The sequence below is a fragment of the Geotrypetes seraphini genome, chromosome 3 (genome assembly GCF_902459505.1).
Source record: "Geotrypetes seraphini chromosome 3, aGeoSer1.1, whole genome shotgun sequence".
In the NCBI taxonomy this organism is placed as follows: Eukaryota; Metazoa; Chordata; class Amphibia; order Gymnophiona; family Dermophiidae; genus Geotrypetes; species Geotrypetes seraphini.
Genome location: NC_047086.1, coordinates 217,606,049 through 217,668,691, shown reverse-complemented (window position 1 = coordinate 217,668,691; position 62,643 = coordinate 217,606,049). Strand labels below are relative to the sequence as shown.

At 45.5% G+C, this 62,643-nt stretch overlaps 1 protein-coding gene across 1 annotated transcript; it reads left to right on the top strand.

The window, feature by feature from the left end:
* The first annotated feature begins 12,564 nt into the window (after positions 1-12,564).
* On the top strand, positions 12,565-55,036 carry RDH5 (retinol dehydrogenase 5). Its single transcript, XM_033939921.1, has 5 exons — positions 12,565-12,702; positions 44,353-44,684; positions 45,219-45,477; positions 47,882-48,045; positions 53,176-55,036. The coding sequence occupies exons 2-5, from the start codon at positions 44,372-44,374 to the stop codon at positions 53,397-53,399; spliced, it is 960 nt and encodes a 319-aa protein (XP_033795812.1). The 5' UTR covers positions 12,565-12,702; positions 44,353-44,371; the 3' UTR covers positions 53,400-55,036.
* The last annotated feature ends 7,607 nt before the right edge of the window (positions 55,037-62,643 follow it).

The window sequence follows — 62,643 nt, the reverse complement described above, 5'->3', positions numbered from 1 at the left end:
CTGTCTCGATCTTCCTCCTCCTCCTCAGTCTTTAACATCCATGGGTTGCGCTGACAGGTTCTTCAGCTTACCTCACAGACAGTTTATTATTTTCAAGAAGGAGTAAAGTGAACCATGACAGTTTCTTCATCCTCAAAGCTCCCCTCTCATTTTAGAAACAGCCTTGGGAGAACATACAGCTTTGCCTCAGCAACAAACCACTCAGCGAGCCAGTATCTTGCACATATTGGTAGGGGCCTCTGGATCTGCTACCCAGCACAATTGGGGCTCAGGGCCCACCTCTTCTCACTCTGTATCACAGTATGTAAGAAAAAATAAAGAAAAGAAAAAAAACACACTTTCCAGTCATCACGTACATGGTGAAAAAAGCACAGTTACTTATCGTAACAGGTGTTATACAGGGACAGCAGGCAGATATTCTCTACATGTGGGTGATGTCACCGATGGAGCCCCCGAGCGGACGTTTTTGCAAGCAAACTTGCTTGAAGACTTTCAAACTTGCGATTGGCCTGTGCAAGCACGTGCGCCCCTCCCGCCCGACCTAGGGCATGCGTCTCCTCAGCGTGGCCTCAGTTCAGATAGCTAACAAAGAGGCCAACCACGGGGAAGTGGGTGGGTTGCGAGAATATCTGCCTGCTGTCCCTGGATAACACCTGTTACGTAAGTAACTGTGCTTTATCCCAGGACAAGCATCCAGACAGTAGTGAGAGGTGAAAGTATGAACCAAGGACCAAGTGGCAGCCTTACAGATTTCCTCAATGGGAGTTAAGTGGAGGAAAGCAACAGACACTATTGCTCGGACCTTGTGGCCTGTGACTCGACCCAGCAGGGAGAGGCCAGCCTGAGCGTAACAGAAAGAGAAACAAGCAGCTAACCAGGTAAAAATGGTCCGCTGAGAAACAGAGCGACCCAAGCGATTAGGATCGAAAGAGAGAAGCAGCTGGGGAGCAGAACGATGAGGAGCAGTGCACTTCAAGTAGAAGGCCAGCGCACGCTTACAAGCAAGAGAATGCAGAGCCGCTTCTCCAGGGTGAGAATGGGGCTTCGGAAAAAATACAGGTAGAACAATGGATTGGTTGATGTGAAACTCAGAAACAACCTTAGGCAAGAATTTAGGATGGGTACGGAGAACCACCTTATCATGATGGAAGACAGTGAAAGGTGGGTTCGCTACCAAGGCTTGAAGCTCACTGACCCAACGGGCAGAAGTGAAAGCAATAAGAAACACAACCTTCCAAGTAAGATACTTCAAGTGAGCCCGTGCTAGCGGCTCAAATGGAGGTTTCATCAAACGAGCAAGGACCACGTTAAGATCCCAAACCAAGGAAGGTGGTTTAAGGGACGGATGAACGTGGAAAAGATCTTTCATGAAGCAGGAAACCACAGGATGATGAAAAGAAGTAATGGCACTAAGGTGGACTCGAACTGAAGAGGACTTGAGTCCAGTGCCAGACAAGTGTAACAGATAATCCAGGACAGCAGACAAGGAGGTGGCGATCGGCTCCAGCTGCTGAGTAGCACACCAGGAAGAAAAGCAGGTCCACTTCTGATGGTAGCATTGGCGAGTGGACTCCTTCCGAGATGCCTCCAGGACATCCAGCACTGGCTGGGAGAACTGGAACGAGGGCACTAAGTCTTGAGGAACCAAGCCGTCAAGTGCAGAGACCGAGACCGGGGCCTTCGTGGCCTGAGGCCTCCGATGCCAAGGCCGAGCTCAAGGCTTGTCCCGCAGATTCCATGGGGCCAAACAGTTGAAGAATCTTGGCCACTCTCCGATGAAGCGCCCGCGATTGCAAAGTTGCACAAAGCGGGAATGACTCAGCGCGGTGCTCCGCGCCCAGGCACTCCACACACCAACGATGGGGATCAGTGATGGAGATAACCTGGTTGCACTTAGTGCAGTTTTTGAACCCGGTACGAGGCTGGGACATAAGCAAAAGATGGCTGCAGCCCTGCGAGGCAAAGCAGCCAGAGCAAGACCAGAGACCCGCTCAAAAAGATGCAAAAGAAATAAAGAAAAAACAAAGACACGAGCACAGCGACTCAAACGAAAATAACAAAGAAAGCCGCAGTGCAAGAGGGACGAGATCGCGCACAGCAAGGGAGCAGTGCTTCTGGCTCTGTGGAAAACATTGAACTGAGGCCACACTGAGGAGACGCATGCCCTAGGTCGGGCGGGAGGGGCACGTGCGCATGCCATTGCAAGCTTGAAGGTCTTCAAGCAAGTTTGCTGACGACATCCTCCTCCTCAACCCCATAACCAATAACCATCCTAATATTGCTGAAAAAATCTCAAACAATATAGATAAAATTCAAACCTGGGCAACGAACAACAAGCTGAAACTGAATGCCACTAAGACCAAAGCCATTGTCATAACAGACTGTCATATCTAACCTCATTCTTTCCTCAGGCATTACTCTCATAATGGAAAAATCTACCAAGGTACTAGGCTGCATCTTAGACGACACTCTCACAATGGAACCACAAATATCTAACCTTTGGAAAAAGACCATCTACACCAGGGGTCTCAAAGTCCCTCCTTGAGGGCCGCAATCCAGTCGGGTTTTCAGGATTTCCCCAATGAATATGCATGAGATCTATGTGCATGCACTGCTTCCAATGCATATTCATTGGGGAAATCCTGAAAACCCCGACCGGATTGCGGCCCTCAAGGAGGGACTTTGAGACCCCTGATCTACACTATGCATCAACTGCGACTCACAAGATCATACTTCCACCACTTTGCTCTGATTGTTCAGATGATGGTCCTACCTCAACTGGACTATTGCAACTCCGCCTACCTTGGCATCAATACTACTCTTATCTACAAACTGCAACTCATCCAGAACACAGCCATTAGACTAATCTACAAATTAAAGAAATTTGATTCAATCACAACCTTCATCAGGCAATTACATTGGCTCCCAATATCATCCCGAATAATTTTCAAATCGTCATGTATCTTACACCAGATTCTATACGGAAACTCAGCAGCCCCTCTCATCCAACTATTCTCTACTGTTTGGTCGACATCAAAAAGACTCCTTAACAGAATCCAACTAAACCTACCATCCACAAAATACCTCTACTACAAGCGAATTTTCCACTCTATGCTAACTTATCTGGGTGTAAAAACCTGGAATGACCTACCAGAAGCTATCAGGAAAGAGACAAACTACATCATATTCAGGAAAAACCTGAAAACTCACCTCTTTGACAATTAACTGTTTTAGTTTATGTATAGCACTCCCTACTTCTAGGTCCCTCCTCTTGCTTCTCCATGCCCCCTTCCCCTATTACTTTCCCCTTCCTCTTTGATCTATCGCCTTGAGCTTGTATAGGTATGTGCCACTCACAAATGGAAGATTAGATTAGATTGTTTCACAACAGAGTGTTTCTTCATACTCGCCTAAAATTCCTGCCCAAAGTTGCATCGCCATTTCTTTTAAATCAGACTCTATAGGATTGCCATCATTCTTTCCTCCATCTTTATTCATCTCCACTTCATTCATCTCCAGCAGAGGCTTCATTACACTCTCTGGACTGTAATTGAGTATTACTTTACTACCTGCGTTACTCTAGATATTTCTGAAATCTTCACAACTTTTATAATCCAAATAATCCAGGCTCAACAGTATCCAAAAAGGACCCTATCCAATTGGTTTTCCAATTGAATCCGTTATTCATTCTCGAATCAGAGCAAGTAGGTCCACACCAACTTCAAGTAAAGGCTGCTTCTGTAGCAAATCTCAGAGTAGCATCCATTACAGATATTTGTAAAACAGCTACGTGGGCCTCCACTCATACCTTCACCAAACATTACTGTTTGGATCATTTTTCAGTGCCAGATGCAACTTTACAAGCAGTTATATGTAATCTGTTTGCTTAGTTTAAAGAAAAAAAATAATACTGTATGTGCCCCCACCCATTTAAGCTCTATGGGCCATCAGTTGACAAATACTATTTGTGGGTGGCCCTCAGCCTGGGGCTCAATTTTGAGTGTGCCTGCATCTCCCTGGTAAGTCTATGAAGAAACTGAATTTGTTTACCTGTAAAAGGAGCTCTGTAGACGACAGGGAAATGCAGCCATATTTTCTCTACCCACCATCCCCTCAACTCTAAATACCTCAGATCTTTTAGCTATGCGATAGTCTGAGGGAAAGGCGGGAGACCGAGGCCACATGGAAACTCCTGGACATGCAAAGAGATGTCAATTTCAGACAACTCCGGCACCTGAAGCTCCAGATGCTGTTATGAGTGTGGCTGCATTTCCATGACGTCTATGGAGTATCCCTGTTACAGGTAGGCAATCTTGCTTTCCTGCAGTCCCTAGCTCTCCCATAAGGTGGCACTGAAACAACTTAGAGTGGGGTTGCAGAATTTCTATATCTAAAAATCTGTCTTGCTCCCTGTTATCTTTTCTTGTTAGTCAGGGCCGGATTAATCAATAGGCCCACTAGGCATGTGCCTAGGGCCGAAACTGCGAGGGGGGCCCGCTGAAGGAGGACAACTCACCTTGCTATTTTTAAAAATAGCAATGGCCTCCTAGCAACACCCCCCCCCCCCCGCAGCAACAGCAATGAGCCCCCACTGCAGCAACATCAACAGGCCCCCCCACCCAGCAACAGCAATGGACTGCCCCCCCCCACCTGCAGCAACAGCAACGCGGATGGATCTGCTACTGGAAGGTCCCGCCGGTCCATCCCCCTCCGACGTCACTTATTTTCTCTGGGGGTAGAGTCGGCAGCTGCAATGTTTGGAGGGGGAGGGAGAAAGGAGCATGGAAGGGTGGTGGAGGGAGAGAAAGGGGGCAGGGTGGTATGGAAGGGCTGTGAAAAGGGTGGTGGAGGAAGAGAAAGGGGCAGGGTTGTGTAGAAGGAGAGAAAGGGGCTGATGGAATTGGTGTGCAGAGGAAGGAGAGAGATATAAGGGGAAGGATACTAGATGGAATTGGGTTGAAGGGAAAGAAAGGGGACAGATGCTGATAGAATTGGAGTGCAAGGAAAGGGGAGAGACATAAGGTGGAAGGATCCTGGATGGAACTGGGTTGGAGGGAGAGAAAGAGGGCAGATGCTGATGGAAGTGGGAGGAAGTGAGAGGAGAGAATGAAATGCCTGACCATGGGGGTATGGGAGAGGGAAGGAGAGGAGAGAGATGCCAGACCATTAGAGGAGGGATGAGAAGATGATGGATACCACACCAATGGGGAGTGGGGAAGAAGAGATGGAAGGGAGAGACAGACAATTTCTGGAAGAGGAACAGAAGGACAGAAAATGAAAGGAAGAGAGTGACAAGAAGATGAGGAGAGCAGAAACCAGAGAAGACAAAGAAAAAAAGACCAAAGAAAAAAAATTTCTATTTATTTATTTTTTTGCTTTAGGGGACATGCATCGCTGTTTCTGTGGTGTTGCATTATATGCAGAGTCCAGCTTCTTGGTGGTTTTATTTAACCTTTGTCTACGTATTTCTATTTTATCCCTCCTTTTACAAAACTGTAGAACATTTTTTAGTGCTGGCCGTGGCTAAAAACCATACTACAGTTTTGTAAAAGGGGGAGAGGTTAGTTTGTGATTACATATTCCATACTAGGCAAAGGTATTTTCTATGTTCTGTTTGTATGAAAGACATGGTTTTTTTGTTAGCATTGACTAGCCTTGTTTGGTGAAATGCATCAGGCATGGTTCTTGGGAGCACCTTGAATTAACCTGATTTGAATCTCCTTATTTTTCTGCCAATCTTCTTTTGTTTCATGTTGGATTCTTTGGTGGACTGCTTGCCTTGTTGTTTCGTTGTAAGTTAACATACATGGAGTGGAACATACTAGAGGAGTTACAGATTTGGTTGTTTATACATAGTAACATAGTAGATGACGGCAGATAACGACCCAAATGGTCCATCCAGTCTGCCCAACCTGATTCAATTTAAATTTTTTCTTCTTAGCTATTTCTGGGCAAGAATCCAAAGCTCTACCCAGTACTGTGCTTGGGTTCCAACTGCCAAAATCTACATCAAAACCTACCCTCCCAGCCATTGAAGCCCTCTCCAGCCCATCCTCCCCCAAATGGCCATAAACAGACCGTGCAAGTCTGCCCAGTACTGGCCTTAGTTCAATATGTAATATTATTTTCTGATTCTAGATCCTCTGTGTTCATCCCAGCTTCTTTGAACATATGGGTTACAGTTGGTTGATGTAGAGTGAGGCAGTTGAGAGGCGTTGTAAACTTGGTTATTAATATAGACTTATATTTTGGATAGTATTACTGCTTTACAAATATTTGAACACTTTTATATATGTATGGAAAGGGTTTAGAGTTAAAGTCCTGGGCAAGTAGGTGGGAAGGGAAGGAAGGGGGATTTGTTCAGAGATGTTTGGGGGTTGCATAGAAGAAAAACTGTGCACTGGTATGCTAATCTTTGTTTGTTTTGAATTAAAAAAAATACAAGTGGAAATAAAGAAGTAAATAAGAAAACAGATAAATGGGGGTGGGGCAGGGCCGGGGGGGCCCAGTGTACTTGGGTGCCTAGGGGCCCTAGAAGAATTAATCCTGCCCTGGTTACAGTGCTAGAGTTGTAGAATATTCTTTGCTGTTCCTTTAAGCCTGACCTACAATTGCTACAAGAATTGTTAAATTATTTTTTTTAGTCTTTAAGCTCATTTGTGAGTGTCCTTTTTGCCTAAACAAAAGAACCTTTCATTTCAGAACAAGTGAAATCTGTTTCTGTGTGTAAGAGCTGATATACACATCATGTGCCCACCAATCTAGAATCCAGCTTTTCCTCCTTCACTTCAGATAAGCCAGTGCAAGCAAACTGGAAATTCTTTAATCTTGGAGAATTCCTTAAAGTGACAATAAGGTAGCTAGCTAGGCATCCTTTCCCTCTAACATGATTTTGCCTCTCTTAATCCAAAAGTGAGGTTATCTCTGCCTCTGATAAAATCAGGGAGAGCAAAGGATAAAATCAAAGCTGCAGATTCACTAAAGTGGCAGACATCCTGTGCAAAAAAGGTATGATCTGACAAAGTAAAGGGATGTTTAATTTGTATTTTGTTTAGTTATATTGTATTTGAATAGCATGTTTTCCTTACCTACATCTGTGTACTTAGCCTTTGCTGAGAAGCAGTGATGAAGTATGATTTCCAGGAGAGCTTGTTCAAGGGCTCATGATACCCTGAGGCACCTTTTGTATTAGTACCACATCCTGCCAGAGAGAAAACAAAGTGGCATCAGCCAGGGTGGGGTGCGGCAGAGGTAAGTCTGTAGGCTGGCGCTAGATACGCATCGCTGTTCCTGTTTGCGAAAGAGGGAAGTTTAGAGAGAGGTGAGCTGCAGGCCAGTGAATGGGGGCAAATGCTGGATCCAGGTGTGGGAGAGAGGGGAGAAAAGTGACCACTGCTGAATTGTCTTGGGTGAGCCTGAACCCACCCATGGCTACGACACTGGTGTTTCACCTCTCTGACTCAACACCTTGAGCCCAATTCACTAAGCTCACCTATCATGTTTGCGATCATGTACCGACCTGATTTTTCCACAACCCGATTTACTAACCTCGAGGCCGATCAACCTCTGATCTCATCCAATCCATGCATGCAAATGAGGGGAAACGGCATGCAAAGTAGGAAGGACGTGATTCACTAAACTCGAGAAGGAACACCAATTGGGTAGGCCGATCCTAAAAGAAGCATTTGCTGAGGACCAATCGCTCACGTCCCTGCCAACTCTCCTGCCCTGACTCTACAGTAGTTTCCAAAGCTGAGAAAATGGTGTCCTGCCAACATAAATCCAATTTTTTTTTTCACTCAGATTCAATGTGACAAATGTTTGACTCTCCTGCTCCCTGCTGCGCAGACTCTCCTGCTCTCTGCCGCCCTTCCCTACAGTGCAAGCCCGTGGTTTTAACCCACAGGTTTAAAGCGGGGCTGCACTATGGCAAAGGGGGACTGGAAGTGAGAGCGCTGCTGGCAACGGTTAGCTGAGTCAGTGGAAAGGGAAGGGGGAGAGTGGCGAGCACTGCTGGCAGCGCCCGGGGATACCGAGGGGGGGGAATCCCTCCAGCATATATCATAGAAACATAGAAGATGACGGCAGAAAAGGGCTACAGCCCATCAAGTCTGCCCACTCTGCTTACCCACCCCTTTTCTATGCCCTAATGACCCAATTTCCTTATCTTGACCCTCGTAGGGATCCCACATGGGTATCCCATTTATTCTTAAAGTCTGGCACGCTGTCTGCCTCGATCACCTGCACTGGAAGTTTGTTCCAATGATCAACCACTCTCTCTGTGAAGAAATACTTTCTGGTGTCGCCATGAAATTTTCCGCCCCTGAGTTTGAGCGGGTGCCCTCTTGTGGCCGAGGGTCCCTTGAGAAAGAAAATATCATCTTCCACTTTGACATGTCCCGTAAGGTACTTAAATGTTTCGATCATGTCTCCCCTCTCCCTACGTTCCTCAAGAGTGTAGAGCTGCAATTTGTTCAGTCTCTCTTCGTACGAGAGACCCTTGAGCCCCGAGATCATCCTGGTGGCCGTCCGTTGAACCGATTCAATTCTGCGCACATCTTTACTGTAATGTGGCCTCCAAAATTGCACACAGTACTCCAGATGAGGTCTCACCATGGCCCTGTACAACGGCATTATGACTTCAGGCTTTCGGCTGACGAAACTTCTATTGATACAACCCAATATCTGCCTTGCCTTAGATGAAACCTTCTCCACTTGATTGGCAGTTTTCATGTCTGCACTGATGATTACTCCTAAATCTCGTTCTGCTGAAGTCCTAGTTAAAGTTTCTCCATTCAAGAAGTACGTCCTGCATGGATTTCCGCTTCCGAGGTGCATGACCTTACATTTCTTAGCATTGAAGCCTAGCTGCCAGGTTGAGGGCCAACTTTCCAATGTAAGCAGGTCCTGCGCCATATAATTCTGTAAACTGCATTCACTTACTATATTACATAGTTTGGTGTCATCGGCGAATAGTGTTATTTTACCTTGAAGCCCTTGAGTCAGATCCCCTATGAATATGTTGAAAAGGAGTGGACCCAGGACCGAGCCCTGCGGCACTCCACTGGTCACCTCCGATGTTTTAGAGAGGGTACCATTAACCACCACCCTCTGAAGTCTGCCACTCAGCCAATCATTGACCCATGCAGTTAGTGTCTCTCCTAACCCCATCGATTCCATCTTGCTTAGCAGCTTGCGGTGTGGGACACTGTCAAAAGCTTTACTGAAGTCCAGGTACACGACGTCCAAAGACTCTCCCAAGTCCAACTTTCTTGTTACCCAGTCAAAGAAGCTGATGAGATTGGATTGGCAGGACCTACCCTTGGTGAATCCATGCTGACTGGGATCCCGAAGATTCCCTTCATTCAAGATCGTGTCCAATTTGCTTTTAATTAGTGTTTCCATGAGTTTGCTCACTATTGATGTGAGACTCACCGGTCTATAATTCGCAGCCTCTGCCCTGCAACCCTTTTTATGCAGAGGAACGACATTAGCTAATTTCCAGTCCAGGGGAACTTTCCCCTTACTTAGGGAGAGATTGAATAGCTCAGCCAACGGTTTCGCCAGGACATCGCTCAATTCTCTGAGCACTCTTGGGTGCAAATTGTCTGGTCCCATGGCTTTGGTCACCTTGAGTCTTGCCAGTTCACTGTAAACTTCACCTGGTGTGAACTCAAAATTCTGAAACGGGTCTTCTGTGCTTTGTGTTGCCTTCAACTGCGGACCATGTCCCGGTGCCTCACAGGTGAAGACTGAGCAGAAGTATTCATTCAGTAGTTCGGCTTTATCGGAATCTGCTTCCACTTAATTTCCGTTCGGTCTTCTAAGGCGTACTATCCCGCCTGTGTTCCTTTTTCTGTCACTAATATACCTGAAGAAGGATTTGTCCTCCTTTTTAATGTTTTTTGCCGGAATTTCTTCCATTCGAAGTTTTGCCTCCCTAACTGCCATTTTGACCGCTGTAGACCTGGTCCTATATTCTACTTTTGCCTCTCTTTTCTCCGTGCGCTTGTAGGAGAGAAACGCTTTTTTCTTCTCCTTAATGAGGTGCGAGATCTCCGCGGTGAACCATTGGGGTTTATTGTTTCTTTGTTGTTTATTTACTGATTTTATGAAGCGGCTAGTTGCTTCATGTATGGTTGAATTCAGTGTTACTGACAAGTTTCTGGAATACAATCGTAATGACTAATAAATATATATTAAATACGTATTGTAGAATATAGTTACTAGCAGGGACTCATTCAGGCCATATGCACAAAAGTAGTTGACGTAACATAAACTGTGTGCAAAATGATAATAATAGTGTTGAATCGGAGAAAAATAAACCTCAATTGTGAGAGGTTGGGACTACACAAGTACCCAGCCCTCAACAAATTATCACGGGTTTATAAAAAAACTCCGCATACATAGAAATAAGTAGGGTTTCCATTCATACCAAGTCACATTTTTTTCAGAACTTTTTTGTGTGATAACAACCCTAAACACCCAGTTCCATCTATTATACGTGTCAACAATTAGTGACCAGAACCCCAAGCTTGACTATATTAATAGTGAAGGCTACAGCTCAATTTCAATTATGTAAGTCGTTTCGGAGGCATGGAGCACAAAAATCACAATTATGGAAGAAATACACTCATCTGAAAATGTAAAATTTCAACAGAGGCTTTCAACTCCTCGTCCCGACAGAAAAGACTTCCTCTCGGAGCCGGCTTCATTTCCATCGGATTGTAAGAAGCAAGGAGACATTCGAAGATGGCATATATCCCCTGATGTAGCCTGTTTTTTGGCGAAACAGAAAGTCTTTTCTGTCGGGACGAGGAGTTGAAAGCCTCTGTTGAAATTGTAGATTGTAGCCCGGTATAGCCATATCCCACCCATGTGAGTCCGTGAACCAAGTTTCAGATATTGCCACCACATCTAGGTCGGCATTCCTTATTTCAGCCTCCAATTCTAGAATTTTGTTACCTAAACTGTGTGCATTGACATACATGGCCCTCCATATCTTGTGTTTGCTAAGTCCCTGTGAGGCGTATCCTACCCGAGTCGGTGTGACTTCCAAAGAACTGTTTGCAATGTGGGTACTTACCTTGGACATGGAAGCGGAGTTTCGACTCACCTCATCAGGATAATTCCTTTCTGCACTAATATGTGAATGGGTACCCTCCCCCGACTTACCTAGTTTAAAGCCCTGTGAAGCAGGCGGGCTAGTCGGTGTCCGAAGATGTTCTTACCCCTACTGGTCAGATGGAGTCCGTCTGGTCCCTGAAGTCCTTGTAGCGCTTCCCCATGGTTTAGGAATCCGAAGTTCATATCCCGGCACCATGCTGAACAAGTGGTGTCTTCATATTCAGGGAAATCAGGAGAGCAAACGCATGCACAGACCAGCTACAGGCAAATAAAATGGTCTGCGCATGCTGGCTTCGGGGGGGGGGGGGGTAGCCAGCCTGCTTGCCTGCCTATCCCCCCAAAGCCAGCCTGCCTGCCTACCTCCCCCAGAGCCTGCCTGCCTGCCTACCTCCCCCAAAGTCAGCCAGTCGGCCTGCCTACCTCCCCCAGAGCCAGCCTGCCTACCTGCCTCCCCCAAATGGTCTGCGCTGGCTGGCTTTTGGGGGGGGGGTAGCCAGCCTGCCTGCCTACCTCCCCCAGAGCCTGCCAGCCTGCCTGCCTGCCTACCTACCTCTCTGCCGTGCAAAAGACTGCCTGCTTGTCTGCCTACCTCCTTCCCCCCCGCGGGGAAAAAAGCCTGCCTCCAGAGGCCCGATTTAAACTCCCCCCCCCCGGTCCACCACCCCTGCTCCTCTGCTTAGCACCCTGCTGCTAATCGAGCCCAGGAGCCTTCTTCCCGACGTCAATTCTGACGTCGGAGAGGACGTTCCGGGCTAGCCAATCGCCCCGAACGTCCTCTCCGACGTCAGAATTGACGTCGGGTAGAAGGCTTCTGGGGCGATTAGTGGCAGGGAGGTAAGCAGAGGAGCAGCAGCGATCGCCTGTCCCGTTGTCCCCGCGCACAGCTTCAGGACGCTGTCCCTGAAAAGGAGACATTTTGGCGTCCCGAAGCTTTGTACGGGACAGGGGATCCGAAAACGGGACGTATGGTCACCTTAGTCATAAGGCCTCTACTGTCCTGTTCTCTGATTCTGTTTACAAGAGTTGAGGATGGTCATGAGGAGATTTTCAATAATATGATCAACATTAATAAACAGCACTCCAGGAAACTCAGAGGTGAAGTACTTTCACTTTTCTAAAGAAGGAAAAAGTCTCAGATCGTGCAGGGAGAGTTCTTTAGAAAGTGAATGCACTTCATCTCTCTGTTTACTGGATTGCTGTTTATTAATGTAAATCGTATGTTTTTCCCTCCAGTCTCCCGTTTGACTTTGAGACTTTCAATAATTCCACCTTGAAAGCAAGGGCGCAGAAACATAAGGCAACAGAAAATTTCCTTCAACTGTATTGTCCCAGCCAAGTGCTGAGAGTAGAATAAAGAGTTAACACTCAGTCTCCGCCTTCCCTATCTTGTGGAAATCTCTGTTCTTATTCCTCTGGATTTGGCTAAAAATAGAGATCTCCCTTTTGCTAGATTAGGAAGGTTTCTTGCTTCTTTTTATTTTCGTAAACAGCTTGAGATTGCTAAGAGGACAGAAGCTCCCTCCATCCCCCAGAGTGATTTCAGGTTCTCAGACACACAGGAAAAAAAGTGCTGAGGTAAGTGTGTGCACTTGGATCTTCTCTGAGATGATATCACATCAGAAATAATAATCTGCAGGGAGAGTCCACAACCTGAAGTGGAGCAGGGCAGGAATTGGGAACTGGCAGTGCAAAGAAAAATTAGGCAAGGAAGCAGAATTAAAGTGTTTGTTATTTTATAAAACAAACAAAACAGGAAGTGTAGTGACAAAGAGCTAGGCTTGTTTGCATACTCTGAGGTCTACGGTTTCTGATGCTCTATGCTGACATTTACAGACTCAACTGTATTTTCCTTGTTTGGAGAGGGTGGGATGCTAGGACTGAGCAACTTGATGCAGTCTTGTGTGTACCCTGTTGTGTGCAGGGTACAGAGTCTCGTACTGTAGTTCTGTTTTACCTAAGAAAATCAGCATTTCAAGTCACTGCTTACAATGGGATAAACTCTGAACTGGATCAACCTAGTCAGGAGAATCTGGGGCTATTTAGTAACCTTATGTACGTGGCAGGGCATTTGTCCACAAATCCTGAGGAAAGGCTCCAGCAGGGATGCCTGCAAAGCAGCCCGTCCAGGCTTCTGCCGCCTCTGCTGCTTTAGGAGGCCTTGGAGCAGAGGTATGTCAGGTCTCACTGGGGTGGGGGGGTTGCTGAATCAATGAGTCCAATTTTTTTTTTCAGTGAATCGGGTAGCACTAGAGTCAGGGAGTGTTGGGGACATTTGGGGGGGGGGGCTTCAGGGGTTGATTTTAACTAGGGCTTATTTTGGGGGAAACACAGTAGTTCTGTCATGGTATATATTTCCTAAAAAAATATGACCATATCACAGAGGCATACCATGACTTGCACTGGCTTCCAATAGAAGCGAGAGTACACTTCAAATTCTACTGCTTACTTTACAAGGCTCTCAATGGAGAGGGACCAACCTACTGGAATAGTCGACTAAATCAATCCTCCTCAATCAGACACAGAAGATCCCACTCACTTTTCTCTCACCCATCATCCAAAGATGTCAAATGAAAAAAACTTTATGACAACCTAATAGCCTCCAAAGCAGCTAAACTGGACAGACAAATCACTACTCTGTTATCTTCGACTTCAGACTACAAAGCCTTCAGGAGAGATATTAAAACCATACTCTTCAAAAAACACATAAAACCTATCCAGCACAACCAATCCCAACCCAATATCTAACACTCTATTTACCCTATTCTTATCTCCTAAATATCTCCACTTCCCTTTGGTAACTCTTTATCCAATGTTTATTACCTTAAAAAATTCTATGTCATCGCTTATTCTATTCCTTTTAATTTGAATGTAATTCTTGTTTTTAGTTTGAATGTAATCCGCCTTGAACCGCAAGGTAATGGCGGAATAGAAATCACTAATGTAATGTAATGTAATATATGGGTGACAATGAGAGAAAAGTACAACAGAGACATTCTGGAAGCCAAATTTAAGATTTTATGCAGAAAGTTGAAATTCTGAACATAGGGTAGTATTCACAGAAATGGTTTTCCATTTTATGGCAGGAGTCCAGTGCCAGGCTGAGCCCCAGACTTTCAAAATGTGGATGAGACAATGGTAGAGGGAAAAGGGCTTCAGATTTGTTAGGGGGAAGAAGATCCTATTCCAAAAAGATGGACCTACCTTAATTAGGGTGCAACCAGCTGTTGGCACTAATGTTTTAATGAAGGAGATAGTTTAAAAGCTGCTTTTAGTCTGGGGGAAGAGATGAGTCACTTATAAGCAAATAGTGCAGATGTGATAAAATGCAGAAGTTAGAATATTTCAATACAGAGGTTGTAGTGAAGGCTGAAATGTATATTTAAAGAAAGAGCAGAGAGAGAGAATTGAATCCAAATTATTTCCATCAGCTGTTAGGCAAAATTGTGAATATATGTGAATGCCAGGCATCTAAAAAATAAGACTGAAGCATTAAAAGTATGTCACTAAGGGGAAAATTCTGTAACTAGGTACTTCTGTTTAGGTGCTCTAAGCCCAAGCGATGGGAGCCTATTCTATAATGGAATCAAGGTGCCTTGATTCCACTATAAAATACTAGCAAACCTCAGCATTGGTCTATCTAACATTGAGACACCTGTGATTACACCAGCCATAGAGATGGCATGAGGGCATCTAAATGTGGAATCTTCCTGTGTAAGTTACATGTATAGCTGGAAGTCCCACCCCCCTTCCATTTATTTATTTAATTCAATTTCTATCCCGTCCTCTCAGTAGCTCAGAACAGGTTTCAAGCGAACATTCACAGTGGAATCCATTTGGACAATACAAAGACTATACAGCAGCTTAAGTATAGGTTAAGAATGGAGAAGTGGGTGCAGGAGGACGGGAGAATTTTAGGGGGCGATGGGGGTTGATTGCAGTTGGAATTTATATGCAAGTTAGGCATGCATTTACAGAATAGCGCATAGACAGAATGACATATATTTATATATGTGCACATGTAACTAAGAATTCTACCCTACATGTGTAATGCACACACACACATAAATGTCCACATCCTCTTATAGAATTACCCTTTGCATGATAAAATATAGACACAATAGGCCTCTCAGAGACTTGGTGGAAGCATAGCCAATGGATATTGACACTAGGTTACAAATTGTATCAATATTATAGCGTGGATTGAATTGGTGGAAGGGTAGCTTTAAATCAAACAGGATAAACTAAAAATGCTACAGGAGAGAATGTAATATGGAATTTTTAAGGATAGAAATGCTATGTGTGAGGGGAAAGAGTATAGTAGTAGGGGTATACTTCTGCCCACAGTGAAATGCAAACAAAATTAGGAAAACTAGTACATTTATTTATTTAGATTTCTATCCCGTCCTCCCAACAGCTTAGAATGGGTAACAAAAGGATATTCACAGTGTAGGAGGAGGACATGAAGTTAAAGACAGGGACTACAGAGGGCAAAGTATTAAAAAAGGAAGAGGGCTCAAAGATTTCCTACATAGGGGCGAGAGGATGCAGAAAGAAGCTTTCAAAGGAGTCAATTTCAGTTACCCCAGTATTGATTAGGGTGATTGTCTCATCAGGACATCCTAGGAAGGTAACATTACATGCCATTTATAACTACTTCATGGAGCAGCTAAGGAAGCTATTTTAAATTTATTGTTTTATATTATATTCTTTTAAATTTTGTTAACCAGCTCGAGTCCTTGCTGGAATGATCCGGTATATAAGATGGAAATTAGATTAGATTAGAATACAGGAGATGGTGCAAGGGGTAAGTGATGGAACCACTTAACAATAGTTATCATCTGATCAAATTTGTCATAATCATTGGAAGGAGGATACAGTACTAAGGAAAACTACTGCTATGGAAATGAATTTTAAAAAGGAAGATTGTGATATAATAAGGAAATGAAACAACAACAACAAAAAAACAGTTGCCAGAGTCATGGGCATTATTTCTAAAATACCATTTTGGCAAACTAGATAAAATATATTATCCTAGGACAAGCAGGCAGCATACTCTCACATGTAAGCACAGTGGTAAAAGTGCAATGCCACTTTAAGTTTTTAGAAACTTTGTGACTGCCTACACCGTGCATGGGCGAGTGCCTTCCCTACTGATGTTGGCTCACGGTACCTTAGTTGTTCATTTTTCACGGAGCAAAGTAGTACTCTTTTGGAGTACTCTGTCCAAAGTAGAGAGTTGCGCGGGGACAGAAATCCCACCCGTCCCCGCCAAAGTCCCACCCATCCCCACCCGTCCCCGTGAGGACTCCCACCCGTCCCCACGAGGAATCCTTCCGTCCCCGCGAGGAATCCCCTCCGTCCCCGCCCATCCCCGCGAGGAATCCCCTACGTCCCCGCGAGGAATCCCCTCCGTCCCCGCCCGTCCCTATAAACTACAGAAATAGTTATTTCATTTAATTATGCTACTGAATTAAAGGCTCTGGTAGAAACCCATTTAAAAATAAGCAAAAAGACTATTAATTTGGAAATATTAATTGGGAAGAATACATACTTTGTAAACGGGTTTCTACCAGAGCCTCTAATGTTTATAAATTTTTATCAACACAACTAATATACTACTTTATCCTTAAGCAAAAAAAAAAGAATTTTTTTCCTACCTTTATTGCCTGGTTTCTGCTTTCTTCATGTTCTCATTCAATTCCTTCCATCCACTGCCTCTCTTCTCTCTATGTCTTCCATTTGCTCTGTTACTGTGCCTCTCCCTTTCTCCCCCCTCCCAAATTGGTCTGGCACCCATCTTTTTCCCTCCGCTCCCCCCAAAGTCTGGCACCTCTGTCTTCTTCCCTGCCAGCGTCTTCTTCCCATTCCCTCTTCCCCATTTCCTTTCAGTGTCCTTCTCCCCCACCATCTTCCCCATGTCCTGTCAGGCAGCATCCTTCTCCCCCCTCTGCCTTCCCCATGTCCTTTCAGCGTCCTTCTCCCCCCTCTGTCTTCCCCATGTCCTTTCAGCGGCCTTCTCCCCCCTCTGTCTTCCCCATGTCCTTTCAGCGGCCTTCTCCACCCCTGTTTTCCCCATATCCTTTCAGTGGCATTCTCCACCCCTTTGTCTTCCCCAGTGCTTTCAGGGTCCTTCCCCTCCCCTCCTCCCGTTTACCCCATGTCCTTTCAGCGTTTTTTTCCACCCCTTTGTTTTCCCCAGTGCTTTCAGCGGCCTTCTCCCCCCTTAAGCGTCTTTTCTTCTCCACTCCACCTTTCCTCCCTCCCTGCCTCCACCTTTGTGGCGCTTTTGCACCCGACCGACAACAGAACAGGCCCAGTCGGACAAATCTCCCTGTCCTGTAGTCGCGAATCTAAATTACCTTCTTACAGCAGCTGGAGTAGTGAAGCTGCTGTAAGAGGTAATTTAGATTTGCGGCTACAGGGCAGGGAGATTTGTCGGCCGGGCCTGTTGTCAGTCGATCGGGGGACCTGACCGGCTGTGCACATTCTCCAGGGCGGACCGCCCCCTCCCCCTCTTTCGTACGCCATTGCCTTCTCCCTACCTGCCCTGCCGCACACAGCCGACCGGAAGTCTTCCTGATGTCAGCGCTGACATCGGAGGAAGGGAGGGCTTTGCTTAAGCCCTCCCTCCGACGTCAGCGCTGACATCGGGAAGATTTCCGTTCGGCTGTGTGCTGCGACAGGGCAGGTAAGGAGAAGGAGACTACCCTCGCGGCTCGAGTGCACTGCGATCCAACCCCGCAGGAACCCCGCGACCCTCGGAGGCGTCCCCACGGGATCCCCGTGACCCAAAGGGGGAACCCGTGGGATTCCCGTCATCCCCGTTCCCGTGCAGCTCTCTAGTCCAAAGTGCATTGCCTTCCTGTCAACGTTTATTCTATTTTTTTGGCCTTCGGCTTTCTTTATTGTTTTAATTTTCTTCTCCTTTTACTAATTTTCTTCTCCTTATACTAAATTTATTTGAGCAGCATTTGAGTAGCATAGATATACTAAATATATATATTTATTATTTATTTTTCCATTTTTCTTTTGGTCTCTCCGTCAGGCCTTTTGGCTTTCTCTTTTTCTATCTTGGTGGTTCTCGTTTTCATTTTCAACGTTGAGTTTTTTTTCTCACCGCCAAGATTTTTCCATCCATGTCTAAGCCTTCGAGCGGTTTCAAAAAGTGTTATCAATGTTAGTGCCCTATTTCAATCACTGACCCACACAATTGATGCTTACAGTGTTTGGGGTCTGAGCATCAAGTAGACACTTAAACATTGTTGTTCTACGTTACAGAAATGCTCAATGAAGGCTCAGCGTATCCAGCAGTAGACGCTGTTTGGCTTAACCATAGACTCCGGTGATAAATCCAAGCCATTGGTATTGGCAGTACCAGCATTGACACTGGAAGTTCCTTCATCGAGCAAGCCCGCTAAGAAGCCATCCTCTTGCCAGCAAGCATTGCAGGCCTTTACAACATTGAGTCCCTCAATACAGGCCAAGTGTCACTGCCATCGATCTCCTTCAGTGCCTCCTATAGGGCATGCATCCTCATCAAAGTTTCAAGATTATTAAAATTTGATATGTTGGGGGCGTGGCCGTGCAGAGAGCAGGGAGGACGCGTTTTCCCTGAGCTCCGCTGTTCTTCCCCTGCCCCGGCTTCCCTGCACTAAAATCAGCGACTATCACCTCCACCAAGCGCCTTCCTTTGCTCCTTGGGGGCCCATGGACAGATTCATTTACAAGGGAACAGTGGATATGGCCTCCAAGGTAGGAAAAAAAGATCGGGAACGGGCGAAATCGGGTCCCAGCCACGAGGACAAGATGGCGGACCCGGGCGATTCGGCGGCTGCAGGGGGAGCAGATTTGATTGCGCGCCTCACCGACGCAGTTGTCCTAGCGCTGGGGACGCGCCTGGACAAAATGCAGGGATCTCTGGATGCTTTGTCCACGACGGTAGCAGACTTTAACTCCCGGATCACTGAGGTGGAACAGAGGGTTGGCACTGCGGAAGACTCCATTACTACACTGCAAACTGAAGTACAGCAGTTGCAAAGCAAGGTGGGACTATTTGAAGAAAAACTGGAGGATCTGGAGAATCGCTCCAGACGGAACAATCTGCGGCTGGTGGGAATCCCTGAATCTGTGCAAGACGGAGACCTGCTTCTCACGCTGGAAACCTGGTTGGCGACGGAGTTGCTGGGAACGCGGGGTCTGGGACCCTTGCGCATAGAACGGGCGCATCGGCTGGGTAGAAGACAGGAGGGAGCGACCAGACCGCGTGTGGTGATTCTTCGCATACTGAACTTCGCCATCAAGGACCTTCTCCTCCGCAATTATCGTCAGCGCAAGGATTTACAATTTCAGAACCAGCGTATCCTCATCTTTCAGGACTATTCTGCTCAGGTGGCCTCACTGCGAAGGGGCTTTTCGTCTGTCTGCAAGCAACTCACTGAGAAACAGCTACGCTTCACGCTGCAGTTCCCTGCTAAACTTCGGGTGATCTATAATGGCCAGCCCCATCTTTTTGATTCCAGTGCAGCGGCCAGAGCGCAAGTTCTTCAATGGTACCCTGATCTGGGGCCGGGCACCTGAGGGTTCTTGACACTACCTCTACTATCTCAGTTTGATTTGAGTGGGGTAGCCTGCGAAAAGCGGGAGCTATCCTCTTTGGTACTGTTACTTGGCACAGGTTGCACCTGTACTTGGATTGTGGTTCCTCCCTTAGGAGGGTAAGACTATAAGGCATTGGTTCCGGGCTGGGACCTGTATGATTTTGTTCGTTCTCCTGGTTCTATGATTCCCATATAAGCACCTGGGTTCTCTCTTTGGGTCTCTTTTACCTAATTCTGGCTTGGTGGATGTTATGGAGTGTTGGGGCGGGGGTGGGACTGTAGGCCCTTTGTTCTTTCCCCCTCTGGAGTGGTGGTATGGTGTGGGGCTGAGGGTGCGGGAGGGGGGAGGGGGTGCTTGGAGTGGGGGTTGGGGTGGGGGGAGGGGGGTCCGGGGGAGGGTGGAACTGGGGGGTTCTGGGTGGGGGATGTTGTGGTTGTGGGCCTTGGTATGTTGGGGGGGAGGAGGGAGTTGGGAGTTCAGGAGGGGGGGAGGGGGGAGGCTCCTGACCTGTGTGCCTGTTATTGATTCTTGTGAGGCTCTACAGTGGAGACTGGGCTGCTGGGGGATGGGCTGGGACCTTCGGCAGCTGTTTTGTGCTCTTTTTCTCTTTTGGTATCTCTGGTTCTTTTTTCTTTCCTATGTCTGTTAAGAGGGGTTTGAGATGTGTGTCGTGGAATGTCTCAGGTATCAACTCTCCTATCAAGAGAACTAAGATCTTGCAATGCCTGGCTCGACATAAGGCTGACATAGCGGGCCTGCAGGAAACTAAGCTCACTGAACGGGAACATGGTAAATTGTGTCAATCCTGGGTGGGGCAGTGTTACTCGGCCTCTTCTTCCAAAACTAGGGCAGGGGTGGCACTGCTGATCCGCAAATCAGTCTCTTTCACTGCTTCCAGGGTCCTTTCTGATCCGGAAGGCCATTATGTTATTGTACAGGGGTCCCTCCATCAGCGTCCTGTAATTTTGGTGTCTGTCTACGCTCCCAACAGTGCACAGCGGTCCTTCTATAGGAAATTATTGGGGGTACTGCTGTCTGTCCCATTGATCCATGAGTCTCAGAAAATCTTTATGGGAGACTTTAACTCGATATTGGATCCGCTTTTGGATTCCTCTAAGGGATCTTCTTCCACCTCCGGTAGGTCCGATAATGGGCTTGCAGCTTGGCTGGAGGCCTTGGATCTTGTGGATGTCTGGCGGACCCTACACCCAGGGGAGCAGGATTTCACCCATACGTCTAAAGTGCATGGTTCCTCCTCTCGAATAGATTATATCTTTCTTTCGCGATCATCCTTCTTTGCGGTTCATGCGGCTGAGATTGGAATACTGGCTATCTCGGATCATACCTTGGTGTGGATGGACATTGGATTCTCGGGGGGAGCCTTGGGGGGAGGAAAGCATTGGCGATTCCCGCTTGCGCTATATTTGGATCCAGATTTTAAACCTTACCTGGAGCAGCAGTGGCGGAACTATGTAGAATTTAATGGGGACCATGTAGATAATGGAACTCTGTTTTGGGAGGCGGCTAAGGCGGTGCTTCGGGGGGCGGTGATAGCTTATTGTGCACGGCGTAAGAAACTGCTCGCGGAAAAAATCTTGGTTCTTGAACGCAAGGTGCGGGACAGTAGACTTCTGGTTCTTCGGAACCCTACCCTAACAAATAAACATGCTTTTCAGGCGGCCCAGTCAGCACTTCATGCACTCCTTCATGAGAGAGCCCATAAATCCCTTTTTTATTATAAGTACCGACTATATCGCTTTGGTAATCGGCCGGGTAGAATGTTGGCCCAGTTAACTAAGACGAGGCGGGGTGCCACCTTAATTACTTCGCTTAAAGATGATGGGGGAAGGATGGTCACGGAGCAGCTTCAGATGGAGCGGCTCTTTGTTACTTTTTATAGATCTTTATACACTGCGGAAGTAGTAGGCCAAGAGGCTCGGATTCAGGCCTTTTTGGACTCGTTGCCCCTACCTAAGCTATCGAAGACGGATTCGGATGTATTGGCGTCCCCTATAACTAGAGAGGAGGTGCTGGGGGTTATCAAGCATCTTCCCCTTTGTAAATCTCCAGGCCCGGATGGCTTTGGGGGGGAATTCTATCGTCTCCTACAGGGGCATGTGGCTGATCCGTTGAGGGGCTATTTTGCAAGTGCGGCAGAGGCTGGGCAGTTTCCTCTAGGAGCTAATCGAGCGTTACTTACTGTATTACCTAAACCGGGTAAAGACCCCCTACTTGTGAGCTCATATAGACCTATTTCGCTTATTAATGTTGATCTCAAAATCTTAGCTCGGGTTCTGGCTAACCGTCTGGCCCAGTTTGTTCCTTCTCTGGTGGGTATAGATCAGGTAGGGTTTGTGCGGGGGCGTTTGGCTTGCCATAATGTTCGGAAGCTCCTCATTGCTCTGGCTCATTGTGATTCTCGGAGGCAACCTGCGCTGGCTATCAGTTTTGACTCCGAAAAAGCCTTTGATAGAGTAGAGTGGGCCTTCCTATTCCCCTTGTTGCGCTACTATGGGCTGGGGGGGTTTTTTATGAGAGCTCTTGGGGCCCTTTATTTTCATCCAGTGGCGGCCGTATTGGTTAATGGACAGGCGTCTTCGGACTTTGTGCTTCAGCGGGGCACTCGTCAGGGCTGCCCCTTGTCCCCTCTCCTTTATATTTTATTTTTGGAACCCTTGTTGATTTCCCTCCGAGGTACTTCTCAGTTAGTGGGAGTAGAGCTGGGGACCTCCTCTTTGCGATGTATGGCCTTTGCCGACGATATTATGGTAATGCTGACTGACCCGGTTTCTGGCCTCCCTGAATTATTAGAGATGTTTGGCCGGTTTGGGGAGCTCTCGGGCCTCAAACTCAATGTATCTAAATCGGAAGCGCTCCCACTACATATTAGTATTCCGCATACGTGGGCAGATTTCCCGCTTCGGGAAGCTCCACAACAGGTAAAATACTTGGGGGTTTTGATTCCGTCCTCCCTCTCACGACTTTATGAGATCAATGTAAAGCCCCTACTTCGGGACACGGTGGGGCTCCTCCGCCTGTGGGGTGATTTGCCGGTCTCTCTTGCGGGGCGAATATTTCTATACAATATGATGATTGTACCTAGGTGGCTTTATCTGCTTCAAACTCTTCCGCTGTGGTTAAGGACCGGGGACTTAGCTCGGTTATACGGGGCGTTGAGGACTTTCTTATGGCATGGGCGCAGGCCTCGGCTTTCTCTACGCATTTTGATGTTGCCTGAGTCGCAGGGGGGATTTGGACTGCTAGACATCCGCGCCTATAATCTGGCCTGTGGGACTAGATTGATTCGGGACTGGTGTATGGAGAGCTCCTCTTTTCTAATGTTTTCCGTAGACAAGGATTTTCTACTCCCCATCTCTGGGTTGTTTTTGTTACACGCCCCTGCTGCCCAGTTGGACTTGGTCTACAGGGGACATGTTGTATGGGCCTATATGAGACACATTTGGAAATTACTATGTAAACAGTTGGGCGTCAACTCTAATATCACTCCTCTACTCCCGTTGGTGGGTAATCTGCATTTTAAACCGGGCAGTCACAGCAAGGTATTTCGGACTTGGCATGCACATGGAATTCGGAGACTGGGGGATGTTCTTTCTGAGAGAGGCGCTCTTCTCTCCCCTGCCGAATTGGGGTCGCTGTATAGGCTGGAGAGGGTGGATGCTTTCGGCTACCTACAGCTTCGACATTACGTTCTTAGCATCTCTGGAGAGCACTTGAGCGGTGTGGTGGGCCGGAGCCTGGGGAAGTGTTTGGCGCTGGGGGAGGACCCGGCACCACGTCTTCGATATTATGTCAATGTTCTGGGCCCCCTCTTACTAACTGAACGGGCTGATTGGTTGGCAGGAGCGTGGAGTGCTGACTTGGGTTGTATGGTCTCGTCTGAATTGATATCTCGTTGTTTTGTCCTTGTGCGTGCTATCTCTTGCAATATGTCACATAGGGAACAAGAATACAAATTCATTAACCGGGCTTTTATATCGCCTCATAGAGCGCACCGAGCCGGTATTGCAGATCACGCGGGGTGTCCTAAATGTTCCACAAATCCTGCTTCCCTGGGGCATATGTTCTGGGACTGCCCCTCTGTGGGAACCTTCTGGCAGCGCGTTTGGTCCTACTTGTCTTCATTGTTTCCGGGGATGCCGAGCTGTAGCCCATGTGTAGCTCTTTTCTACCAGGAGGCGGAGTTTCTGGGATGCACTGTTGGACAGCGGCAGATGATTTCTAAGGCACTCCTGTTGGCTAAGAAAGCCATTTTGACTTTTTGGCGTGAGCCACATGCTCCCTCTTTCTCTCGATGGCAGGGGTCTCTTTATGATCTAGCTCTCTTGGAAAGACGGACTGCGGGCACTAGGGACGAACGCAGTTGGTCTCGATTTCAAGACGTTTGGGAGGAGTATTGGCTGACCCTTCCTCATCGTGAGCGGAGTCTCCTGTTAAACTGTTAGTCTCTCTTGGGTCCTTTGTCCTCCTCTGTATTTCCCCACTTTAGGCTCTTTTTCCCGCTGATCATACTGCGGGTCTCTTTTTTCCTTTTTTCCTTTTTTCTTTTTTCTTTTCTTTTCTTTCCCTTTTTTACTCTTTTAGTTCTCCTATTACTTGTAGGTTTCTGTTCTACTTTTCTATGACACATAATTGGTCCATGTTTATCTATTTATTGCCTCTCTGTAAATCTCCTATATGTTTCTCACAGGTCGGGAGCAGGGACGGGGGGGAGGGGTGGGGGGGCTTACCCTGAGGTTATAGAGGTTATTTGCAATGGGTTTTGATATTGAGGTGCCCCATTGTGTTTTTGGGGGACTTTGAAGGGTGTTATACGGAAACTGTATTGAGCACCACTTGTTTTTTGAGCAGTCTGATCTTCCATGTGTTTCTCTTCAGTTGCTTTGTGTACGCCCGAATGGGCGATTTGTGCTGGATTATTGGATGTTCTTGTGCACTGTTCTGTTTTATGTTTGATGGTTTGCTCAATAAAGAAATATTATATATAAAAAAAAAAAAAAAAAAAAAAAAAAAAAATTTGATATGTTGCTTATAAAAGCTATCTAAGTGGTGTACATAAGTATAACATTAAAATTGTATAATAAAAGATAATCACAAAAGACATGACAAACTGATACACCCAGCAGCACCAATGGTACCAGCTGTTGAGCCAAGGATACCAGTGCAAGACTTCAAGGAGAAACCCAATGAGTTTACCAAAAGGATCTCGGTGATCAATTTTAGTTGCACTCGACACCCGTGCTTACATTAAACTAAACTAAACCTTAAGTTTATATACCACATTGACTCCTTCAGTACCAACCCAGCCTAAGTGTAGCACTCCAAAGTCACAGGGTACCGAGGACAGGTCAGTATCAAGGAGCCGCTCTGCATTATATCAGCGCTTTCCACCTCAGCATCAACACTTTCCATCAAAGCATCAAGGCTCCATCAAAGCATAGACACTCTCCATTGAAGCATAGATGTTCTGCATTGCAGTATCAGCATACATCGACATCACATGCTTTCAGATCCCAAAAGATCATCACGTCATCAGATCAGTACCAGTGTCATTGAAGAAGCTCTTCTCGACACTCTCACACTTGTCGGTCTTCTCCACCTAGAAAACCTCATCCTACAGAGAATCACCTGGCGCATCAGAAGTTGATTCTGATCTCTCTCATCAACATGCTGATACCGAGTATGAACCTACATTATCTGCTCCTGAATCCTATGGTATCCCTTCAGATCCATCTCCTCCTCCCCTAGAAGATCTCCTCCTGAAGAACTTTCATTTACCAAGTATATTAGGCAGTTGGGGAAAGCTCTGCCTGTCAAATTGGAGGCAGACACTGAGCCCAAAGCAGAGGTTCTTGATGTTTTGGATTTTGATGAGCCTCCTAAAGAGCATCTTAAGTTGCCTTTACACAATCTCCTTAAAGAGGCGCTCTTGTAGAACTGGGAGCATCCTCTTTCTGTCACTATAGCTCTTAGAAAGATTGACTCACTTTATAGAATCATATATTGCCCTGGATTTGATAAACCACAGCTACCACACCAATCGTTGCTTGTTGAATCAACCCTTAAAAAACCTCAAGCTCCAGGGTTTATGCTACTGCACCACCAGGTCGCCGTCTTTATCAGAACTCTATGTTGGCTAACCAAGTTCTTAATTACAACTTCTACATGTCTGTTTACCTTAAATAGCTCATAAAGAAGTTGGCTGATTTTGAGCAGCATATTCCATCTGATCATCCAACAGTTTCAACAGACTACTCATAGTCTACTTCAACCATGAAAATTTATGGCGAGAAGAGCATTTGATGCATTTGAACTGTCATTCAAGTATCCACCATGTCTATTGTTATACGATATCTTGCTTGGTTGCAAATCTTTGACAAGGATATCAATCTTCAGGACCAATTAGCCAACATTCCTTGCCTCGATGAAGAACTCTGTGGCGACAAGATGGAAGATGTTATTCAATGACTTACTAACGGGATCTAAGACTAAGGCTCAACCATCTAAGCCTCCTCTAAAATCTACTTCTTATTCCTATAAGAGAAGCTATCCAACAACATCCTCTTCTTCCAAGCCTCCACCACAGAAGAGACAGAAACAGAAGCCTCAGAAGGCCCAGTTTTCGGCTCCTCAGAAACCAGCCCAATCTTTCTGACGTGCTTCTAGAGACCATAGCCAAAATTCCTCCTTCTCAGCCTCTTCCCCCAACCTATCGGAGGTCGACTTCTGTTGTATTAGTGCTGGACTCTCATTCCCATGGACACCTGCATCCTCAAGGTCATCAAGGAAGGTTCCTTTCTCCATTTTATGACCATCTCTCCAGACCACCCTCCAAGAGAGTCCTCTTTCACATCTCAACAGATGTCACTTCTTCAGGAAATTGAAGCTCTGCTTCTAAATGCCATAGAAGCTGTTCCCCCTTCTCAGAAAAATTTGGGGTTCTACTTCCAGTATTTTATAATTCCAAAGAAGATGGGAGATCTTCATCCAACTGTGCCTTAAACAAATATCTAGTCAAAGAAAAGTTTTGCATGCTATCTCTAGGGACCCTATACCCACTTCTAGAACGAAACAATTGACTGCTTTTTTCACCTCAAAGAGGTCCACCCACGCCTATCCATACATCCCAATCACAGAAAGTTTCTGCTTTATCGGATAGCAGATGGGTGTGAGAAGGTGGCAAGAACATTTTCACAATGGGTTGTCTCCTGGGATAAGGGGGGAGGGGTGAACACATGACATGGGAAATGACACAAAAAAAACATTTTTAACTTCCCATCTCTAATTAATACTAGGACCTATGCTATTTTACAAATTCATAAATGATCTGGTGAAAGGACCAATGAGTGAAGTGATCAGATTTGTGGATGACACATAGGCCCAGATTCTATAACCAGCGCCTGAAGTTAGGCCAATCTAGGCACCTAACTTAAATTTCTTAATTAGCTAAATTGTTATTGTTAATTGAAAGTGCGGTCCCGCCCCTTTTCTGACATCAGAGAAGGGGCAGGACCGCAGCAGAGAGAAGATGCTCCGAAGCCGTATGGCAGTTTGCAAATATCACTAGCGCCAGCGATCTTATTGCAGACTTCTGAAATTAGGAGAATTGATTCCGGAGGCCAGGGGGAACACGCAGGCCTTCCGAGAGGGTGTGTGCAGTCCTTCGGGGGTGAGGCCTTCTGGGGGGGTAGCCTTCGGGAGGGTACAGGCCTTCAGAAGAGATAGACAGGCCTTCAGGGGTGGAGTGTAGGCCTTCAGGGGTGGGTTGTAGATCATCAGGGGGGACATGCAGGCCTTCAAGCCTGTTCAAGGGGGTGGATAGGCCTTCAGGGGGAACAGACCTTCAAGGGGGGGGCAGGCAGGCTGGCCTTCAGGGTGGGGGGTGGGGCAGGCCTTCGGTGGGATGCAGGCTTTCAAGGGGGGGGACAGGCCTTCAGGGGACGGTGCAGGCCTTCAGGGGGGACGGACAGGCAGGCAAGCCTTCTGGAGGATGTAGGCCTTCAGGGGGGATGCAGGCCTTCAAGAGGGGGGACAGACCTTCAAGGGGGAAACAGGCCTTCAGGGATGGTGGCACAGGCCTTCAGGGGGGATAGGCAGGCCTTTAGGGGTGGGGGTGCAGGCCTTCAGGGGGAGGTGCAGGCCTTCATGGGGGGACAGACCAGGGGAGGGGGGCCCTGGTGTAGAAGTACACGGAGGGAGGGAAGGGGGAGTTCAAAGATATGTGCATATGCCGGACTTGGGGGGGGAGAAATAATGGGTCTGAAAATAGAGGAGAGGAAGCGGGATGATGGACAATGGGATTTAGGGAGAGAAGGAACAGAAAGGGAGAGAAGTTGGATACAAGGGATGGTGTAGAGGGGAAGGATAGAGATACTGGGTAGGAGGGTAGTTGGGAAAAGAAAGGGAGAGATGGTGGACCCTAGGGTGGTGGGAGAGATGCTGGATAAAAGGGTAGTTAAGAAAAGGTGGATCTGTGGATGGAGACGAAAAAAAAGAAAGATGCCAGACCTCCGAGGGAGGGAAGGGAAACGGAAGGGGAGGACAGAGATGGCAGATGGATGGTTAGCACGGAGAAAATAGAAGGAGACCCTGGCAAGCAAGTTATCAGAAGACAACCAGAGCCTGGGACCAACAAGATTTGACTAATGACCAGACAACAAAAGGTAGAAAAATTAATTTTATTTTCCATTTTGTGATTACAATATGTTAGATTTGAAACATGTATCCTGCCAGAGCTGGTGTTAGACCGCAAACGTGAGCTAGGATTTAACAGAGAGGAAAATTCTTTTTTATTTGTTTATTTTGTTTACACCACAGCGCCAGTGTGGTTAGGAGAAGGCAAAGGGGGTGAAGAGGCTATAAAATAAACCCACCAGGATGTTTGAAAAAAACACCCAATTGGGCAGGAAAATCGAATTGAATCGAAAAACCAATTCAAAAGGCTGAATTGAATCAAAATTTTTTTTCCTGAATCGGGCAGCACTAGTTACAACCTCTCCAACTCCACACTAGTTCTGTGGTGTAAAGTTTATACTGTAAACAAAATAAATACGACTTTTCCTCTCTCTTTTAGGTCCTAGTTCACGCTTGCTGTCTAACACCAGCTATGACAGGATACACATTTCAAATCTGACATAGTGTAATCACAAAATAGAAAATAAAATTATTTTTTCTACCTTTTGTTGTCTGGTCATTTTGTTTTTCCAACAACACAGAAGAAGAAGAGGGCTAGCGTCGATAATGAAACAAGAACAAAAAAAGAGAGGCAAGAGAGATGTCTAAACCAACCATCAATTACATTAATTAAAGGCAACAATAAATTAAATATAGTCCTAGGTCTTTAAAAAGACCATTTGAAGTCCCAAAACCAGGACAGGGCCGGATTATCCAATAGGCCAACTAGGCACATGCCTAGGGCCCGAAATAGTCAGGGGGGCCCGCTGAAGGACGACATACCAGACGGCAATGGGCCCCCTTCTTCCCTCCACAGCAACAGGCCCCCACCCGACAACAACAACGCCGGCGCTCCTCCTCATTATCGATCGATGGCAATGCAGCCAATGAAGCTCGAAGAAGATCCCGCGATGACTGCGTCTGCCGGATGAAGTAAGTGATGTCAGAGGGGGATGGACCGGCAGACGCAGTCATTGCCCGATCTTCTTCGAGCTTCATTGGCTGCATTGCCGTTGGTCATGCTGGGGGGGGGAGGGCCGGTGTTGTTGTCATCGGGTGGGGGCCCGTTGCCTTGGAGGGAAGAGGGGGGCCCATTGCCATGGGGGAGGTGCGTTGCCATTGCTGTGTGGAAAGGGTGGTGGAGGGAGAGAAAGAGGGCATATGAAACATAGAAACATAGAAAAAAGCAGCAGAAAAGGGCTATAGCCCACCAAGTCTGCCCATTCCAAGTATCCTCTCCCCTGAATTTACTCCCTTAAAGATCCCACGTGAGTATCCCATTTTCTCTTAAAATCCATCACGCTGCTGGCCTTTATCACCTGGAGTGGGAGTCTGTTCCAATGATCCACTACTCTTTCGGTGAAGAAGTACTTCCTGGAGTCGCCATGAAACTTCCCTCCCCTGATTTTCAGCGGATGCCCTCTGGTGGTCGAGGGTCCCATGAGCCAGAAGATATCATCTTCTGACTCTATGCGTCCCGTGATGTACTTATATGTTTCAATCATATCTCCCCGTTCTCTTCTTTCCTCAAGTGAGTACAGCCGCAATTTTTTAAATCTTTCTTCATATGTGAGATCCTTGAGCCCCAAGACCATCCTGGTGGCCGTTCACTGAACCGACTCGATCCTCAGCACGTCCTTTCGGTAGTGTGGTCTCCAAAACTGAACACAGTACTCCAAGTGAGGCCTCACCATGGCTCTGTACAACGGCATCATAACTTCAGGTCTCCTGCTGACGAAACCTCTGCGGATACACCCCATCATTTGTCTTGCCCTGGAGGAAGCCTTCTCCACTTGATTGGCAACCTTCATGTCCTCACTAATGATCACCCCTAGGTCGCGTTCCGCCGTGGTCCTAACCAAGGTCTCACCATTTAGTACATAAGTTCTATGCGGGTTTCTCTTACCCAGGTGCATTATCTTGCATTTTTTAGCATTGAAGCCTAGCTGCCAAGTAGTTGACCATTTATTCCAGCAACAGTGGGTCGTGTGTCATATTATCAGGTAATAAGCTTTTGCCTACTATGTTGCAAAGTTTGGCGTCGTCGGCGAACAGTGATACCCTTCCTCTAAGTCCTTGCGTCATATCTCTTATGAATAAGTTAAATAGAATTGGGCCCAGGACCGAGCCCTGCGGCACTCCACTGATCACGTCCAATGCTTCAGATGTAGGGAAAGGGGGAAGACAAGGGGGAAGGATACTGAATGGATTTAGGTTGGAGGGAAAGAAAGGGGGTTAATGTTGATGGAATTGGAGTGCAGGGAAATGGGGAAAACAAGGGCGAAGGATACTGGATGGATTTAGGTTGGAGGAAAAGAAATGGGGCTAATGTTGATGGAATTGGTGTGCAGGGAAAGGGGGAAAACAAGGGGGAAGGATACTGGATGGATTTAGGCTGGAGGGAAAGAAAGGGGGCAGATGCTGATGGAAGTGGGGGGGGGAAGAGAGAGAAATGCAAGACCATGGGGGGTGGGGGTGGGAGAGGGAAGGGAAGAAGAAGAGAGGAGAGATATGCCATATCATTGGAGGAGGGAATGGAAGAAGATGGATGCCAGACCAGTGGGGGTGAAGGGAAAGATGGAAGGGGGAGGCATACAGTTTCTGGAAGTGGCATAGGACAGGGTAGTTGGGAAGAGAAACGGAGAGATGATGGACCCTGGGGTGGTGGGGAAGGAGGGAGAGATGCTGGATGAAAGGGTAGTTGAGAAAAGGACAGATGGTGGATCTGGGGATGGTGGGGTCCATTGCCGAAGCTGCGGATGTGGACATGAAAAAAAGGAAAGATGCCAGACCTCTGAGGGAGGGAAGGGAAACGGAAGGGGAGGACAGAGATGGAAGATGGATGGTTAGCATGGAGAAAGAAGAAAATGACAAATGGGCAGGAGACTCTGGCAAGCAAGTTATCAGAAGACAACCAGAGACTGGGACCAACAAAAGGTAGAAAAAATAATTTTATATTCTGTTTCGTGGTTACAATATTTATTTTGTTTACACTACAGAGCCGGTGTGGGGTTGGAGATGTTGTAACCTTATATGTCTGCTAAGACTAAGTCTTAGTCACTTAGAGGTCCTTTTATTAAGGTGCACATTTAGCGTGCGCAAAATCAGTTAGCATACCCTAATAAAAGGACCCCTAAGTATCTTAATTAAAAATTTGACCTGCGACTTAGCCTTTTTTTCAGATTTTGGCCCCTTATGTGATTGAGTTTGACACCCCTGATGTAGAGTGAGGCAGTTAGGCAATGTAAATTTGGTTATTAATATAGACTTATATTTTGGATAGTATTATTGCTTTACAATACATTTGAACGCTTTTATATACGTATTGAAAGGGTTCAGAGTTAATGTCCTGGGCAGTGGCATACCAAGGGGGGATTGGGGGGGGAGGTCCGCCCCAGGTGCAGCCTTAGGGGGGGTGCACAGCCAGCCCGGTCCCTATCGCGCTCCCACCCTCCCAGCGAGAGCAGCAAACCTAATCTCCAGTAGCGTTGGCTTCTTCGCGGCTTTCTCCTCCCTCTGCCGCGTCATTGATGACATCATCAGCGACGCTGCACCGGCAGCTCCCTTATGAATAGAGGTTAAATGGGGCTCTTCAGTTTGAAAAAGACACAGTTCAGAGGGGATAAGATAAGAGGTTTATAAAATTATGAATGATGTGGAACAGTTAAACACTAAGGGCTCCTTTTACTAAGGTACGCTAGGGTTTTAACGCGCGGAATAGCATGCGCTACATTGCTGTGCACGCTACATTGCCGCACGTGCTAGACCTTAACGCCAGCATTGAGCTGGCGTTAGTTCTAGAAGTGTAGCGCGCGGTAATTTCCTGCGTGCACTAAAAACGCTAGCACACCTTAGTAAAAGGAGCTCTAAAACAAGGAGACACTCCATGACATTAACAAGCAGCCTAAACCTGCAGCCTGCTGGAGGTAGAGTTGTGAAATCTGTTGTAGGAGGATAGAGGGTTGGTTTGAACAGGTTCCTGGTTAAAAAGTTCATAAAATTATTAGCCGGGTAGACTTCTCCATAGAAATGAGCTATAAGAAATTGATCTACTTTTGGGGGATCTGCTGGGTATTTGTGATCTGAGTTGGCTACTATTAGAGAGTTAGGGTTCAAGAGAACTTTATTCTAACTCAGCAGGCTTATCTTATGTACCTATATTTCAACAAATCTTAATCTTATCTTAATTTAAAATCTTGACAAATTTTCTACTGATAACGGGATCCCCACCAACATAGATTTACCAAGGGTAGGTCCTGCCAATCCAATTTAATTAGTTTCTTTGACTGGGTCACCAGAAAACTGGATGTGGGAGAGTCCTTAGATGTCGTGTACTTGGACTTCAGTAAAGCTTTTGATAGCGTTCCACACCGTAGGTTATTAAGCAAGATGAAATCGATGGAATTAGGAGAAACACTAACTACATGGGTCAATGATTGGCTAAGTGGTAGACTTCAGAGGGTGGGGTTAACGGCACCCTCTCCAAAACATCGGAGGTAACCAGTGGAGTGCCGCAGGGCTCGGTCTTGGGCCCGATCCTTTTCAACATATTCGTAGGAGACCTGACTCAGGGGCTTCAAGGTAAAATAACATTATTCGCCGATGACATCAATCTGTGTAACATAGTAGGTAAAAGCAATTTGCCTGACGGTATGACACAGGACCTACTCTTGTTGGAACGTTGGTCCTCGACTTGGCAACTTAGCTTCAACGCTAAGAAATGTAAGGTCATGCACCTTGGCAGCAGAAATCCGTGCAGAAATTACACCCTAAATGGTGAGACCTTAGCTAGGACCGCAGCAGAGCGCAATTTAGGAGTAATCATTAGTGAAGACCTGAAAGCTGCCAATCAAGTGGAGAAGGCTTCATCCAAGGCTAGACAAATGTTGGGATGTATCCGTAGAAGTTTTGTCAGCCGGAAGCCCGAGGTCATAATGCCATTGTACAGATCCATGATGAGACCTCATCTGGAATACTGTGTGCAATTCTGGAGGCCACACTACCATAAAGATGTACTGAGAGTCAAGTCGGTTCGGCTTATGGCCACCATGATGGTCTCATGGCTCAAGGATCTCTCATACGAGGAGAGGCTGAATAAATTGCGGCTGTACTCTCTCGAAGAACGTAGGGAGAGGGGAGACATTATTGAGACGTTTAAGTATATCACCAGTCATATTTTCTTTCTTAAAGGACCCTCAGCCACAAGGGGGCATCCGCTAAAAATCAGGGGTGGGAAATTTCATGGCGACATCAGGAAGTACTTCTTCACCGAAAGAGTGGTTGATCATTGGAATAGACTTCCTGTGCAGGCGGTCAAGGCAAGCAGCGTGCCAGATTTTAAGAATAAATGGGATGCGCATGTGGGATCTCTAAGAGGGTAAAAGTGGGGGGAGGGTCATCAGAATAGGCAGACTTGACGAGATATAGGATATCTAGGAGGATAAATTTAGGGAAATGGATCTTTAGTGTGGGCAGACTTGATGGGCTATGGCCCTTTTCTGCCGTCATTTTTCTATGTTTCTATGTTTCTAACCAAAAATACTAATTAATCTAATCTAATCTTCTATTTCTGCATCGCTCATACCTAGGTAGACTCAAGGCGACTTAAAGAGGGGGGTGAGGAAGGAGAAGGGGAAGGGGTGGGAGAAGAGAAAAGGAGGGTAGGAGGAGGTAGGGAGAGTGGTGGAGGGGGGAGGAGAGGATACAGGTGATTAAGTGTCAAATAGATGAGGTTTCAGTTTCTTCCGGAATATGGTGTAGTTAAGTTCTGTCCTGGTCATTTCAGTAAGGTCATTCCAAGTTTTTACGCCTAGAAAGGTGAGCATGGAGTGGAAAACACATTTGTATTGCAGATTTTTTGTGGAAGGGAGATTTAGAAGTATTCTGTTGAGGGTTCTGCGGGAAGCAGAACATGCCTTGGAGAAGAGCTGGATGAGAGGAGCCATGGAGTTTCCATAAAGTATACGGTGAATGATGCATGCAGTTTTGAAGGTTATTTGTGGTGGGGTGGGTAGCCAGTGCAGATGCCTGATGAAGTCTATAATTGAGTCATATTTTCTCTGGTTGAAGATTAGTCTGACAGCAGTGTTTTGGATGAGTTGCATTTTGTGAATCAGAGTGGTGTTGATTCCCATGTAGATGGAGTTGCAGTAGTCCAGTTGTGGTAGTATCATCAACTTGAATCTATGAGGGATGTTAGGGTCAAATTGGTTCCAGAGATTACAGGATTACCCCAGACCTGTATAGTTTGTTTTGGAATTGCTCTAGTCTAGAGCAAGGGTGTTCAACCCAGTTCTTGAGTCACATCTAGCCAGTCAAGTTTTCAGGATACCCACAGTGAATATGCATGAGAGAGACCTGCACATCATGAAAGTAGTGCATGTGCACAGTTGTCTCATAGATATTCATTGTGGGTATCCTGAAAACCTTACTAGAGCTAATGAAGAAACAGATAGTGTTGTTGAACGCTCCTGTTCCGGGTTTTACAAAATCAGAACATAGATTTGCTATTTTTCTGTTCTCCCAAGCTCGTATTGAGCTGGCCACATGTTGGAAGCAGAAGAGCTTGTCAGCTATGTACCCGCTTGGATTATTTGCAGCTTATGTCCAAGTTGACGGCTATCCGTCGTCACACTTTGCCCTTTTATTATAAGGTCTGGGATGCCTACCTGACTTGGAAACAGTCTGCTTAGGGGTTCTGGGCAGGGGCTTATGGTCTGGCTGGACCTCCTTAATGGGACTGCACTGTTTTCCCCCTTTTTGCTTTTGTTTGTGCCTGAGAGCCCCCTCCCCCCCCATTTTTTTGGGTTGTTTTGTTAGAATCGGGGTGGGGATGGGGTTGGTCAGGAGGGAATTGGGTGGTGGTAAATTCACACTGTGTTTTTCTGTGAAGATACTTGGTGATTAGCTGTTTGGTTTGCTGTGTTGTGAATTTGCTAATCTTGTGTTCTATTTTTGAAAAATCTTAATGAAATATATTTAAAAAAAATAAAGAAACAGATAGTGGGTAAATACCGCAGACTTATCCAGTCCTTGTCCATGGTCCCTCATATCTTCCTCTCCCACCCCCAGAGGATCCTAGAATTCTGATCCTGTTCCTTCTGCTCACTGCAGCCTTCCTCTTTGGAGTTTCTGTTTTAAATAGTGAAAAAACTGCCTGGGAGTCAAACTCTTCACCTTATTCTGAAACTCCTTACCTTCTAGTTCTTCTCTTTCAGCTACAAGAAATAAACAAGTTGAAACTGCTAATGTTTTAGCAAACTCTCCCCCCCCCCCCCTTTGCCAGCTAAGTCCTCAGGATCTTTATGAAAGAGGTCCTCAGTTTAGGAGACTTGGCATGCTGGATTTCAGAAGATTAAATCAGACCCTACTTCTTCCTTGAAAAGGATATTTGTGTGCACAGTATCCCACAGCTTATGGCTCTTTCTCACGCTCTTTTCTCTGCAAGATGAACAGAGAATTACATTCAATGCTGCTATCTCATGCTATATGCTTGTAAGGGTAAATCCTCTGTGACTAGGGTCCTTATACTGTGTGAGAATAATTATTAGAGCAGGTACAAGTGTGAACTTCATCCCTCCCCCCCCCCCCAAATTCCTATAATACAGCTTAGATCAGCTCAGCAAATTGCAAATCCAAGTATGATTAGCATTGTGTAATGACAGTTTTAAATCTGAAAACACTTTACAAATGTCTGTTACTCATTCTCCAAGGAGTATGCAATGTTCTCTTCCAGGGGCTCCTTCTCGTCAGAGCTCATGTGTTGTAACTAGCAGGTTATGGAAAAATTTTTCAAAAATAAAAGATGGGGTTGGGAGAAGCTACTACTATTTATTATTTCTATAGCACTGAAAGGCATACAGAGCACTGTACATTTTAACATACAATAGACAGTCCCTGCTCAGAAGAGCTTACAATCTAATTTAGACAGGTAGAGGAAATGATACAGTGGGTTTAAGTATCTGACAGCAGTGAGTGGGAATTAAGAGTTGAAAACAGATTCAAAAAAGTGGGCTTTTAGCTTGGATTTAAACACTACTAGGGATGAAGCACGACGTATTGATTCAGGCAGCCTGTTCCAGGCATACGGTGCCGCAAGAAAGAAGAGACAGAGCCTGGAGTTGGCAGTGGAAGAGAAGGGTACAGATAAGAGGGGCTCGCCCGATGAATGGAGATCACGGGGAGGAGCATAGGGGGAGATAAGTGAAGAGAGATATTGGGGGGGGCTTCAGAGCGAATGCACTTGTAAGTCAGCAAGAGGAGTTTAAACTGTATTTGGAAATGGATGGGGAGCCAATGAAGTGACTTGAGGAGAGGGGTCATTGAGAATAGCGGCTCTCATGGAATATGAGTCACGCATCAGAATTTTGAAGGTATTGAAGAGGCGAGAGACGGGTGCGCGGTAGGAGTGGTGGCAGAAAGAAAAAAAAAAAATGAACAAAGAGGAAGGCTAAAAACAAGATTGATCCACTTCCCAGGGTGTGATGCGGCAGTTCTGATGCAGACCAGGAGGTGGGTGGGATGGAGAGCTTCCTAGCTGCCGCCAGAATGGTGTGATTGCATGAGTACACATTTAGCTGAAGTGCTTCAGAGCTTGGAGAGGCAGCAAAGAAAGTCTGCAGTAATTCTGGGGACTTCCAGGGCTTTCAATACATGCACAATGGCTTTGATCATGTGTGAGGGTAACCAGGCGAGTCATGGCCTGCACAATTTTTATGGCGCCATTCCAGAGATGGAGCAAGAGAAGACACAAGTGGGGAGAGGCTTAGGAAGCCCTTCTCTGAAGGTTAGAGCAGAGCCATGATAACCTGTAAGTCCTCCAATTATAACATGACCATTTATTTTTTTTCATCAAAAGGGGACATCTATTAATTGTCAGTCCTGCCCCCCAATCCCACCCTAGCCCTGCCCCAATCCTGTCCTAGCCCCACCCCAACCCCGCCCTAGCCCTGCCCCCAATCCCACCCCAAATTTCTTCCATTCATTTTTCATGTACACATATCTTATTAATTCATAATGGTAACCATAAAATTTTAAAAAACTACAAAGCACACTATACGCAGAAAAAATGTTAATTATCATTTATATTTGGGGGGGTTTCAAAGATGTTAAGGCAAATGACTTTAAAATATGCAATGTCACCTTAGTAACTATAGAAAAATAGACAAATATAGTGCAAAATATAGACAGCAGATATAAATTTTCAAAACTGACACGTTTTGATCACTAATTTGAAAATAAAATCATTTTTCCTACCTTTGCTGTCTGGTGATTTCATGAGTCTCTGGTTGCGTTTCCTTCTTTCTGTGTATCCTTTCTTTCATTTCTTTCTTTCTGCACTCAGGCCCAACAATTGTCCCTTTCTATTCCCTCCCTCCTTCCTTCCCATGTCCTTAGTGCCCCCAGTGCCTCTATCCTGTATCTTTAGTTCCCCCAGTGCCTCCTTCCTATGTGTTTAGTGCCCCTAATGCCTCCTTCCCATGTCCTTAGTGCCCCCAGTGCCTCTGTCCTGTGTTTTAGTGCCCCTAGTGCCTCCTTCTCATGCCTTTAGTGCCCCCAGTGCCTCTGTCCTGTGTCTTTAGTGCCCCCAGTGCCTCCTTCCCATGTCCTAGTGCCCCCAGTTCCTCCTTCCCATTTCCTTAGTGCCCCTTCCTATTTCTTTAGTGCCCCAGTGCCTCCTTCCCATGTCCTTAGTGCCCCCAATGCCTCCTTCCCATGTCCTTATTGCCTCAAGTGCCTCTGTCCTGTGTCCTTAGTGCCCCCAGTGCCTCTGTCCTGTGTCCTTAGTGCCCCCAGTGCATCCTTCCCATTTCCTTAGTGCCCCAGTGCCTCCTTCCCATGTCCTTAGTGCCCCCAGTGCTTCCTTCCCATGTCCTTAGTGCCCCTTCCTATGTCTTTAGTGCCCCAGTGCCTCCTTCCCATGTCTTTAGTGCCCCCAGTGCCTCCTTCTTCTGTCCCTCTCACTGCCTTCTGCACTTTGTCCCACCCCTACCCCCGGAGCCAGCCTGCCTGCCTGTCTACTTCTCTCCCTCCCTCCTTGGCCAAAGCCAGCCTGCTTGCCTGCCTACCTCCTTCCCTCCCTGCCCCACAAAAAAACAAACAAACAAAAAAAAGCCTTCCTCCTTCCTTTCCCCCAGTCTGCTGCTCTTACCGCCCTGCTGCTACTGCTAAAGCCGACATGAAGTCTTCTTTCCGACATCAATTTTGATGTCAGAGAGGATGTTCTGGGCCAGCCAGGCAGCGATTGGCTGGCCCAGAACGTCCTCTCGGAAAAAGACTTCCTGTCAGCTTTAGCAGCAGCAGCAGGGCGGTAAGAGCAGCGGACCGGGGGAAAGGAAGGAGGGAGGCTTTTTTTTTTTTGCGCGGCAGGTAGGCACAGGAAGTGAATGCCTGTCCCGTTGTCCCTGAGCACAGCTTCGGGATGCTGTCCCTGAAAACGGGACATTTCGGCATCCCGAAGCTGTGTGTGGGGACAACGGGACAGGAGGTCTGAAAACGGGACGAATGGTCACCTTATCCAATTATCATGTGTCTCAGGAGGCACAGGCTGCTGGCTCCAGTGTTAGATAAAGGTATGCACAGATAAAAATGAAACAGAACCCATGACCTTGTCAAGGTATGGGAATATTTGTGTAGCTTTGTGTTAGGCTGGTATGTGTAGGAGTTAGTGTTGCTGAACTGGAAAGGAAACAAGCCTATAGTGAGATAGGCATATGCTGGCTTATTACTGCAGCGATGCCAATACTTGAACATTTTAAACTGCCAGTGATAGGCAGCTGGGAGGGAGATGCTGAAGTGAAGTCCAGACTAGTACTGCCCTATTCAGGAAAAAATGTTTCTTTTTTTTAAATATATCTTTATTAATTTTTCAGTCTAAAAAGTGCATAAAAGAATACATTCAAATAATTTGAAAAACATCACTTACATCTATTCATAAATACATGAGAAACCATTTTCACCCCCCTCCCACCCACCCTGATTCCAATGTATTCAATAAAACTGTACAACAATACATACATACATGTAATTATTCAATAAAACCGTACAATACATACATACATGTAATTAATAAGCAAATCCTAATTTAATATCCCTCTCCCTCCCACCCACCCCCCTCCCCTGGATGTGCAAATCAAACCAGAAATAGGGAAATAAACCATTTAATTAGAATTGATAAAATTGGTCAATGGACCCCACGTCAATTTAAACAAATTGTTATTACCCGTTTGTTCAGAATTCATTTTCTCGTACTTATAACACAAGCATAATGAATTCCACCAAAAAGTGAAATTTAATCTGTCAAAATTCTTCCAATTTTTAGTGACCATTTGCATGGCTACCCCGGTCATTATACCAAGTAATCTGCTCTTATGTCTATCTATTGGAGGAGTAGGAGATAACAACGTCCCACAGATTACTGCTTCATACGACAGCAGAACCACACTCTCCAGAATCAAATTAATATGTCCCCATAAAGACCTCCAAAAATTGAGTATCAAAGGACAATAGAACAACAGATGTTCCAGTGTCCCTATGTCAAGATGACAGTGCCAGCATCTATTAGATTTTGAACTATGTAGGAATGCCACACAGGAAACACACACACGCAGTCTTAGAGTCGGGAAGGAGGCGCTCCCTAATGGATGGTCTCTCACCCTTTTATTGAGAATCTTAGCTCTATTAATTACTTAGCTAATGCTCTACAAGGTTATAATTTCATAATGCATTTACAGTGAGGATTAGACCAAGGTAATTCATTGTTTACATATTTCATGTGCTTCTCAAAGCTACTATCTCACGTGACATATGAATACATAATAACAGTTACAATAAAGTGATTCCCAATGTGTACATTTCTGATATGTCTCAAATCTTACTATCATTATAAATCACATATAGAGTCTTACTTGACTTATTTATCTTGTTTAACTTATAGACCTCAATGGTACCGCCTGTATGCCACTATACTTTTAGATCATACAGTATTCAGGCACCCATAGTCATCATCGGCCTCAATAATACATACTTTAAATATTTTAAATAGTTTATTTTAAATAATTAAATAAGTAGAAATCTTACTATAGCATGTGACAGTCCAAAGGTTATAATGCATGCTCCTTAAGCTCTCTTGATTAGCCTTAACTCAGGGCCTGCTCAGGCAAAGTCTGATTGTTGCCATATAAGGGATGCTTAGACAAGATAAGAGATAAGATAAGGGTACACCTGTGTCAGGTTAATATGTGGCAAGAGTCTTTTGACAAAGGGTAGGGGGGAATGCCTCAGCATTCTGTCTCAAGGTGCAACCTTTTTCCTTGCTTTGTCAAGAGGGAAAGAGAAAGGATTCATACTTCTACACAGGGCCTAGATCCGTACACAGGGCCTAAATCAGTGTACCGACCTGGCCTGGTTCAGAACTGCCTGTGTGCTGACCTTGCCTATGTTCTGATGCCCTGGATCAGAACTCCATCCCTACAGAACTATCTAGCTTTTGTAATTTAACAGGGGTCCAAAAACTTCTATGCAACAAAAAAAACATGTTTGTCTCATAGATTCTGACGCTGTACATCTCATCCTGCAAGTCCAAATTCATGGCCATTGAGAGGCAGAAATCTGCTGCTTTATTTCAGTGCTCCAAATGTCTATAAGACTAGTTTTTGGTTTCTTATTCAAAAATTCAGATATTAATTTATACTACTTGGCTGCCTGATGCCCTAGCAAATCTGTCTGAAAGCATAAGCCCAGGAAGCTATACTGATCCTTTAAATTTTGCCAATCAGGGAACCCTTTCTGAATGGCCTGCTTCAATTGCAACCATTTATATGCTTGAGACTTTATAATGGCAAATGATTGTTGCAGTCGTGAAAAATCAAGCATTGTCCCGTTTGATAATACTGAAAACAAAGAAATCTCCCAAGCCCCAAGAAGGAAACTGAGATCAGGGGGAGAGACTGCCTGTAGTGACAAGGAAAAAACCACTTCACCTAGACTTTTTAGATTTTCTACTACTGCCAAACTGCTGTAGCCTGATGATTCTGAGGCTTCTGCTCAGCGTCAGTCGTTCCTGAAGAAGGGGAAGTGCTCCCCCGAAACGGAGTCCCTTAGGACGTTTGGTGACTTGCTGGCTGCATTTTTCAGAGAAGCTAAGTACCTTCTTTTGGCATTATTTGGTCGAAATTGGACACTTGAACTTTCTTGTTAGCCCCCCTGGATCAGGGGTAGAGACTACCTGTAGTGAGTGTGTTTTTATTTTGTTTGCACTCTTTAGCACTTTTGTGTTATTTAGCACCAAAACTCACAGAGAGCCTGGGGATGTTTCACAGTTGACACCTTTCTGGGTGTAAGCCAGTGGCAGCCGTTACCTCTGGGGGTCCGGAGGAGGGCTGTGTGACTGAGGGCTCTCTAAAAAATTCACAAATATAGTCTAGGTGAAGTGGTTTTTTCCTTGTCACTACAGGCAGTCTCTCCCCCTGATCTCAGTTTCCTTCTTGGGGCTTGGGAGATTTCTTTGTTTTCAGTCTATCTCAGCTCCCATTTTTCGGGTTTTGTTAGTATTCAGCCGTTTGATAATACAACATCTAATATACGTATGCCTGCCTGCAGCCAATTCTTCCAGAGGATCTTAGACTCGCCAATTTGAATCTTGATTAGATTCAGCCTATTGAATCATGCTCCCCTTCATGTTTGAAAAAAACACCCAATTGGGCAGGAAAATCGAATCGAAAAATTGTCTGGACTTGAAGGATGCCTATACCCACATTTCACAGGAAGTATCTCAGATTCTGAATAGGCAAACACCATTACCAGTACCATAACCTGCCTTTTGACCTTGTGTCAGCTCCCAGAGAGTTTATCAAGTGTCTGGTAGTACTAACAATTAGTCAAGAGTGTGACTCAAGAAGGAGCACCAGAGTCTGTGTGCATAACTATTCAGGTGCTGGAGCTCCTAGGTTTTGTTATAAACTACCCCTGCAAGTCCAAAGCAGCAAGCAGGTCACAGCTTGGCACATGTTGAGATTGATGGGTCATATGGTGCATGTCACTGCCGTGCAGCCGACCCCACTGACCCTCCCTTCCGACCCTCCTACCGCGAGCCGACCGACAAACCTCCCGGCTCCAGCAGCGTCCGCAGCACTCTAAACACTTTGCTTCGCAGCCTTCTACTGCCCATGATTCCCTTTGCTGCATCACTGATGATGTCATCAGGGATGCAGCAGAGGAAATCAGGGCAGTAGAAGGCCGTGAAGCAGCGTGTTTAGAGTGCTGTGGACGCTGCTGGAGCCGGGAGGTTTGTGGTTGTCTTGCGGTTGGAGGGTCGGATGGAAGGGTCAACGGGGGTTCGGGTGCGCCGGGAGGGGGGGGGGGGCGATGACGACGAACATGACACTGCTGCCTAAAGCAGCGGGCCTTACAGTGAGTGAGGGCGGGAGGAGGGAGTCGCCGTCGTGTTCCAAAATGGAATACGGCCACAAAACATAAATCACGGCGGCAGGGATCACAAAACCCTAAGTGCACATGCGCGTTTAGGGTTTTATTATTATAGATAAAATAAAAAGTCCCAATGAGGAGGCTAAAATCCAATATATGTGCAAATGATGTAAGTCGTGAGGAAACTATAACCACAATCAATGTAGGATGTGGGCCCATGTAGGGTAGACCTGACACGATGCATGTTTTGGCTAAAAAAAAGCCTTCTTTGGGGGTTCAACTTGGGCTAACTCTAAAGTAAATGAAAGTGGTGAATTGTAACATTGAAAGAATAACTAAAAGGTCACTCTAAAAGCCAATAAAATCATGGTAGGGTAAGCCAACCAAGTGCAAACTCATAGGCTTTTTTTTAGCCAAAACACCCTACATGAACCCACATCCTACATTGATTGTGGTTATTGTTTCTTCATGACCTTCACTATTTGCACATATATTGGATTTTAGCCTCCTTACTGGGATTTTTATTTTATATATTAATAAACTTTACATTTTTTTTTTAAATCAAGACCATCAACTCCATAGTTTTTGTCTTTCATTTTGGATTCTTCTGTTTACCTGTGCAATCGTTGGGTGCTCCTTTGTTACTGATCTTGATGAGGGACCAAACACATTTGTTACCTTATGACTCACCAAAGGGTTAATTCTGATGTGATGCCACACAGTTAAAAATTACCCAGTCTCCCCATTTATATTTAATTTTATCTCGATGTATTTTTCACCCCTTTATTTCCTTACCCTTGTGTCTAGTAAGTCCTGTCAGTCTAATCAACCCTCCCAACATTTAATTTTAATTGTTTTATTTCATTTTACTGTATACATTTTATATGATACTTATTGTAAACTGCTTAGCTATTTCATGATTAACGGTATATGTAATAAACTTGGAAACTATTAAAAAAAAGTTATAAGCAGATGGTTTGAGTAGATCATAATTTTTATGGGGATTAGGTGCCTGGGAAGAAGAAACCCTGCCCTGTCCAAGTGTCCCAAATAAGCACTCCAACCTTTTAGTAAACTTATTTTAAGACTATGCTCCGGCTTGCCTTGTTGGTGAGTTAAGAAGCAGGTCAAGGAGTGTGGTGTGGGAGTTCTTATGAGTCAAATCAAAAGAACAATCCAACAGGTCTGCAGTGAAAAAGTCAAAAGACCAAAACAAAAAGGTAAACTGCAGGTACGATGTACAAGGTATGAAAGTCTAGTCTTTATTGGAAGAAATTCAATGTAGCATTACAGAAAAATAAGGTCCTGTGTACTCATACAAGAGGTCCTGTGTACTCATACATTTTTTTCTGAAATGCTACATTGTATTTATTCCAATAAAGGCTAGACTTTTAAACCTTGTACATCGTACCTGCAGTTTACTTTTTTGTTTTGGTTTGAAGTTCTTATGGCCACCATCTTATATTGGTGGAACATTTCTAAATCTTTTTCTCTATTTTATTCAATCTGTAGGTCTCTTGGGCCTGTCCACATGTGGTGTTACATACTGGCCTTCATCGTTATATGGGCATTAGGATGGTTCTTCAGAGACAGTCAGACCATCACCAATTTGCAGGATAAACACATCTTCATAACAGGATGCGACACCGGCTTTGGGAACATGTTAGCCAAAAGGCTGGACAGGAAGGGCTTTAGAGTGCTAGCTGGTTGTCTCACGCAGAAGGGGGCAGATGACTTGCAGAAGGCCACTTCTCCCAGTCTGAAGACCTCACTGTTAGATGTTACCAGCACAGAGAGCATCAAGAAGGTTGTGGAATGGGTGAGAGCTGAAGCAGGAGCAAAAGGTGAGACCCTAGGGTCTAAAAAACAGCAGAGATGATGTTACCCAGTTCCAGTCTGGAGACTTTATTGTCAGACCTGGTTTTGAACTTACATCCTAAGACAGTATGGGATTTGTAGTGCCTAAACCTGTGCATTGAAATCAGTGCTGTAAGTCCCATAATGCACCAGGATGAGGTGGTCAGAAATCCAGGACTGGCTGTTCCTGAATCTCCAGCCTGGAACTGCTTAACTTGGCATCTCTGTACTCTGATCCCACTCTCTCTCTCATGAGAGACTACAAAAGGGAATGATGGTGCAGAAAATTGCTAATGAAGAATGATTTGAGAATCTGGCTATGGAGGACCTCCCCAACTCCTCCAGGGAATGCCTTTGGTGACAAAAAAAAATCCCACAGGAATCTTTAGTTGTTCAGTTAAACTCCCCTTACCAAAAATTGTGCAGCTGTGACACTGATTTGTTGAGTAAGATTTGACATAATAAGCAAAAGCATGGGACACAGTTTTCATTTGCAGTCATCAGTGCTACTTTGTTTCCAGGTCTTTATGGACTGGTTAATAATGCAGGTATAGCCAACCCTATAGGCCCCAGTGAATGGATGATGATCAAGGATTACCAGCGAGTGATGTCTGTCAACACGTTTGGATTAATTGAGGTGACGCTGAACTTTCTTCCTCTCATCAAAAAGGCCAAAGGTCGGATTGTGAACATAGCCAGTGTTCTGGGGAGGCTATCAGCCAATGGCGGTGGATATTGTGTTTCCAAATATGCAGTGGAAGCATTTTCTGACAGTTTAAGGTATGGTGGTTTCCTCATCAGAACCAGATGAAATTGTGATGCCAGGGCTGGGGATGTGTCTCAGTGTGCCAGGTTTCTGAGGGAGCTTCTGTATAAAAAGGGTACAATACATTCAAACATCAGCCCCCATCCTGACCTCAACCTTATATAAAACCTGGAACTCTGCAGGGAGGTTGAATTTGACTTCTAAAAAAAATACAAATAAGATCAGATTCCTGCTAAGTCTTATGCTTTCCTCCCTGTGTCAAAAGAAATGCATTGATACACCACACCTAGGATATTTGATACCTGGGGCCGATCATTTTTAACACCCCCTCCTCTATATTAAAAAATAGTTTTAGTAATAATCCACACAACAAGGGTGTACCTAGGAAAAGGCGGCATTTTAAACACTGAAGTGAGTGCTTGATTCATTTCAGCTTCACCCTCTCGCTCTCTACCCTCTACCCTCATGCTCTGGCATCTCTCTCTTCTCCTTTCCTTCCTTCTACCCCACCCCACAGTCTGTCATCTCTGTCTCCTTCCCTTCCCTCCCCCCATACCCTGGTTTCTGTCCTTTCCCTTCCATGGTCTAGCATCTCATTTCCTTCCTTTTTCTACCTCCCTTCCCTATGGTCCGGCATCTCTCTATCCTCTCCCTTCCTTCTCCCTCCCTCTCTCTCCCCCCCCTCAATCAGATGCAGCATTTCTCCTACCTCCCCTGAGGAGTACCTACTTCCCCCCATCTCTTCTCTCTCTCTCTCTGTCACCCATCCCCAAAACTTATCTTTTATCATCGGCAGCACAGTCTTCACAACTCGCTGCTCTGGCATCAGGCCTTCTTTGCTGGGTCTCACCTACTTCCTGCTTCTGCAAAGGCAGGATGCTGGCAAGAGCAGTGAGTGGTGAAGGCTTCCGCTGCAAGAAGGGGAAGAAGTTCCCAGACGACAGGGGCTCCCTGGAGCTGTAGAGCACCACCTTGTGGCCTGCACCAGAGGGAGACCACTTCCCCTTCCCTCCCTTGGTATGCCAGTGCTAATAATCCATGCCTGGCCCCACGAGAGGCACAAGATTGTTAGGGCTGGCTCTAGACCAGGGGTGTCAAACTCAGGCCCATGGGCCAAATCTGGCCTGCAGTGTAATTTGATTTGGCCTGCGAGAAAATACCCTTTCTGTTTCTTCCCTCCCTCCATCCCATTGTCCACCATCTCTCTTCCAGCTTCCCGGTCTCACCTTCAAAGCAGCCTGCAGAAGATCGCCAGTTGGCTGTAGTGATTCTAGCAGGTTGCCATTAGCCTTCGCAGCACATTCCCTCTGCTGCGGTCCCACCCATCCTCTGATGTACGGGACCGCAGCAGAGGAAACATGCTGCAGAGGCTGATGGCAGCCGGCTAGGATCACTACAGCCTAATCCTCTGCAATCTGCTTTGAAGGTGAGACCGGGAAGCCGGAGGATGCTAGAAAGAAGAGGGAAAACATGCAGGCCTTCGGGGGGGGTAGGGGGAGCCCTGGTGTAGAAGTACATTGAGGGAAGGGGGTCCAAAGAGACATGCATATGGCGGACTGAGGGTGAGGGGAGGGTAAGAAATAATGGGTCTATAAACAGGGGAGAGGGAGAGAGATGGTGGACAATGGGATTTAGGGAGGGAAGGAACAGAAAGGGAGAGAAGTTGGACACAAGGGATGGTGTAGAGGAGGGGGAGATAGAGATACTGGAAGAGAAAGGGAGATAGAGATACAGGGAAGAGAAAGGGAGAGATGGTGGACCCTGGGGTGGTGGGGAAGGAGGGAGAGATGCTGGATGAAAAGGTAGTTGAGAAAAGGAGAGATGGTGCATCTGGGGATGGTGGGGTCCATGACAGTAGCTGCAGGGATGGAGATGAAAAAAAGGAAAGATGCCAGACCTCCTAGGGAGGGAAGGGAAATGGAAGGGGAGGACAGAGAAAAAAGAAAATGACAAATGGGCAGGAGACCCTGGCAAGCTAGTTACCAGAAGACATTTGTCCCAGAGCCTGGGACCAACAAAAGGTAGAAAAAATAATTTTATTTTCTATTTTGTGATTACAATATGTCAGATTTGAAATGTGTACCCTTTCAGAACTGGTGTTAGGAAAAGTCTTTTTTTTATTTTGTTTACACCACAGAGCTGGCATTGGATTAGAGAGTTTGTAACCCTAAACTTTTACTAAGACTAAGTATCTTAATAAAAAATTTGGCCTGTGTTTTAGATTTCAGCCCCTTATGTGATTGAGTTTGACACCCCTGCTCTAGACTGTTACAATTTGTGTCCCACCCTCTTTGGGTTGGGTTTCTCTATACAACCCTGCAAAAATGCATTCCTTTCAAATCAGCTGTAGGAGTTACGTACAGAGTTACTGGACTCCTTTGCTAAATGGCATAACCTGTGTCTGCTTGTACCCTGCAGGAGGGATATGTACCATTTTGGGGTGAAGGTCAGCATCATCGAGCCAGGCTTCTTTAAGACATCTGTGACCAGCTTGGACAGCATTGAGGCAGCCCAACATCAGCTTTGGAACCAGCTGTCTCCAGAGACAAGGAAGAGTTATGGGGATGTATACTTCAAGAACTGTAAGTTCCAGTTTCATCTGACTCACCAACTGGCTCCATGTCAACTAACCACCTACTCCACTCCTGGATTTATCTCATTCCATCTGTAAACTGTTATAAAAATCAGGTCTACTCAGTCCAGCCAAATAACATGGGGCCAATCCTCTAAGATAGCTAGAACCTCAGCGTCTCCTCCTCCATCACATATCCTCTTTTCACTTCTTCCCAGTTCTTCTCCTAATGACACCTTTTCACTTTCTGCATTTCTCCCACTCAGCTGCTCCCCATCACATCTCCTTCTCAGCTCTACTCAGTGCTTCCTCTCCTTCTATAGAACCTCTCCTTCTCACACCTCCTACATCTCTATCACTCCTTCCTTCCCACTCTAATCACCTCAGGTATATCTCTGTCTGAAAGTTCAGAATTCTCAGATTTATTGTCCTATAAGTCACCAGGGGGCACTGTTTAGCAGATGATGCCTGTGGGTTGTGTACCTTTCTCTCATCAAGTCTGCTGAGGCTACCAGCACAAAGAACCCCCCACCAGGTACTATCTCACTCAACATCAAAGGGTTTTTATTTCAGTTCCCAAAATATGTAAAACCCTTTAGCAATGAGTGTAAACATAGCTGACATGCAGGAACTACTCTGTTTTCTTTGGGATCCTATTAGATTTTTAAAATACAAGACTAGCTTCATGTTTGAGTATTTTAACTTCTAAAACAGAATATTTAAATTCTACTAAAAAGATGAGAACAGAAGGATATCATAATGTCAGTGGAAAAGTGGCACAATCAGCCATAGGAAGGTATAGGGGGAGGGGGTTAATCTTACTACTATTTGGGATTCTGCCAGGTACTTGTTACCTGGATTGGCATTGGGCTAGATGAGCCATTTGTCTGACCCAGTATGCCTATTCTTATGTTCTGCTATAAAGAATTTGGGGATTTGCACTCAGTGTTTACCATGGTTAAGACCAAGAAAGCACAGTTACTTACCGTAACAGGTGTTATCCAGGGACAGCAGGCAGATATTCTCTACATGTGGGTGACATCATCCACGGAGCCCCGTCGCGGACAGATTTTCAAGCAAACTTGATTGAAGATCTTAAAGTTTGCTAGTGCTGCACCGCGCATGCGCGTGTGCCTTCTCGATAAGCTAGGGGGCGCGTCTCCTCAGTGTGGCCTCAGTTCAGATAGCTAGCAAAGAAGCCAACCAGGGGAGGTGGGTGGGTTGCGAGAATATCTGCCTGCTGCTTTATCCCAGGACAAGCAGGCAGCATATTCTCTACATGTGGGTGACCTCCAAGCTAACCAAAATGGGATGGTGGAAGAGTTGGCAATTTAGGAGAACAGATTACACAAAACTGACTGGCCGAGCTGGCCGTCGCGTCTGGAAAAAGTATCCAGACAGTAGTGTGAGGTGAAGGTATGAACCGAGGACCAAGTGGCGGCCTTGCAGATCTCCTCAATAGGCGTGGACCTGAGGAAAGCGACAGACGATGCCATCGCTCTGATTTTATGCCCCGTGACTCGACTCTGCAGCGGGAGACCAGGCTAAGCATAGCAGAAGAAAATACAAGCAGCTAACCAGTTGGACAAGGTGCGCTTGGAGACAGGACGCCTCAACCGATTTGGATCAAACGATATGAAGAGTTGAGGAGCTGTCCGATGAGCTTGAGTGCGTTGCAGGTAGAAAGCCAACGCCCTCTTACAGTCAAGTGTGTGTAGCGCCACTTCTCCAGGATGAGAATGAGGCTTAGGAAAAAAACACAGGAAGAACAATGGATTGGTTGAGGTGGAAATCCGAAACCACTTTAGACAAGAACTTAGGATGAGTACGAAGGACCACCTTGTCATGATGAAAAACAGTAAAAGGTGGGTCCGCAACTAGAGCATGCAGCTCACTGACTCTGCGAGCAGATGTAAGGGCATCCAGGAACACCACTTTCCAATTGAGATACTTCAAAAGAGACATATCGATGGGCTCAAGGGAGGTTTCATCAACTGAGCCAGAACCACATTCAGATCCCAAACCACGGAAGGAGGCTTGAGTGGAGGATGGACATTGGAAAGACCTTTCATAAACCGGGAAACCACCGGATGTAGTGAGAGCGGTTTCCCATCAAGCGGCTGATGAAAAGCAGAAATTGCACTGAGGTGGACTCTAATAGATGTCGATTTGAGACCAGACTGAGACAAGTGCAGCAGATAATCCAGCACGGAAGACAGGGAGGGAGACAGTGGCTCCATGCGATGCATAGCACACCACGCAGCAAATCTGGTCCATTTCTGGGAGTAGCACTGACGAGTGGAACTTTTCCGAGAGGCCTCGAGAACATCTTGCACCGACTGAGAAAAACAGAAGGAAGGAGTTACGTGGAGAGGAACCAAGCTGTTAAGTGTAGAGACTGCAGATTGGGATGCAGCAGTGAAACTTGACTCAGACAGCAGAGAAGGAAACACAGGCAGTAGGACGGTGCTTGTTTAGCCGCCACAGGGGCCTGAGGCTTTTGGGGGGCCCTCTGCTGCTGTTGATGCCTGGGCGGCGGGCAGGAATAGGCCGGCGTAGACTTCTGGGGATAGCGTCTGGGCAGCAACTTGTACGCTGTAGGAGGAGTAGGCTTCGCCTTAGGTCGGTCCAAGCAGGCGAAGGAGCGTTCATGTTCAGAGAAGCGTTTGGTGTCCGCCTTGATGGAGTCATCAAAGAGCTCGTTGCCCAAGCACAGGAGATTCGCCAGATGGTCCTGCAGATTCGGGTCTATATCAACTATGCATAGCCAGGCCAGGCAATGCATGGCTATCACGAAGGCCGTGACCCTCGAGGATAGTTCAAAGATATCATAAGTAGCCTGGAGCATATAAAGGCCAATCTGCGACAGCGTATCCTGAAGCCGGTGGAATTCGGACCGGTGGTGGGCAGCCAAATCATCCTGGAAAGACATCATGAATTTGATGCAGTGCTTGAGATAGGATGTGAAATTGAAATTGTAATTCAGGACTCAGTTCGCCATCATCGAATTCTAGTACAAGCGCCGGCCGAACTTGTCCATAGTATGGCCTTCCCTGCCTGGCGGGACAGCCGCATAGACCTTGGAGGGATTAGACTTTTTCAAGGAACACTCCACAACCAAGGACTGGTGGGAGAGCTGAGCCTTTTCAAACCCCTTGAAAGGAACCGTCCGATAGCGGGATTCCATCTTGGACGGTATGGCAGGAATTGTGAAAGGCGTCTCTAAATTCCGGAAGAAAGTCTGTTTTAAGATTGGATTCAAGGGGAGACGCAGGGATTCCCTCGGAGGATGAGGAAGTTCCATCTCGTCCAAATACTCCCAGGTATACCTGGACTCAGACTAGAGATCCAGTTGAAGGGCCTTACCCATGTCCACTACGAACCTGGTGAAGGAGGATGCCTTGGCCGAAGAGTTTCCTTCCAGAGGCGAAGAGGATCTGGACTTCGGGGCAGCAGAGAAAGAGGGAGAGGCCTCCCTTGAATACTGCACCAGCACGTCAGTTTCAACAAGCATGAACGCCGAGGAAGCTCTGCTAAGAGACAGGGGAGGCATCAACGAGTGCTTGCGTTTAATCTGCCTGGAAGGTGAGGACCCCGGGGTCCGAGAGATGGAAACCCGAGGAGCGACCCTCGGCGAGCCCAGGGAGGAAGAGACCTTCCGATGTGGCTGCAAGGAGGAGTGATCGACCTCGACCCGCCTCGACTCGGAGACCAAGGAGATACGGAAGACTGCCGAGGTCGAGACCCAGACTCAATGAGGGCCGATGCCTCGCTGAACCTTGAGGCCTGAGGCCCCGGAGATACACCCCACCTAGGAGGAGAGTCTCTAGATCATTTTGCAGACTGCTGCTTCGAAGGCGAGGCACGCTTGGAACAGTGCCTCGATCGAGGTCGGGCGGCTGGGGAAGCCTGCCTCGAGAGAGCAGGAGAATAACCACTCGAGGACAATCGGCGTGAGCGACGAGGCTTGTCTCGGGGCCCCTCAGCGCGATGCTCAGGCTGGTTTACAGTGAGCAGGGTCGAGGCCGGGGCAAGCTGGACCAAAACAGAGGAGATCTGCGTGGTCAAGATAGCCTTAAGCATATCCTCGAACATCGGCATCGAGACCAATGGATTTTGTCGTATTGGTGCAGCAGTGCGCTCCAACGAGGGCGACCTCGAGGTAGAGTATTCCCTTAACTTGGAGGCACGCTTTGGAGGAGGTCTCATAGAGGCTGGCAGGACTGCACTCACTGCCTGGGATGCCAGAGACTCCGCGGAAGGCTTCTTCGGTAGTGGAGCTGAACCTGAAGGAGGAAAAGGAGACTTACCCGAGGCCGAGGCCGAGGCCTTAGCAGTGGAGCAGCCGAGGCCTTCGAAGCTGAGGGGGACTTGCTCGGGGCCGAGGCCTTCGAGGTCGAGGTTGACACCGAGGTCGAAACCGGCTGATCCATGGCACCAGCAATCTTGGCCCGCCGTTGTTGAAGAGCCCGAGGTTGGAGAATGGCACAACGTTGGCAAGAGTCAGTAGGTTGGTCGAAACCCAAGTAGAGGATACACCAACGGTGCGGGTCGGTGATCGAGATCACCCAACCGCACTGTGTGCACTTTTTAAACCCGGTAACAGGCCGGGACATAGGGAGAAGATATGGCCGCGGCTGCACGAGGCCAGGTGGCCAGACGAAAACCGGGATCCCCCGATCAAAAATGGTCGAAGGAAAAAATAACAAAAAGACTGTAGACGCGTTGCACAGCGACTCCGATCGAAGAAAAGCAACAAAAGAAGCCACAGTGCAGGAAGGCACTTAGAGTCGAACGCAGAGAAGAGAGACAGGGCTTTCTGGCTCCGCGGAAAACTAAGAACTGAGGCCAAGCTGAGGCAACGCGCCCTCTAGCTGAGCGGGAAGGCAGACACGCATACGCGGTGCAGCACTAGCAAACTTTAAGATCTTCAATCAAGTTTGCTTGAAAAGCTGTCCGCGACGGGGCTCCATGGATGACGTCACCCACATGTAGAGAATATGCTGCCTGCTTGTCCTGGGATAATACAACCCTCCGAGAGAATGGACACAGGAATTCAGTAGCAGTGGTTAGCCCTCATAACCTGGTGAATCCCATACGTGTTTACTTATGTGTAACTCTTCTTTTCTTTTTCCCTCAGACTTGAAGGTGCAAAGAATTATCATGAATTTCATCTGTGACCCTGATATCTCCAAAGTCCCCAAGTGCATTGAGCATGCGCTGGAAGCCCGCCACCCCCGCAGCCGTTACAGTCCTGGCTGGGATGCCAAGTTTCTCTGGATTCCTGCCTCCTACCTGCCTGCCTTTCTGGTAGATTTTGTGGTGGCTCTAGTCCTGCCCAAACCTGCCTATCAGGTCCGTTAAACTTAGAGCCAGGAGCCCAGAGCACACCCACTGCCTAGACCAGAACAAATCTATCCTTGCTGCTAATTCACTCCAGCACATCTAAATAAAAGTAGAAGCCTGCCAAATTTTGCAGAAAAGGTGGATGGTTAGCTGACAGACAAGCTCAGAAAATGTTTAGCCTGCCTTCTCAAATCAGCCGGGAGAACTTAGCCCTGCTGGACTGCTCATTCAGCCCTATACTCCCCCCTTTCAAAAAGTCCCTACTGGCACTACTTCCTAATTCCTGCTTGTGCTTCTCTAAACTCCCTTTGCCTAGGCCCTAAGGCTACCAACTGGATCCAGATTCACATGACAGGGTTGATCCAGTCCTGAGTTTTCCACAGTGAAATCCCTAAGTAGGGTTACCATATGGCTCCAGAAAAAAGAGAACAGATTGAGACATCCGGGTTTTACTTCCATTGAAAGCAATGGTAGTAAAAACCGGATGTCTCAATCCATCCTCCTTTTTCTGGAACCATATGGTAACCCTACAGCAGACCTGCCCTCTGACCACTTTCATGGGTGTGCATAATTGTCCTAGATCATCATGGCCTAAATGGTCTTCCTCCACAGTTGTCCTGTCCCATGATCTCATCTAGAATATACAATCCAGCTCCATGTTGTAATGTTTTTCAGTACATCAGCTTGGATCAACAATGCTGACAGCTTAATTCTCTTTAAAAAATCATGTTTGGTTTGGACAGCTATGCAACAAAGCCCAGGTTTAACCTAACTTCCCTATAGCCTATAGGTCCAAAACTACCCCAAGACTAAACTTAACACCAGCTCAATAGAGCTGGTCATTATATTTTTCTGCACTCTGAAAATGTATTTGAAAATCTGACATGTCATCCATTCAATTTCTGCATTTAGCCCCAACAGGCTAACAGTATTCAACTTAAAAATCTAATTTTGTTCTTTATAATTTAGTATACTTTCATAATTACATCCCTCCCACCCTACTATAACTTGATCAGTAATTCTCCATTTAAGGTCTGAAACAAGGTGGCCTTTATCCAACCAATGTTAAGAACATAAGAATAGCCTTACTGGGTCAGACCAATGGTCCATCAAGCCCAGTAGCCCGTTCTCACGGTGGCCAATCCAGATCACTAGTACCTGGCCAAAATCCAAAGAGTAGCAATATTCCATGCTACCAGTACAGGGCAAGCAGTGGCTTCCCACAATGTTGGACTAACGGTGCTTGAATATTAGCTATTATAATCCTTGATTTATGCTCATTCAGTCTAAGATGAATCTGACAACTACTCCACACCACATATACCAACTTACAGGGGGCAAGCAATGATGTACTGTACATTCTTACTCATACATGAAGTAGTAGTTTTCGCTCAACTGAATCTTGGTCCGGGAAGCCACACAAATAGTTGATATGAACCATTGGCAGTTACCACTTGGTCAAACATTTGAAGTAGAAATAATTCTCCAATTCCCTTTTATTCACAAACATTGGAAAATCATTGACACAAGGATATATTTGCAAAGCGTGTATTTAGTAACATAGTAGATGACGGCAGATAAAGACCCGAATGGTCCATCCAGTCTGCCCAACCTGATTCAATTTAAATGTTTTAATTTTTTCTTCTTAGCTATTTCTGGGCAAGAATCCAAAGCTCTACCCTGTACTGTGCTTGGATCCAACTTCCAAAATCTCCGTCAAAACCTACTCCAGCCCATCTACACCCTCCCAGCCATTGAAGCCCTCTCCAGCCCATCCTCCCCCAAACGGCCATATACAGACACAGACCATGCAAGTCTGCCCAGTACTGGCCTTAGTTCAATATTTAATATTATTTTCTGATTCTAGATCCTCTGTGTTCATGCTTCTTTGAACTCAGTCACCGTTTTCCTCTCCACCACCTCTCTCGGGAGCACATTCCAGGCATCTACCACCCTCTCCGTAAAGTAGAATTTCCTAACATTGCTCTTGAATCTACCACCCCTCAACCTCAAATTATGTCCTCTGGTTTTACCATTTTCCTTTCTCTGGAAAAGATTTTGTTCTACGTTAATACCCTTCAAGTATTTGAACGTCTGAATCATATCTCTCCTGTCCCTACTTTCATCTAGGGTATACATATTCAGGGCTTCCAGTCTCTCCTCATACGTCTTCTGGCGCAAGCCTCCTATCATTTTCATCGCTATCCTCTGGACCGCTTCAAGTCTTCTTAAGTCCTTCGCCAGATACGGTCTCCAACACTGAACACAATACTCCAAGTGTGGCCTTACCAATGACCTGTACAGGGTCCTTCTACTGGCTACGCCTCTCTTTAAACAGTCCAGCATCCTTCTGGCAGCAGCCACCGCCTTGTCACACTGTTTTTTCACCTTTAGATCTTCGGACACTATCACCCCAAGGTCCCTCTCCCCATCCGTGCATATCAGATTCTCACCTCCCAGCATATACGGTTCCTTCCGATTATTAATCCCCAAATGCATTACTCTGCATTTCTTTGCATTGAATTTTAGTTGCCAGGCATTGATTAGACCATTCCTCTGACTTTTGCAGATCCTTTTTCATATATTCTACTCCTCTTCAGTGTCTACTCTGTTACAAATCTTGGTATTATCTGCAAAAAGGCAAACTTTTCCTTCTAACTCTTCAACAATGTCACTCACAAACATATTGAACAGTATCGGCCCCAGCACCGAACCCTGAGGGACTCCACTACTTACCTTTCCTTCCTCCGAGCGACTTCCATTAACCACCACCCTCTGGCATCTGTCCGACAGCCAGTTTCTAACCCAGTTCACCACTTTGGGTCCTAACTTCAGCCCTTCAAGTTTGTTCAACAGCCTCCTATGAGGAACCGTATCAAAGGCTTTGCTGAAATCTAAGTAAATTGCATCTAGCATATGTCCTCGATCCAGCTCTCTGGTCACCCAATCAAAAAAATTCAATCAGGTTCATTTGGCATGATTTATCTTTTGTTAAGCCATGTTGCCTTGGATCCTGTAACCCATTAGATTCAAGGAAGTACACTATCCTTTCTTTCAGCAAAACTTCCATTATTTTTCCAACAACCGAAGTGAGGCTCACCGGCCTGTAGTTTCCTGCTTCATCCCTGTGACCACTTTTGTGAATAGGGACCACATCCGCTCTCCTCCAATCCCTAGGAACCACTCCCATCTCCAGAGATTTGTTGAACAAGTCTTTAATAGGACTCGCCAGAATCTCTCTGAGCTCCCTTAGTATCCTGGGATGGATCCCGTCCCCTCAGGGGGAGGGGAGGGGAGTGAATAGGGGGGATGATTGTAATTTGTTTGGAAATATTTGAATGGTATATTTGTTTAATTCATTCAATACAATGTTATAATTGTTAATAAAATGAATGGGGGGAAAGGAAGGGGGAAGGGAACAGGTGGGGTGTAGAGAAGAATAAAATAGGTCATATGGAAATATATTTTGGAAGATGATAGAAATTTGTATGAATATATAATAATTGTGAATCAAATTGTAATAAATATCTCCTTGTTTTATTTTATTGTATATATATTTGATTCCTTCAATAAAATGTTATAAAATAAAATGTTAACCATATTTAAAAATGGAAGTACACAAACCAGCTGATTATGTTAACTAATAAAACAACATAGAGGACATAGCTGGCTAGTCCCCATTAGGAACACAACATAGAACACAATAAGGGTATTGGCGCAGTGGTTGGAGCTACAGCCTCAGCACTCTGGGGTTGTGGGTTCAAACCCTGCGCTGCTCCTTGTGACCCTGGGCAAGTCACTCAGTCCTCCATAGCCCCTGGTACGTTAGATAGGCTGTGAGCCCACCGGGACAGAGAGGGAAAAATACTCGAGTACCTGATTGTAAAACCACTTAGACAACCTTGATAGGCGGTATATAAAAACCTAATAAACTTGAAACTATTATGTGCACAAATAAGTAGGATTTAGTATGAATATAGCACACGATACTTGTCTATATATATATAGAATGATTGATTATGGTATAAATGTGTCTATATTGAAAACCATCTAAAAAAATGCTAACTCTGTATTGTAACATCATTACAGAAGCTCATGCAAACTTCTTTGAATTGACTCCCCAGTCATTAGTAGTGGTATAGAAGCTTTCAATAAACATAAATATGTAACAGATAATGTCTCTTCCAATAATACATAGTTCTCTTTCTGCATATCTTGCTCTTAAATAAGCTTGACAAATTGATTTTTTGGGGGGATATCCTTTCAAAAGGAACCAATAACTCAAAATTCTTGCATGTTCTTGAAATTGATCTAATGTAGCACAAATTGGCTAATTGGTAAACTATATTTCAATTTATACAGATGAAAGCTAAAAAAAAAAAAGAAGATTATTTTTCTACTGGTTTCCTTCGGGGCTAAAAGCAGAAACTGAATGGATGACTTTAGTCTGACAGGGAGCCCTGTGACTAGTTAAGAATGAGTCAGCTGTTTTTGTAATTAATTAATAAAACCACTAAAGAAAACACTATCTTGCACTATGAGAGTAATGAGCTGGAAGGTGACAGCGAGGTTATAAGAAAAGGAATATTCTAAACATACTTTCTTTTTATACTGTAGGGAATAGAGCTTGAAACTGTGCTTTAGTGAAACATGAGTCATGTTGAAACCCATGCCCGACTTTCATTCATTAATTTAAAAAGTAGTTTTACTATTGAAAAAGTTAAAAGAATATACTGTATACTACGATGAAATGAATGAAAAGAACTTATGAAAAGTTATGAAAAAATTATGGAAGCCAAAGTTGATGTCTATGATCCTATCAGTGAAGAATTTTAAAACTAGTAGGATGGGCATCACTGAGGTCCCAATAGAAGAAAATAATTTAGAGGTGTATAATTAAATATATGAACAGTGAATATTGTTTTAGTGGTTTGTGGAAAACGGCACTTCTTTAAAGTTCTTTCTTTTATTTTTAGTAAGCCTATTTGAGTGGATTAAAAAAAATACAGCCACAGTCAAATCAAACAATTTTTAAAGTACTCAAGCAGGACACCCCAGACCTCCATAAGAAACCCCTATTGGATAAAAATGCTACTCCTCCCCATTCCCCACCAACACACAAGACCTTTAACTGGTTCAATGACTTCCTACAAAGTAGAGAATACCTCATCTGTAAAGGTGGAGTTCTCTACAGAAGGCTTTCCAGATGTTGGAGAGTACCCCATGGTTTCCCCCTTTCCCCTATACTGTTCAACCTTTTCTTGAGCTCTCTCGGCAACATCACATTCGCCAACAATGAATGCCTGTTATCATACGTAGATGACATTCTTCTCCTCATTCCCATAACAATCAACTAGATGCTTCAAACAAAATCACTGATAAAATCAATAAGAAACTCAAGATGAACGCAACCAAAACATCTGGTTCCACACCCCACTACAAACAGCTCCCAACAACAACAGTATCGTGCCATCGGGAATAAAATTAGACATAGAAAAATCCACCAAAGTACTGGGTGTCATACTGGACTACACTCTATCCCTTGAACCACAAGTCTCAAATCTCTGGAAGAAAATATTCTTTTCCATGAGACAGCTGAGACTCATAAGACCCTACTGTCATGTTTGTTTATTGTATATACTTGATATCCCACTGAATGTCAAGAGTCATAGCGGCTTACAAAACAAAATGAACAAATAATTACAAACAAGTACAATTAAATAAACAATCAAAATTCTCTGATAGACAATTTTATGAGGAGTCTAGAAAGAGAGTCTTCATCGGAGGGCAGCTCACTGGAGATCCTGGCGCGGAGTGGAAGCTTAGCTGATTTCCCTGGGCTTGATACAACTTTGAGCCCCAATGATAGAGCTCCTCCCCCACAGCCATGGAACAGGTTCTCTACACAGCAGGGTTTTGCATCATTGTTATTAGTGAACACTGCTGAATCCAAGGCCTATATTAAATCTGCAGTAGAATTGAGGTCCCCTCCTCACCCTGGTCAGAGGGGATAGCTTTAACATCAGATTCTGCATTGCCTTTGACATCTGAGGGAGATGGTGGGCGCTGTCTGATAATCAAACATCTACTCAACATTTGTCTCAACTTCTTTTAAGCCATTTGAGGTAACATTAGATTCCTTATGGATTTTAATTGCAATGTCCTCAAATTCAACATCTTAATGAGAGGACAAAAAAAGTGAAGATTTGAAAATTATGAAATCGGATATCAGATTTTTAAACACTCAAGTAGTTAATATTAATAAGGATTTGACTGAGATTCGTCAAATGCAAGATGTAGTGGTGAAAGATATTACTAATTTAAGAAGAAAAATTTAATTATTGGAAAATAATTCTCATAATAATCTTTTTTTTAAACTTTCCTTAGGTTTTTTCTGTAACACTTAGAAAAATGTTAAAGATATTTTCTAGAAATGTCTGTTCCTGATGAAACTATACCTCCTTTTTCCCAAGTTTATTATTTGCCTGTAAAAGCTCCACAGAAACAATTGGTGGGTCAAGATGAAGTTTCTCAAGATATTTCAACTATTTTAGAGTCTTCTGATAGGGATGGAGCGAAACTTTAACTTTAGTGGCTATGGTGACACTTTTGCCTAATAAGAGATGGATTTTGAAGATGTTCTTTAAGGGCCTGATTCTGTATAGAACACCCGCTCTCAGTAGCCGCCTAAGCGGCTTTTGAGAATGGCACACAGGTATCCTATATAGAATCACCACTCTGATTCTCTAACTGGCGTCTATGTCACAGATGCCATTTAGAGAATCACATTGCTGCTGAGCTGATTGTGGCAAGGGAATCTCCCTGCCACAATCAGTTGAGCAGCAGAGAACCCCTAAACCCCACCACAAGTTGGCCAGCAGGAGGGATGCCCCCCCCACACACACACACACTGTCCGCGGCAGGAGGGATGCCCAATTCCTCCTGCTGCAAACCCCTAAACAATCCCCAGCAGGATGAATGCCCATTCACTCCTGCTGGCAACCCCCTTCCCCGGTTAGGAGGGATGCCCACTTGCTCCTGCTGCAAATCCCTAACAATCCCCAGCAGGAGAGATGCCCACTCGCTCCTGCTGGCACCCCCCCCAACCCCCACAGCCCACTCAGAAACCCCCGTACCTTTAACAGGAAGGCTGGCCAGAAGGAGGAGATTTGATGAGCTTCCATGCTGAGGAGTGACTAGAGGACTTCCCCTTCCCCTCCTCCTCCAAAGAGGGGCCTCAGACCCCTAGGCCAACCAGACTTAGGCTTCCTTCCCAGTGCATTCTGGGATGCACTGGGAGTGGCCTAAGACTCCAATTGGCCAGATACATAAAGGTATTCCCACGGTCCTCTTGCAATTTTTTCATAATCCCGTTGTGATTGGAACAACTTTGTGTCATCAGCAAATTTAATTATCTCACAAGTTATTCCCATCTCTAGATCATTGATAAATATGTTAAAAAGCAGCAGTCCCAGCATAGACTCTGGGGGGAAGCCCACTATTTACCCTTCTCCATTGAGAATATTGACCATTTAAACTTACTCTCTGTTTTTTGTCTTTCAACCAGTTCTTAATCCATAATAGGACATTATCTCCTATCCCATGACTTTCTAATTTCCTCTTTCTAATTTTCCATTCAATTTCTTGAATGTACATTATGTGAATTTTGCACCACTGCCCAACAGAGGACACATCCTTTGAGTTTCTGGTACACCCATTTGGTCATTCCCACTGCTTTCTTCTTTTTTCTTTAAATGCAGTACAAACATAAGGAAATCAAGAATCTTTCCCTTCAAAAAAGAGATTCGATATCTGCCCTTTAACTGAAGTTAAATAAAAGCATCTGAAGATATGTGCAAGCTAATGGTTCCCTATAAATCAAGGAAAGTATGAGGTAATTCGATAGTGGGTTGTCCTAGGGGAATAATTTTTGGTAAAGCATCAGCTTGTAGGGTTTTTGGCCAACTAAAATGTCTTTTATTTCAGAAAGCCTGTATGATTGGGCATAAATGTATTATGCAATTTTGGTTGCAGAAAGAATCTCCAAGTTTTTGGCATTGGAGGAATCAATTGCATCGCTTATTTTTATTTGAGAGTTGCGAGGTTCGAGGTTCGCCTAAAAAAACTCATCTTTTTATGGACGTTTGGGATCCTTATATTCAGAATCTTTCACCAAAAATATGAAGTTTGGTTATCAATGATTTATTATGAAAATTAGGTTTAATAATTACATTCCAGTTATTTATTTTAATTCTTTATTTTTGTCAACTTTCATCCAGGGTGAGGGATTTCATTTAGGGAAAGATAGTGGGTAGGGGATGGAATTAAGGGGGGTGTAGATAATATTGAATTAATTCATATGGAAATTAAATTTGAAAGAATGATTTAAATTTGTATGAAATATTATTGTAATTCTTATTGTATTGAATGTATTTTTGTATTATCCTATTGTACTGATGATTCTTTCAATAAAAATTGTTATACATAAATCAGGGAAAGGCGCCAGCTCACCATCATGATTTGTAGCAGGGCAGCGCAACATTACCTCACTTTTCTTTGCATCCAAACAGCTGACAGGATAGCTTGAGCAGGATTCAGTGTATTTAATTAATCACCTTCCCAAGCCCAAACTTAAGAGACATTGTATTTCTGGAATAGTATTTCCATACGCCTGAGGGTTTACCATTTAAATTTGTACCTGGAAATAAAAGGGTGAAGTGTCTTGGGAGATATGGAGTGAGCTCAGCCGTCCCAAATTCAACCCCTGCTCTTACCACTAAGTCGTTCCTCCTAGGAGCTTTTAAACACTCACAGCCCTGCAAGCTGCATTTGTTGGACCACCAGGGGGCACACTTGTACTGTGACTGGTAGTGCTAGTAGCAGGCCACCCTGTCCAAGCAGTAGAATAGGTCCCATTTTCCTGTACCATTTTGAAGTGTTGGAGCCTGCTTCTGTAATGCCATAGCAGCCTAAACACCAGTTTTAGGGCCAGCAGCAGGGCACAAGGGAAACTTCAGCTCCTGAGAAGAGTCACACTGATTGCAATCTGGCCTTTCCTCAGACCATGCTGAGGGAAGGTGACCTCGGCACCATCTGTCCAGCCAGCAGATGAGACACGCAAAGAGTTACAGACTCTTTAGTCCTGTCTAACCTCTCTATAAGCACACATCTCTCTTTCTTATATAATAAACTAGCTGATGCCCCGGCGTTGCACGGGTATTTAATTATAGCAATAACACTGTAAATGGATTCAAATAAAGAT

Bases quoted from the DNA above. Each gene is read 5' to 3' on its own strand.
- RDH5 (XM_033939921.1), top strand. From the start codon at position 44,372: ATGTGGTGTTACATACTGGCCTTCATCGTTATATGGGCATTAGGATGG. The intron at 44,685-45,218 runs GTGAGACCCTAG...CTTTGTTTCCAG, and splicing joins AGCTGAAGCAGGAGCAAAAG to GTCTTTATGGACTGGTTAAT. The intron at 48,046-53,175 runs GTAAGTTCCAGT...TTTTTCCCTCAG, and splicing joins GGATGTATACTTCAAGAACT to ACTTGAAGGTGCAAAGAATT.